The 70,578-nt window shown below is 44.2% G+C and overlaps 4 protein-coding genes across 12 annotated transcripts; 1 reads left to right on the plus strand and 3 right to left on the minus strand.

The window, feature by feature from the left end:
• Window positions 1–2,598: 2,598 nt before the first annotated feature.
• hspa12a (heat shock protein 12A) lies at window positions 2,599–26,274 on the minus strand. Of its 8 annotated transcripts, none has more exons than XM_068327443.1 (13): window positions 25,931–26,274; window positions 17,737–17,813; window positions 17,038–17,162; window positions 14,936–15,122; window positions 14,730–14,834; window positions 13,948–14,064; window positions 11,984–12,155; window positions 11,856–11,870; window positions 10,399–10,485; window positions 9,479–9,583; window positions 9,136–9,394; window positions 8,694–8,797; window positions 2,599–7,990 (listed from the first exon to the last, which is right to left on the minus strand). In XM_068327443.1, exons 1-13 carry the CDS (start codon window positions 25,956–25,958, stop codon window positions 7,359–7,361), a joined length of 2,013 nt encoding a protein of 670 aa, XP_068183544.1. In that variant the 5' UTR covers window positions 25,959–26,274; the 3' UTR covers window positions 2,599–7,358. The 8 variants fall into 8 exon arrangements, with proteins under 8 accessions (XP_068183544.1, XP_068183543.1, XP_068183548.1 ...); XM_068327442.1 differs by having other exon boundaries at window positions 17,038–17,165; XM_068327447.1 differs by lacking the exon at window positions 25,931–26,274 and adding an exon at window positions 25,341–25,449.
• Window positions 26,275–32,700: 6,426 nt separating this feature from the next.
• On the plus strand, window positions 32,701–38,479 carry eno4 (enolase 4). The gene is made up of 13 exons (XM_068328006.1): window positions 32,701–32,856; window positions 33,500–33,628; window positions 34,130–34,314; window positions 34,740–34,867; window positions 34,958–35,127; window positions 35,201–35,329; window positions 35,544–35,612; window positions 36,018–36,182; window positions 36,420–36,545; window positions 36,660–36,834; window positions 36,972–37,033; window positions 37,589–37,706; window positions 38,353–38,479. Exons 1-13 carry the CDS (start codon window positions 32,701–32,703, stop codon window positions 38,460–38,462), a joined length of 1,722 nt encoding a protein of 573 aa, XP_068184107.1. The 3' UTR covers window positions 38,463–38,479.
• A 118-nt stretch (window positions 38,480–38,597) lies between these two features.
• shtn1 (shootin 1) lies at window positions 38,598–54,064 on the minus strand. Of its 2 annotated transcripts, XR_011037322.1 has the most exons (16): window positions 53,836–54,064; window positions 52,813–52,865; window positions 52,601–52,661; window positions 48,660–48,754; window positions 45,637–45,802; window positions 45,330–45,427; window positions 45,175–45,256; window positions 44,982–45,076; window positions 44,771–44,917; window positions 43,210–43,363; window positions 43,006–43,126; window positions 42,683–42,765; window positions 41,706–41,800; window positions 40,943–40,996; window positions 40,150–40,343; window positions 38,598–40,061 (listed from the first exon to the last, which is right to left on the minus strand). XR_011037322.1 is itself a non-coding variant. In XM_068327517.1 (15 exons), the coding sequence occupies exons 1-15, from the start codon at window positions 53,888–53,890 to the stop codon at window positions 40,212–40,214; spliced, it is 1,491 nt and encodes a 496-aa protein (XP_068183618.1). In that variant the 5' UTR covers window positions 53,891–54,064; the 3' UTR covers window positions 38,598–40,211. The 2 variants fall into 2 exon arrangements, 1 of the variants encoding a protein (XP_068183618.1); XM_068327517.1 differs by having other exon boundaries at window positions 38,598–40,343.
• A 447-nt stretch (window positions 54,065–54,511) lies between these two features.
• On the minus strand, window positions 54,512–70,177 carry atp6v1ba (ATPase, H+ transporting, lysosomal, V1 subunit B, member a). Its single transcript, XM_068326997.1, has 14 exons — window positions 69,960–70,177; window positions 62,084–62,139; window positions 61,866–61,964; window positions 61,624–61,717; window positions 60,952–61,029; window positions 60,731–60,870; window positions 59,384–59,485; window positions 58,444–58,541; window positions 58,206–58,329; window positions 56,510–56,660; window positions 56,017–56,099; window positions 55,787–55,891; window positions 55,545–55,674; window positions 54,512–55,458 (listed from the first exon to the last, which is right to left on the minus strand). The coding sequence occupies exons 1-14, from the start codon at window positions 70,066–70,068 to the stop codon at window positions 55,316–55,318; spliced, it is 1,512 nt and encodes a 503-aa protein (XP_068183098.1). The 5' UTR covers window positions 70,069–70,177; the 3' UTR covers window positions 54,512–55,315.
• Between the last annotated feature and the right edge of the window lie 401 nt (window positions 70,178–70,578).

Raw genomic sequence — 70,578 nt, forward strand, 5'->3', positions numbered from 1 at the left:
TAAGCTTTCTCCAGATCTACAAAAACACAATGCAGCTCCCTCTGGCCTTCTCTGTACTTCTCTATCAACATCCTCAAAGCAAATACTGCATCTGTAGTACTCTTTTTTGGCATGAAACCATACTGCTGCTCACAAATGTTCACTTCTGCCCTTAGTCTAGCTTCCACTACTCTCTCCCATAACTTCATTGTATGGCTCATCAGCTTTATCCCTCTGTAGTTGCCACAACTCTGCACATCTCCCTTGTTCTTAAAAATGGGCACCAGCACACTTCTCCTCCATTCCTCAGGCATCTTCTCACTATCTAAAATCCTGTTGAACAACCCAGTCAGAAACTCTACCGCCACCTCTCCTAGACACTTCCATACCTCTACAGGTATATCATCAGGACCGACTGCCTTTCCACTCTTCATCCTCTTCAATGCCCTCCTCACTTCATCCTTACTAATCTTTGCTACATCCTGGTCCACAACAGTCACCTCTTCTAGTCTTTGTTCCCTCTCATTTTCCACGTTCATCAACTCTTCAAAGTACTCTTTCCATCTTCCCATCACACTACTGGCACCTGTCAATAGACTTCCATCCCTATCCTTAATCACCCTAACCTGCTGCACGTCCTTCCCATCTCTATCTCTCTGTCTTGCCAACCGGTATAGATCAGTCTCTCCCTCCTTACTGTCCAACCTAGCATACAAGTCATCATAAGCTTCTTGTTTGGCCTTTGCTACCTCTACCTTCACCTTACGCTGCATCTCCCTGTACTCCTGTCTACTCTCCTCAGTCCTCTCAGTGTCCCACTTCCTCTTGGCTAACCTCTTTCTCTGTATACACTCCTGTACCTCCTCATTCCACCACCAAGTCTCCTTATCTACTTTCCTTCCAGATGACACACCAAGTACTCTCCTACCTGTCTCCCTGATCACATTAGCTGTAGTTGTCCAGTCATCTGGAAGCACCTCCTGACCACCCAGAGTCTGTCTTAACTCCTTCCTAAAAGTCATGCAACCCTCTTCCTTTTTCAGCTTCCACCATTTTGTCTTCTGCTCTGCCTTTGCCCTCTTCATCTTCCTCACCACCAGAGTCATCCTACACACCACCATCCTATGCTGTTTGGCTACACTCTCACCTACCACTACTTTGCAGTCACTGATCTCTTTCAGGTTACACCGTCTACACAAGATGTAGTCTACCTGTGTGCTCCTACCGCCACTCTTATAGGTCACTCTATGTTCCTGCCTCTTCTGGAAGAAAGTATTCACTACAGCCATTTCCATCCTTTTTGCAAAGTCAACTACCATCTGTCCTTCTGCGTTCCTCTCCTGGATACCAAACCTGCCCATCACCTCCTCATCACCTCTGTTTCCTGTACCAACATGTCCATTGAAGTCTGCTCCAATGACAACTCTCTCACTTCTAGGCATGCTCTGCATCACTTCATCAAGGTCCGACCAGAATTTCTCCTTCTCCTCCATCTCACATCCTACCTGTGGAGCATACCCGCTAACAACATTGAACATCACACCTTCTATTTCTAGCTTCAGACTCATCACTCTATCTGACACTCTTTTTACCTCCAGGACATTCCTAACAAACTCCTCCTTCAAGATAACTCCTCCTCCATTTCTCTTCCCATCTACACCATGATAGAACAACTTAAACCCTGCTCCTAAACTTCTAGCCTTGCTACCTTTCCACCTGGTCTCCTGGACACACAGTATGTCTACCTTCCTCCTCTGCATCATGTCAACCAACTCTCTACCTTTTCCTGTCATAGTTCTAACATTCAACGTCCCTACTCTCAGTCCTATACTCTTGGTGTTCCTCTTCTCTTTCTTCGAGCGAACGCACTTTCCTCCTCTCCTTCTTCGACCAACAGTAATCCAATTTCCACCGGCGCCCTGTAGGTCAACAGCGCCGATGGCGGTCGTTGTTAACCCGGGCCTCGACCGATCCGGTATGGAAGTCATAGGTTTGATTCGCATCTTTGATTTGGCAAAAGTTTTACGCCGGATGCCCTTCCTGACGCAACCCTCTGTATTTATCCGGGCTTGGGACCGGCACAATAAGACACTGGCTTGTGTCCTCTTGCGGCTACATTATATATATATATATATATATAAAATATTTTAATGGTACACTATATGTACCATTATATATGTAAATTTTGTTTAATTTTAATAATTACTTTTGAAGCTATTTGACAATTTAATCTGTAATTACTGCAGGATATTTTACCCTTCACACCAGTGGTGGTAGAAAGACGGAGCTTGTGCCAAAGATGGAGCTGAATTTTGGATTGGATCCAAACGAAGATGCACATCTGTGATTCTGTTTCACTTTTTAAATAGCAGCTACAGTCAGGTTATATAAGATTCTTTTTTTTTTTTTTAGGTTGGGTTAACAATTGGAATTTGGAATTCATTTAAATCTTGTTCCATTTGAAATGTTCTATATACAGTAAGTCAGGAGGATTTGGAGTTCTGGCCAGAGTAGTCGATAAAATCCAGGCTTTGGGCGTGACTGTAAGGGTCAGCGAGCGTTCGATTATAACACTCATCCAGTTTGAAAGTGATCAAAACAGAAAAACAAGGCAATGCATCATTTGAAATACACATACATTTTATTGGTGACAGTGAATACCTGGAATTAATCAAAATACAATCATTACTGTGTGGAAACTGCAAGAGAACAAGACATTTAAGATAGAAAATAACAAAAAAAAAACTGCTTTGCATCAGTCAAGAACTAAAGGAGTGTATGTGTGTTACTGAGATTATCTGAACTACAAGCTCGCTCATTTTAGCTGTCAAATTTTGTGAGCTATTGTATATGTTTTGATAGTGTTAAGCAGATTAAGAAGCAAGCTGGCTACGCTGCTACCTCAAATCGGAACCACTTGACCTCAGAAGACAAAAAGTTTGACATACTGTATCAACTGAGTGAAACGCTTTTGCACGTTGAGTGCGTATAATTTTATCCTAGCTTTAAATTTAAAGCTGCTACATGACAGGATCCTGCACACACAAAACACTCAGCGTTCTTAAATCCTTCCATTCAGATATTAGGTTAGTAATCACTAAAGTCAGCGATGTCCTTCTACGATAGCTAGAAGAAGCCGTCAGTTTTGAGCATTAACATCGAACACACCAGCTCAGAAAGCAGCAGCACAGCTCCTCTACACTCCCAACACAAGGCTGAGCAATCTATTCCAGAAAACACGATAGTCATCGGCGTAATTGTGTTAGCAGACGTTATAAAGTCCGTGTCGGTTTGCTGCTGCTGTTTAGTCATTCGTATGTCACACATGCCAAACATGCATTGCAGAGAGTGTAAGCGTGTGCGACTTTGTACACCAAAAAGCAATAAGAGCCGTGGTTCACAGTTAAAACAAATAATCTAAGAAAATGTATTCAAAATCCGGCTAATCAAGATCCTGGAAGCACCGAAGACAACCCAAGTATACATCTGTGAGGGCTGCTGATCAATACCCATGATTCTGATCATGATCGCCTCTCCAGGTTTAATTCCCGTGTTATCACTCTGATATGTCACCTCTTTACAGGAGGACCAGCTTCATGCTAATCTGCTAGCTTCAAGACATATTCTGAGTCTTGTTGAGTCGTGTTGGAGGTGTCTAACTGGATAGGTCACGCTGAAGCAGGGGTGAGGAAGGGTTGGGTCACATCTGAATTCACGATAACAAAATTTAGATTTTAATGGCCCCAGTGCAACTCCATGACCTCAGTATGCTTCAAACTAAACATCTGATTGTCTAAAAACTGTTTTGGTGATCTTCCGAAACACTTTGGGCCACCAGGGGCACGGATTCCACCAGCGGAGCCAAACTCAACCGTCACAAGCAGAACTCAAAAAAATCATCCTCAAAAAAAAAAAAAAGGCAACACAAAAAAAGACTGTTTTATTTGAGTTGTTTCCCAGGAAGCACCATTATTTTATATTTTATAGGCAATTATTTTGTTTAAAAAAATGCAAAAAAAAAAAAAACCCAAAATGTAAAACGCAGTTTTGTAACGTTGAATATTTACATTAACTTATTTTTGAAAATTAATTTTGCTCAGATATTCTTATATAGTGGTGTTTTTGCTATAGTATATCACGTACACTATGTATATAAGTTTTATTAAAATTAGTCTTTTAAGCAGATACATTTCTGTATATTGTGTCAGCAAATTCTTGTCAATCCATTGAATTTCACGGCCTTTGTTTCCTTGTTTACGATGTTTACTTCTTTCAACGTTTGTTGCAGAAAAAGACACGGAAAACTGAATACTGCCCTCTAGTGGTATGAGATCTAACACAATTTTAAATGAACTCCAGATAAATCTTTGCATTCAGACTTTTAAAAGTCACTTCAGTGGAAAAAAAATGAGACTAGTCAGCACATAGAACGAACTTCGAAACACATCGGACACTAATCTCAGTATCGCAAAAGTCGGACGAGATTTTTTTTTTCCTTCACCCCCATTGGTCGGTTTGTGAAAGAATTAGCTGACTGGTTATGCACTACTGATTGCACACACATTTACTCTGAAGCATACTGGGTCCTTCCAGTCAAACAATTTCAAGAGGATGTCGAAGAAACACGTCTAACATGCAGATACCGGAAAGGCCTTTAGTCGCTACTACTGAAATCTGAAGCCGAGTATCATTGAGAGGGTGAAGTAAAACAGTCTGATGGGGTGAATTCATTACTTTATATCACACTAAACACTATTTTAAGATTGATTCCTTCCACAATACTCAAGTAGTTTCTTTTTCCTTGGCTTATTATTGCTGAACGTGTAACAACTTGTTTTGTTGTTTTTGCAACTTCTTCGCAGTAAATCATTATTTCTTCAATGAGCATGAAATGAAACCCTCCAAGAATTCGTACTGCAGGTGAGATGGAAGCGTGACGATCCTGCTAGCCTTTCAATTCAAGGTTGTTGTTGGGTTTTTTTTTTAAGGACAGAGGTATTCAAGTAAAAAAAAGCAAAAACAAAACCTAACAGGAGACATGTCTCGCTCGGAATGATGATAGAAATCCAAACTGCACATGCCAGGAATGAGGATGAACAAATGCTGAAAGATGTCCACACACACACACGCATGCACACACACACACACACACACACACACACACACACACAAACTGGCTCTAAAGCTGCTGAAACACTAAAAATCTGTACAATATTAAATACTGTATTTACAGAAATAAACATTATCGTCACAACTGGCTTAAAAATAATTAATTGGGCAGCAGCATTTTGACCACATGTAAAAATCAGAAGCTTTAACAAATAAAGGCAACGGTTAAGCGCAATTTATGGCTGTTTTGTTTTCCAGATTTATCCTGCAGCATTTCACATTCCTGGATCCAGATGTAACTGCAGACTGTTAAAGGAACAGTTGACATGAAAGTTAAAATTTTAGGCTTTATCTTTTCACCCCCGTCGGATGAATTTTCTTTCTGGAACATTTCTGGAGCTTCACAACAGAACAGAATTGCAAAACTTTCCTTAATAAGTCAAGAAAATGGAGATGAGATTTCAAAAAATGACAACTGAAAAGCTTGTAGAGCATGATTTAAGTCTCCGGAAAGCCCCACACGTCATCTGGTGCTCCACTAGTAGAGCTGTAACGTTTGGCTGGTTAACCAAAGTAACAAGAACCTGAATGAATTGGACTCTAATCGGCTATGGTGGTTATATGTCCACCTTAGATCGGTTTGTTTGCCGGCAGGATTACTCAAAAACAAGACAATTTAAATTTGAAAACACAAAAACTACTGAACTGATGTAAATAGGCTTTTTTGAGCGGCAGGTCATGCATGCTGAGTGGACTTGTGGAGGTTGGAGCTCTTCTGAGCACGTAGCCGTACAGAGCTTGTTGGGCTAATGCTTAAAACAAACAAGCCAACGGTGAATGCTAATTACATATAAATGGCAATGACTTTAGTATTGAGCAAACTAACGCAGATACCCAATGAAGACTAACAATACCCCAACTCAAACTCAACTAAATCAATGGAATGCTTTGGGAAATCATGCAGAACCAGCAGTGTTGGTGTTGTTTTCTGTTTCCTGTAGCTCTTGTACCTGCCTCTGCCTGGGGGGTAAGGGGGTACATACAAATGCCTGAACCATATGGGAGCTCCTCAGCCAAACTAGAGCAACGGATTGAATAACTGACTTTAAACATGCAGAACTCAGATTTGCGAAAAATTAGTAACTGACTGGGAGAATTTCCTCCGAAATTCTCCCAAAGTCTGACTTTTTTAAGTCTGACTTAAAAAATTCAGACTTTGTTGAAATTGCTTTCTAAAAATCCTTCATTGCAGAGATTCGGTAACTTTCCTGTTTTACCTCTTCCCGCCTAATTCACCTCCATCATCAGCAAAATTCTGACTGTTTAACGTCAAAATACTGCAGATGGAAGTAAATGTTCAGTTAGGAGAAACATTTCCTTCATTTACACTCAAGGTTCAAGGCCATCGTGAGGGAACCTTTCCACTATTCTGACACCGGACATCAAGAAGCAGGGAAGGATCGACGGAAGGTTGGGTCGTGTTTTAGAAGGACGTGAAACTTTCATCCAAATGATCCCAAACGACTACGCCCTTCTTATACCGACCCACCCGATAATGAAGGCACAAAGACTGGGAACATCTGCGAGAATAGCTTTCCATGTTAACAGTATGCCGAAGAGTGGTTGTCAGGGTGATGACATCTCATAAGTCTACATCTACGCCATGTATCCAATGGAACGACGCCCCATTGGAACCTGTAGCAGGTTATAAGCAACAAGGACCCATCAGAATCATGATGGACTGGAGTTTTTGGATGGGAACGACATCACAGTGAAGAATTTTTGGTGTTTTTGGTCTCGTCTCCCTCCTGATTAAAATGGTGATGATTTCAAGTTAACGTACGATGAAACACAGATTATTACTTCCATATGACTCAAACTACCTCAGCAAACAAACAATGGCGCGTTTTTAACGTTATTACTGTGTTCAACCTGATAGATCGGCTGATATTTTGTGGTTTTGGGGGGTTTATGAAGCTAAAAAAAAAAATAATCAACCATCGACATCTTTAAACCCTCTGAGCAATAAGTTAGAGCAGATCTTAGAACTCATGATCGCGTCTAACTTCAGGAACCATCTGAGGGACTCGTTTCCTCCTGAACACGATTCTACAGCAAAAAGTCAGCCTGGGTTTGATGTGGAGTTAAATGTGTGTGTGTGTGTGTGTGTGTGTGTGTGTGTGTGTGTGTGTGTGTGTGTGTGTGTGTGTGTGTAAACTGCATGTTTCCATTGATTTCAGCTACGCTAAATAAGCTCTATCATTCCCTTCTTAATGGCTTAGAAAGTCGATGCTCGCTTTGACGGTGCGTCCGGTGGCCACGTCCACCGCCATGGCCCGGATCTCCGTGTCGCCGAACTGCATGAGCGTCTGGATCTCGCGGCGAGGCGCAGCGCTTTCCGTTCCGCTCACATCCAAGCGAAGCGTCCCGCACTTCTTGACGCCGGATTCGCTGATGAACCCGGCGCTCTCCTTCTCGGAGCAGTAGACGTGGATCACGATGACCTGCTGCGACGGCTTGGCCGGCGTGTAGCTCCGCTTCACCATCTCCCCCAGCGCCACCGATTGATCGGCGGCGATGAAGGTGTCGAAGACGTCGGTGCACCAGCGGGTGCCGTCCTTCACCAGCAGCTTGTCCGCCGGGTGTTTGCCCTCCACGAAGCGGTTGAGGACGCCCACGCCGTACGTCAGGGGCGAGCGGCGGACTTTGATGATGCTGGGGTCCAGGCCGAACAGCACGGCGCCCTTCAGGATGGTCAGGCCCACGTCGTGGGGGATGATGATGCGGCTGCGGCCCTGGAGCATGTTCTGGACGGCCTGCTGAAGCAGCGGCGACTCGGCGAAACCTCCCACTAAGAACAGGAACTTAATGTCGCTCACCTCCGGCTTCTCGAACAGCTCGGCTGGAGGAGGGAGACAGAACGTGATGTCACAGAGGGGGCGGGTCCACTATGCTCCGCTCACTTTCTCTCAGACATTTCTTCGCAAATATGAACCCTGTTGTTTGTCGTTTGCTCTTAGTTTGCCTATTAAGGGGCAAACAAACAAGTCACAAACCAGTCAGAACCGTCCATGCTCAAGTAATGCGACCTACTTCCCCCCCGGTTAAGGAAGCTATGAAAAATGTAAAGGACTGGTTTTAGAAACACCCCCCCCCACACACACACACACAGGTTACATTCCTATTTATACGGCGGCATGCTTTTGGATTCCGTCTCCATGAGGTCACCTAGAAACTTGCGTCCATACAGAACATTCGTCAGAACAGAAGAACCAGCACATCGTGTTCCCATTCCTGAAGTCCCATTGAAGTTTGATGCAAATCACAGTTTTTCAGCTCAATATCTGCCCTCTGGGTCGGAGCAGCGATGACGAAAGCCGTGGGTTTTTATTGAACAAATATTTCAGATGTTCTGTTTGACTGAACCGAGCCGGCGGCCCAGCAGGATGACCTTAAGTAACCTGAAAAAAGTGGGCTACACCCCTGCTAATAAACCCAGCAGCTGGCTGGCTCCTCTCTGAGGGGGGAGGAGCGTGTGTGTGTGTGTGTGTGTGTGTGTGTGTGTGTGTGTGTGTGTGAAGCACACGGGATGAGGTCTCTCTTACACAGATGCTGGATGATGTGATCGATGGTGGGCTTGAAGAGGGAATTCATGGCGTCTGGACTCATCCTCAGCATCCCCTGAGACGACCATTTAACGAAATCCACACTGGATGGTGGTGGTGGGGGGAGACAGGAGAGAGGGTGGGGGTTACAGACTGAATGGGCGACTGCATCTCTGCCCGTCCAATCATAATTCACGAAAGAATCCATACTCTCCGTCTCGTCCGATCCCACGCGTGTGATTGGTGGTCAGACAAAGTGCTTTAGGCGTCACAGGAGCCGATGAAAGCTTATCGGTATCAAACAGTATCTTAATAATGTCTAATAATGTCTAATAATGTCTAATAATAATGTATCTTAATAATGATCCTCTTTAGAGTCTATAACATCTCGACTCCATCGTGTCCCTGAGGTTCAGTCGGAGTCGTTTTCGGATGCACTCACTTGCTTTTGCGCAGGGCGTGCTCCACGCTGTGGCCCCGGAACTTCTTGTAGTAGTCGATGAAGGAGAACGGCAGGTTGATGTTGAGGGGGTTGGTCCTGTCGGGGGCCGCCGCCCTCTTCCGAGACTCGAAGGCGATCATCAGGTCCACCCAGGCGGCAGGCCTCTTGATCTTAAACTGGTCGATGAAATCCTGACCGAAGATCTTACACAGCAGCTTCTCGAACTCGTAGTCGATACCCAGGGAGCCATAGGGGCCGCCTGGGAGGAGGGGGGGGCGTTAGTCATGTGATACAGCCTCAGCGACACCAAACGGACACGACAGGGGGGTTTATAATCACTTACCTGAGGCCTTGTAGAGCTCCTTCAGATGTCCCTCTGGAAGACGGATCTGGTGGACCGTCAGGTCGACCGTCCCTCCGCCGCAGTCCACCACCACGTAACGGTCGCCTGCGTGGAGAGGACAGCGAAACAAATGCACCTGATGAGATCAGCGTAACGGGGGGATTTCACACCTATAGGTCAAAATGAATCTGGAGGCGCTGAATTAGCTAAGAACTGTCATTTACCTTACAGGTGAGACAGACTTTTATGGATAACATCTGCAGAATTTATCTAAATGGCTTAAGAACGGAGAAATCAGACCATGTGTAATCTATTACAAGTAATCTGGTGTTACGTTTTCCTCTCCGCCGCTGCCACCTGCCTCCGTCAGGAAACAGCTGAGTCGATATCGACGATCCCAGCGAGTCCTCAAACCAAATGAAATCATCGTCTGCTTTATTAGCTCTCTGTTTGTGGCTCTGCTAGATTGAGATTATCTTTACCTGAACTGGCAAATGAGAGATTTTAGAGATTCACACAAGTCAGGATTAACGCCTCCTCTAAAATGTCAGGATTAAAAAAGTCAGACTTTGTCGAACCTGCTTACTAAAAATCTCTCACGGTAGAGGAAAACGTCAAAGTAAACGTTGCTGTTTTACCTCTTCCCGCCTAATTCACCTCCATCATCAGCAAAATCCTAACCGAATGCGTTGTTACCGTACAAATAAAGTTATTTTGAACTGTAGCTTAATTATGTCAACCAGCAGTGGTAGGAAGTTTAGCACATTCATGCAGGGATCCTGTAAGCTAAAGATAAAGGGAACTAAAGTTGGGACAAACAAAACCATTTTCTCACAATGAAAACCAAAATTTTGAGCTCCCGAAACATGCTAACATGCTATAATCGGTCACAGATTAGTAAAAGCAGGGAAAGACTCTACCTTCTTCCAGCTCCGACCAAAGCTCCCCTACGACATTTTCCACCAAAAAGGTGCGGCTCTGCCGGTTGCGCCGGACATGATCCTTAGCTGGTTGTTGATAGAGAGAGAACGTTCTGGTGAGAGCGATGAAGGCGTGAAGCCCTGCTGGGTGAAGCTGTGTGCTGTGAGAGGCAAGCGGCAGGCGGAGATGTGTTTCGGCAAAATAAAAATATAAAAAAAACTAAAACCCTGCATTTTAAAACCGCTGAACAACAAACATATTGTTATAGGAGCAAGGACTAGAATAAAGATCCGGAGCTAACGCTCACAACAGGGCGACCAATCATGCGTCAGCGTGCAGTGTAGAACCATTAAGATAACATCTGAACATAAATAAACAATCTTGTGATTTCCCCCCCAAAATAAATAAATAAATAAATAAATAATAATAAATAAATTTTAAAAAATAATACTAATAATAAAAAGATACCATCTGAACATAAATAAACACTCTTCTGATTTCACAAAGCTGTTTAAGTCAATCCACTGGACTTGTGGTGCTGAAGAACAACGACAACTGAAGAAGCCTCTTGGATGAGAGGCGAAACGTCTTCAAGAAACGTTCTTAAAGTCCAGTGGATTGATTTAAACAGCTTTGGAGAACCATGACCTGGAGAACTGAGAGCTTAAACAGACTTTTTCTTAAAATTTATCAACTTAAAGTAAAGCATCAGGAAACACAAACATGCAACACAACCGGTTTGAGGAAACACAACACAACCGGTTTGAGGAAAGCAGCTAAACGTTTCTGCTCAGGCTGATCCGACTACGGAACATTTTCCAAACGCGTCCATTTGGATAACCTACGACGGGCTCTTTAACCTGCGCTACAGGGAGGTCATGTGACCTGACTCCGACCAGCTAATGGCAGGAAGCAGTAAATGTCAGAGAGGCATTTCCTTCTGCTCAGAGGAAACAATCCAGAGAAGGAAGGACGAGCGACTGACTGTTAATAACGTCGTATGATCCGAGACGGTCGCTGATAAATGTATGATTCAATGGAAGGCTTCACGACTTTTTAAAGAGAGGATGTTGGCGTTGGAACGCTCACTGTGGGAACGTGAAAAGGAAACAGCAGCGTGGAAAAGTGTTGTGGACAGCGTCTAAAGCCATCATGATGTTAGTAGATGTGGAATCACACCTCAGACAGGAATATTAAATAATAGGAAGACCTGATCTGAAGCGCTTTATTTACTTCCTGTCCTGATTTGACCCTAGATGTGGGCGGGGTTATATGATCTCTCAGCGCCAATCGGTTTATTTTTAATTCAAGATGTGCAAACATTGCAGGAATTTTAAAAAAAAAAAGCCAAATAGGGAGAAAAGTGAAGGTGGGACAGGAGTAAAAAAAATAAAAAAATAACGTGGATTTGAACGCTCATGCATTCCTGTTAAACTTCAATAGAAAGCGTTTTTACCATGACCAGGAGAAACTATGGAGGGAAAAAAAAAAGATCAGTGATAAAAGTCAGAACCAGAAACGTTCAGCAGAATCCAATCAATCAAGAGGCCGTGAAGACGATGTTGTCACGGCGACGGGACGTACCTTGCGTCATTCCGCTCCCCACGTTGTCGGTGGGGCTGAAGCCGTTCTGGGTGGCCGGCGTGCACAGGTCCACCATCTGGTGGAGGCGGAGCTTACGGCAGTAGATGGACGCCGCCTCGGGCTCCAGAGCGATGATCAGCTGCTCCGGGGTGTCACGGGACACCATGGACGCCTGCAGAGAAGGGGGAGAAACACACTTCCTGGTTAGTTGTGAAGGCGTCCATCAGATGCTATCCGCTAACAACATGGAACATGTTCTGATTGGGTGATTTTATTTTGAGCCACGCCCGGCTCCGCCCAGCTGGTTGGCCCCTCATTGTTTCATCACCATCGTGATGAACAAACTCTTTATTTGTGATAATTTCTGCAGATTAAATTTAATAATCTCACAGGTTGGAATGCAGTGAGTCGATATGACATCACCGGATTCCAGAACCTTTAAGTTCTGATTCCTGAGAGCAGAACCAGGGGATAAACTGTGCTTTGCTTCTGGCGTCGGATCAAATGAGAAAAGCGTTGCGTCACGGTCTCAGGAGAACCAAAGGATGGCGTGATCACAGGAGAAAGAACAGCGGTTTACAGCACAGCCGCTGCTCCCTCCCTCTCTCCGCTCAGCAGCCAATCAGATCGCGTCACATCCGCACTGCATGATTCTGAGTCACTGCCAACGCCCAGCCTTCCCTCCTCTCTCTTCTTCCCTCCGATAAGCTCACATCCTCTGGCTGTCAGCTCGTCCTTCCATCCCAACAGAGGAAAGCTTGGCTTTTTTTTTTCTTTTCTATCCCAACCCTCATCGACGTTCACCCCCCCCCCTCATTCCCTTCCTTTATGAAGGATGTGATCAGGACAGAGGGATGAGAACATCAGGGAAACAGGGAACCGGTCCAGGAATCCTGAACCCACTGACCTTCTCAGCAGCAAACAGACGGCAGACGGGGATGAGGGAATAAAAAAACCAAAGAGGGAAAGGAGAGCTAACATTTTTACTGAAAACTTGATTCCAAATAAAGACCGCTGCCTGTGTTAGCCACGCTAACATGATGCATCAAAGACGTGTCGATTACGATGCCAACGAAACGATCACGAAGCTAGCGGGACACGGTTAGCTTAGCACACGGCGGAAACTCATTAGGGCGTGTCCCGTTTTTAAAGCATCAACCTTTACCCTGGAAAAAGATAAAAACCTGAGATTTACTTGACTTTATTTACCCAGAGTTCTCTGGGTCGGATTAATTTGGGAATCTGGGCATCAACCATGCAGATTATAGGATTGGGATTTTTACTGCAAAAGTAGGGTAGTATCCTCTTCCTCACTGCTGATAGGCTTCCACGTTTATTAAGCAGCCAATCAAATGGTCCTGTGGGCGGGACGATGAGTGAGTGATGATCATGGGTGCAATTAAAGCACTGATAATTCAATAAAACAAAACCACTAAGATAATATAATGAAAATAATTAAAATCCCATTTAATATTGAATAGATTCCTTCGTGTTGTAATTAAACCTCCAACCACTAGGGGGGGTTTATCAATTCATCACATAATGCACAGTTAATAAATAGCATTCACTTACTTGCGGCATAGGGATAAACTGTAATCTCTGTATTGTGACACGCATCAGTTCGACCGGTTCTGACCAGTTTAATCCAGCTTAATCCCTTCACACCATCATCCCCGACTAACAGAAGCCTGGGCAATCATCCTGATTATTGATTAATGACAATTCATCGCAGGAATTCACCACAATTACAGCTCAGAAAAAACACAAAAGGCAGACACGGGTCCAACCGTCCCACATATGAGTCAATACCCAGAGGTATTGCAGTAATCAGCAGTAACGCCTGACTGCGGCGTGTCTGCGCGGCGCTGCAGCAGCCCATTATTACTCTTAGATTTGGATTTCAGCACATCCTCTGTTCAGGACAGTGTTTTATTTTTTCTGTGTTCCAGCCCTGCCGATCGAACCTTATAGGCCGCTTCCCTCATGAACTGCTTGGCAGGCATCTTCCAGATGGCCGGAACAGTGATCACCCATCTCACGTCGTTGTTGTCGAACTCGCCGCCCGTCTGATCGCTCAGCTCCTGCGGCAGGAAAAGGCAAAACAACGAGCTAGAAGGGTTAGCGTGAGCAGAGGATAACAGGGCCCCCACCACCCCACCCCCACAATGGATCACACATCACAAAGCGTCACCTGCTCGTGTTTGATTAGGTGTTTCAACGCCATGTTTACACTAGAATGGCTCCGCCAAGGTCACAGATGTGAGCCTTTTTTTTTTTTTTTTAAATCCAGCTGAGCTGGAATTATAAAATAAATGACGTTCACGTGTGGAAACATCTCCAAACCCTGTTTGAACCCGTCTGTTAGCGGATAGCACATGTAGCATTAAGTGGATCAGCACCACCTGACACACAATCATGGATTCCAACAGCAGAAAAATGTGTGACTTTATTTTATAACGTCATTTATGAATTATTTCCCCCAGAAAAATTCCTGGATCCGAACTCATAACAGATGTTTTTTTTTTGTGGAAAATCAGTAAAATTATGCGGTTATGCAGACAGTAATGCTACTAGTTTAAGTCTGAGCTAATCTTTACTTAAGGTTTTAAAAAAAAAAACGTTTAATCTCGTTTCCAGACATAAGGTTTCCGTTTGCGGTGAATAAAAGTGAGCTGAAGGCAATCGGATTGTGGGGGATGGAAGTGGATTGAACGTGTGAATTAAGTCTGACTTAAGCCAGCGTTACCTTTAGCGCTTGCTCTTTAAAGAAGGCCAATGCGTATGCAAAAATATCCAGAGCTTTCACTCGCTTCCCATTGGCCGCGTGGAGGTCGGTGTCGATGGACAGGTTCTGATGGCAGAGAGGGGAAAAGGACAGGAAGTCAAAAGATCCCGTCTGACGGGATCTTCCTGGGTTCTTTGGTGATGCGTTCAGGTGCGACGCGTTCTTACTGCGGTGGTGTGGAGCTTCATTTTGAATTTCTCCAGGTACAGCCAATGTTTGGACTCGCTGGGGTCCAGGTCGTGGTAGAAGTCGCGCGCCGCGTAGCCGAAACTGTGGAACTTCCTGTCTGGCGTCAGCAGGATGGTGGTTGGAGTCTTCTGATTGGACACGCCGGGGTCTCCGCCCTCCCAGCGTCTGCGAGGGGGAGAAGTCAGACATCGGTGCATTTCCTGACATTCACAGTTAAAAAAACTTTGGTCATAAAAAGCCATTAGCCTCCAGGCTAATTGAGCTGCCGCTGTATTTTTGGACAAATGCAGGTCAGCTATTAGCGTGATCTTCCCTGGGAGGGGTGAATCAGAGGGGGAGGGGTCGGTCTCGCTAAGAGCATCTGATGTGAAGAGGAATAATTTGGGCGATCAGGAGAACAAGCTTTTAAGAACCAGGAGGCTGGAGGGATGTCTCTCTGGTGGATTCTGTTGCGTCCGTGTTGCGTTCACTGTCCTCTGTTAACAATGTTATCCTCCAGATGTCCCTTTAGTATTTATGCTTCAGCAGTAAGCTCTCTGTCACTTTTTAACGTTGAAATAGAAGGCACCGGGCAAATCCAAATCAAATAAAAACGTTTGTTAAAGAGTTTTACATTTTGTCTGGTATGAGTTCAGGCTTAAGTTTGATTAAGTTTGAATTTGGATCAAGTCTGACTGATGCTAATGGGAATGCTAACAGTAATGATATGGTTCTTACAAACAGAATCAGTAAACGGTTTGGACACGGTTTCTTGTTTTTCTTATACTGAAGATGTTTTATTTTACCAGGAACATTAAGGTAGTAATTCTGTGTTAAGTGGAAGCATTAACCATATGTATTCTTCATATAAAGCTTATTCATATAGCGCCATTTAAAAAAAAAAAGGCATTTGAAAGCAGGCATGAAACTACATTTAAAAAGACTTTAAACACATTTGACCACCGGGAGTCAAATGTGTTTAAACTCTTTTAAAAACCTTTTTTTAGTGCCTTTTACTGAGTTTCATGAAAATCACTTCAGGTATTTTTTTTTTTGGTAATTTAGGAAAATTTGAAAATTAGAGTTAAAGAAAGTAGAAAAGAATTCCTCTACATCAGAAGGAGTATCTATAAATGAATATGTATTGGTGGGATCTGGCCTCACATGACTTGTCCTGGATTGGCTGGTGGATCATTAGTGGATGTATTTTGTTATGGGGCAGTTGGGGGGGGGGGGTACGCCAGCAATCAGCTGGCAATCACAAAGACAAGATAGCTGATGAATGTTAATGTTGGGTCTGCCGGCAGAGGAATGTCTGACACCCCCCCCCCTCTTCTCTAGGAGCTCAGAACTGACCCCCTTTGTTTGGGTAAGGATCTCGGCGGAGGATGGTCTCCCCCAAACCAAACAATCAAGAGGATCTGGAGCTGTTTTTACTGCAAATCCAGCAGAACTAACTGATTCAGTTTTCAATGGTTGAGAGTTAAGGACCTGTGTGTGTGTGGGGGGGGGGGGGCTGCTGAGGATGTTGGATGTTTGAAGATATTTTTATTCATGTTTTTCAATCTTAAAATGGAAACAGGACTGGGGGTCAGAGCCTCGTGGCTTTTGTAATAAATTAAGAACGTGGCCACACGAGGCCTGGATCTCCTCTGAGAGCGGTCCGCCTGATCGGATCTCGGATCACTGAGAATGGAGGATACCATCCATGTCTGAACGGGGGGGGGCTTTCATGTTCCTGGATAGCAATTCCAAGAATGCGATGAGTTACACACTGGACGGTCTGCAGAGGCTGAAGTGAACTCCTGTGGTGCAGAGCCGACCTGAGGTCATGGGAGTCCAGCTCCTTTCACTACTTCCCATGAGGTCTCAGGCACTCACAACCTTAATTTTACTAAAGTTTAACAAACAAATTTACTTATAACAAAAAAAACAACAACAACGTTGGACTGTCTTGTTTGCAAAAATAACCCGGAGTGGAACTGAAATTCAGGAGCGTTTGACAGTGTTTTGAACAGCGTTAGAGACCCCAGGATACAATCTAGCACCAATAGCGACTGTCCTGGTGTTGTATGAGGTATATAATGCAGTACTGGCCTACCTCATAGTATGAATGCACTCTGGCTCCTTGGCGAAGGCGTAGGCGTAACCGCTGGATGTGGTGCCAAAGTCAATGGCCACCACCACAACGAAGGACGGCCCTGATGGGACCTGGTCTGTGTCATTCTGCTAAATCAAGAGAAAACACCATCATATTTTTGCTTCTATCAAAAATGGCTGTATGGTGATATTGCAAGTAGTGATTTGTGATAATGAAAAGATTCTTAAAAATTGTTATGCAAATTTGTGGCGGTTGACAAATAAATGCAGATCTTAAGCTTCTTGGTGCACAAAAATGTAGTCCAAGTTTGACTCTATGCAGATGATAGTTTTATTTTTACACTATCTTGTTTCAGTACAGCAAACGGTTGTACTACAGTAATCCATTACAGTATTACAGTAATCAAGATGCACGGCTTCATTAGCGGACTTTAAAAAACAATTAAAGTCCAATTAAACAATTAAACAGTCTATAGGAGTGTGAGAAAAGGTAATACAGATATAAGGTGGTTTGATATTAGTATGGGGAGGGTTCACAAATGTTTACATTTGTCGCTCTATCCCGCGATTTCTATTTTCGCGGGTGGTCCTAGAATATATTAAACGTGAGTAAGGAGGGATAAATGTATATAGAAGTCCCGCCCAGTTTCAACTGCATCATTAGACACTAACAGCGGATGACATTTCCTCAAACAATCACCTGGATGTGTGAAGGAGACAGCGGGGTGATCCCAGGGTCACCTAAACTCTTCGCTGGAGAAGGATCAGCCATTGGATCTGTAAAAGAAGATAATTTTCCTTACATAGATGCCATATTACACCAGGCCTGGATGTATTCTGATGATCAAGTATGGGATTGTATTAGCTCGGACCGGTTAGTTCTAGTTCTTATCTGTTCGCATAGGGAAGAATCGTTTCGGACCGATCATCAATTCAAAACTCATTTGATTCAAATGTTGTTATTTTCCAGCACACCAGGGAAAATCCAAATTAAACTCCTGCTGAAATAAAACACAGCAAAAAAAGCACTTCTTGGAAATGAACCATTGTTGAACGCATCAGTGAATCTTTTTTCTGCTTGATCGAATTGGCTGTCAAGACCTTTTAATATCCACTACTGTCAGGTGCTGGTTGGAAAATCTCTGGTGCAACAACTATGAACTCGACAGACGAAAAGAACCTCAGAACTGGTTTTTCCCGGTGCAAACTGAAAACACCTGCTCCATTCAAGCAAAAGAAAACGCCATTAAAGCCCAATGACATTCAAATGATATTTTGACGTTGTCGCAGCCTGGAAAAAAAAGCCTCCCTGCATTAACTTGGAGAACATCCTGCTTTATTAGCAAGTTGGCTTACGGTTACACTTAATGGAATTGAGCCATCTCTACTATGATTAACTCCATCAGGTGTTTTCCTGCTGTGACGAGTCAAAATGTCTGCTGTGCATCCAGTCGAATTGAGTGGGAGATTGTCTTTCCATTTGTGTGTGTCGGGCTTAAAAGCCTTCACGGAAAGTGTTCTTTGAATGCACACGATAATAATACTCCCTCGACGTATTGTAAGTGTTTAGCAGAATTGTGTCACAACGGGACACCCTGTTATCCATCCTATTTTTTCTGCATCGGTCACCGTTTTGTCTAGTTCACCCCCACCGAGTTGATGAGTGGTCTGAAGACCCATAATACACTTTGCCAGGCAATTATTGTGAAGAATTACAGACCACCTGTGGATAGTCTCCATCAAGCCTGCCTCGCCATGGAAACCCCTTTCCCAAAAATGAATCTTACAATCTTGAATATTAATTCCCAACCGTTACCATATCAAATTACAAAAAACAAAATGATCACTTGATGTGGATAATCCTTCAGTCTGCTGACAAGTGAGGGGTTTTTTTTTAAGTTTTTTTGATAGCCTAGTTTCACACGGTTAAGCTCAACTGCAAAATTTATTTCAGATTACGAAAGTTTAAATCCGTTTCCCTCATTCTGTTACGTCTATACCTCCAACTTTTGGTTTCATTGCCTGAAAATCCCATGATGCAGTGGAAATCCATCAACACAACACCCAATATAGTAAGCACGTTGTAAGTTGGCGCTGCTTGACACAATAGATCAACGAAAATGTTATGTAGACTTCTACAAACTGGCTCTAGCGTGCTCCAATCAGTGAACAAGATTGATGGTCAATTTAAACTTGTTTTTAGTTCTCCTTAAAAGACCGCCACACTCATGTTGACATTGCAACCGTGCAGCTGAAAAGGATGTGAAGACTTATTTTCTCTTAGTGGGAGCGGTGACTTCCTGTTGGCCTCGCATTCCATCTACTCCCCTGGATAAACATGACCCAGAATCCCGAGGGCTCACGTAAAACGATCCACTACAATCAATTAGACCACTGAAAACAGGTTCTGTGGAGTCCTAACACCTTTTTTTTAAGGATCTGAGAACTTTCAGTTAAGACCTCAAGGCTTTCAACGTCCAAAAGGAGACTCTTCAGCTCATTGAAGACTTGTCTACTGTATTCGCTTGACTTCTCCTTCATGGCTTGCCCGCCCATCATGCAAATACGAACTGAAGTTGACGTCAACGTTGCCCCAAGCGTACGAATGCTATCACTCAATGTGTACAGTGTTTCTAGCTAAAATATCTCTTCCTAATAAACTCGCTAATAAAGAAAGAGTCTCGGGAGACCCGGGGGACAATAGCTGTTTGTTTCAAAAGACAGTCGTGTCTTAGACTGTGATGAAACACAAAGCAAGGCACCAACTGGTACCTACAATAATTAGAGGAGCCTCATTAAATTCACTGCAGCAAACTGAGAAGAGCAAACACAAAAAAAATAGACTATCAAAGAGCCGCATTCAGGAGGGCAATGCAAAATGAGCTCGGGTAGAGAATGTGCTGCTTCTTGTTCCTCTCTGAGGTCCTATTCATTCATGCCATGCTGAGAGAGTGGCTACCCCAACTCCCCCAACTCCTCTCTCCCTGGTTGACTGCATCCACTTGGCCGTAAGCCCAGACAAAGTGCAGAGAAACAGCCTGACAACAGCTGCAACCACTACACAAACTTACGCACATCGAGAGCAAACGCAGACCGCGACACACACGCATGGCGATATGAGTTCTCAAGGGCGAATGCCTGCATTTTTAGAATAAAGCTAATAGCTTCCAGAACGCTAATCTTCATGCTATGTTGTATGCTATGTTGCTACGGTGTATGAAGCCCCTGAATCACCCTGCTATACCCCTCCAGTATACCCAGAAGTCTCAGTGATTCAACCACTGAATATCAGAACTCATTGGGGACACATTTACTGCTCCATGTCCGATAACCAAGACGTTCACCACTGTTAACCCAAAAACACCAGCTTAGAACCACATAAATCAGATAATGCTGGAGCCAAAGTGGATCTTTCGGGGTCTCTGGGTGGTACGTGGTGGGGGGATCGGTGCTTGGTGCCTCGCTTCCTGGTCCACTGGAAACCTGCACCCTGTAGAAGGTCCAACAGATTCCATCAAGGATCAGGAGATCCTGGAAAACATGTCTCAAATGTTCCAAAAGATCCCAAGCGGACCTCAGAGTCCACCAAATACCGGCTCCTAAAGAAGTTCTGGATTGTTCTAGAGGTCGTCACAATCATCTGACCGGAATCCAGAGAAAATCTCTGATGAGACCTAAGGAGGTGGTTGAAGAAGGCAAACCAAGACTATTCCAGAAATGGAGGCCTTTTGTCAGTGAGAAATGGGCTAAGTGATCCCTGAAGGTAATAATCACCCATCATGCATCTCATCACAACGCTAACAGTTAACTGATTTGATTCACGGCTGCCTGCCAAGCTATCAAATCTTGAATTTCCTTCCATCAATTAAATTGACTTTGAAAGTCGACAAACTCTTCAGACCATCACGAACAGAGAAGTCTGACAGGCAGGTCACGCTCTAAGAACAATCTAAAACTCCGAACAATGGTTTTCCTTCCTGCCTGCCTGCAAACTAAAATAGAAAAATCCGTGCTCAAACTTTATCTCATTACCGAAGACAATTCCCTTCACCCTGAAGAGTCAAAAAATAGATCTGTGTTGTGTTGACATCCAAAACAACACTCCATTATCTGTGTTGATCTACAAAAACTCACACATCTAATTATTTACATGTTCAGGGGTTTTTTTTTCTTCCTTTCAGCTGTCTTGCTTTTCTGAAGTCATCTGAATATTTAAAAAGCTTGTGAATTATTTAACAGTGAAGACGTGTTCTCAGCTTTGCAGTACTGGACGCACAGATGTTCAAACTCTCCAGACAGAAACGTTAAACAGATTTTCAGCGCCGCTAATGTTTTGTTTATCACGACATAAATATTTCAAACAATTTCTGATTGATGGGGACAAATATCGAAACACATTCGGAATCACAGGGATCAATTCAGTCGATATTTTTGCATGTTTTACGAATGCCAACAGAAACGGACAAGATTGAAATAATGCAGTACCGTCAGAAAACATCAGGGGGCAGTGCAGCCACAATTCGAACAAAAGACTGCAAAATGACCCAAAGCAAACTTGTTAGTCTTGTTTTCGGAGACCCTTGACCTTATAAACCTCGATGGTGATTGGATGTTTCCTCTCCAGGATCTGAGTAACATAATTTACCAACGTCAAAGACGAAACTACAAACGTTCGGCTAACATTTGGTTTGCGCGACTGCTGGTGATCTCCTAGAGCAACAAAAAGACCTATCATTTTATTGAGACCACATCACATTACAGCTGTATGTTCTGGACTGTCTTCAGGTTCCATGCAGATGTTTTTGTGGAGCTCCAGAATCAGAAACCTGCATTGTAACCCATGGTTGTTTGAGATAAAGTTTTGCATGAATACAGTAAAAGACTATAAGAGTACAAGTCATCCACTCATCTGCAGGAGAATATTTTAGAATTTCGTCACTCGACAGACTTCCTTCTAATGTTTTTCTTTTCCAAATGCGCGTATTTCCCCCCTCCCTCTCTGATGGTGGGTGAGCAGACCCTCCCCCCATCCACTCCTCCACATGGCTCATGTCAGACACAATGCTCCAACTGGCCTCCGACTCCCATTTCCCCTACAACCATCCGAGCCATGACATCATCCTGGGAGTGGGACACTTATTTCATCCTTCTGTGTTTTGTTCTGGTCCCTGAAGCCAAATTGTTTTTTTTGTGTTTTGTTTTTTTTACATAAAAGCAGAGAAAATAGTCTGCTGTGGATTTTCAGGACGTACGGTTAATTTACTACAAGTTACCATTACCTCCTTTTCACTTATTTCACATTTAAAATGAGATTTTACTCTTTTAACCCGGCATTAGAAAAGCATTTATATACCAAATTCTTCTTTGTTTGACTGAACAACGTTACCTTGATAGCGTTAGCTGTGAGTCCAGCGGTGTTTTGAGGCTTTTATCAGAAATAGTCGAACCAAAACACCAAAAAGTAGCACTAAGTATCTAGACTCGTGCTCATCAGCAGCTTGCCGTTAGCTCTGTCCAACTTAAAGCCAGCACAGCTGGGGTGTTAAAGCTGCTACACCCCCGTCTGACACCCCCAACACTTCAATCAGGTGTCGACAACATCAGGAAGAACCTTCATGAGCCAAGAACACAGGGATGGAAATAAAGAACCTTCTAAACACAGCAGTACCGTGAGTTACGAGTTGAATCCGTTCCGTAACTGAACTCGTACGATAAACAGATTTTCTCCATTTAAAATAAATAATTTTAATCTGTTTGGCTTTTTAAGAAAAAGCCCAAATCTCCTAAATTATGAAAAAAACCCAACATTTTTTTAATCAACCAAGTCAAGCAGACTTTGGAAAAGAATGACATATTGTGGAGACCGCTAACAGGACACGCCCAAAGCAAGAGGAAGACTGTATTTATAGAAATTAGAATAAAAAAAGAGTTTGAAACACTTGAAAATAAAAGATTTTGTTTCTCCTCCATAGTCATTGAAAATTGACTTGAAATCTATAATCTGGATCAATTAAAAAGCAGCTAGCAGCTTCTAGCAGCTAACCCAATGAAGAAGACAACCAACCAGAAATGTCCGGGGGGGGGTCCTCATCGACCTCTTCATGACACGGACAATAAATAATGTGATTATTTAGAAAGAGACGCTCCAGCAGACGTCAAACGTTCTTTTATTCCGTTTAAAAATGAACAAAGGAGGGTCTTTATGAGCGCTAAAACATCAGAGCACGACTTCCGCCCCCCCCCCCCACCACCACCACCACCACCACACACGAGTCCATTCAGAACGGCCTCAGGCTATCATTTTAGCAAGACCCAATCATAAATGGCTCTTTTATGACATCATCACCATCATCATGACATCATTACACAGATTCAAAATCAAGATACAAACACCTTATGTCATCGATCGCAGCTGCTCTCCTCCTGACAGAATTGTCCAGCAGACGGTTCCTCCGGATAGCTGGGCGTGGTCTTAAATAAATCAGCCAATCAGAACATGATCCTTAAATTGACATCATCAAATCTGAGTCTAGTTGATCAGATAATGATCAGATCAATCTGATGTTTTAATTGTTTGTTCTCCGCTATACTTAGTGAATCTTTAATAATAGCCCGATATTCTATAAAAGACTCCAATTTCAACACTTTGCATTAAACCTGGATTAAAAATAATCTCGGTTCTGTTTAAAATAAGACTACAACTAGATTACAAGATTAAAAAAAACTGATGAGGAACACAAGTTGAGGCGTGGAACTACCACCGAGAAAACTGCATTGGCTAGGGAAATCAATGGAATGCTCTTCAGTGTCTTCACCATCAGCTGGGTGATGCTCTGACTGCTGATTGGCCGCGATGACTTCCTGTCCTGCGGTTCGCTGCAGCCGCCACGAGGACCAGAAACGTCGATAATCGGAGGATGACTCGGGGTAAATGAAGCCGTCTCGGCCCAGCGCCACGCCTTTCACAGAGATGGACCGGGAGCGGAATGAGACCACCTCCAGGGGGCCGACGGCATCAGGAGCATCCCAGATTGAAATATTCTGCTTAGTCACAGGCATCCAGAGCATGACGGTGCAGTTTGACTGCAGTCAGCAGAGAGACAAAGACGTTTTGAGTGCAGAGATGTCTCACTCTGACGTTCCTATAATGTTCGGTCGTAAAGCGAACGTGGAAACCGCTCATGTCTGAGTTGGAAAAATTTGAGCTGGTGGACAGATATCACGAGGAAACGGTTCTTCAAGGATTAACAGTTGTTGGTGCCAATAAAGTTAATTCTTCCTCTTCTTTAATCCACCAATCAGGTGCCTTCAAACTGTTCCAAAAGGAGGAGGATGAAGCAACTGAATGATGTCATAAAAGTTGGGATTCTGCATCGCTTCTTCACTTTCTTCACTAAAAGTCCAATCAAAAGTGGTTCTGGGTGATTTAATCTAGATGGGGGGGGGGGTTGATGATGATGCAGCTTCATCATCTCCATGTTTACACCACCTGGATTCCTTTGTTAGCAGGATGACACACACACACACACACACACACACACACACTGCCACACGAGGCCTTCTTTACCAATGATAGATAAACAAACATGAAACTGGGTGGAAGGGTGGGGCGGGGGGGGACCACTAAGGACCCCACCAGTTTTGGGATCTGGTCCAGATAACAGGACGGATCCACGACTCGCTTCCTTTAACACCGTGAGGTTGTTGGGAATATTAATCGACACCTTTTGGTGAAACTTTTTGTGCCACAAACGATCCGCTGAACTTTCGGTGCTTTTTGTCGTCTGAATGTTTAAGTAAATTAAATTAAAGCGACTGATGGATGATTGGAAACCTCTGGTTTTGGGGGACTGGAGTCCCCATCCCTGCAGGACATCAGGGTGCAGTCTCCATCAGCTGCATTGCATAACTCAAACACTGCCCCCCCCTCCCACGCCCTCCTGTGGGAGGGGGGGTGAGTCCCAGTATCTACAGTGGGGGAAAGAACTTCCAACCAAACTAATTCAATTTCTTTTAGTTTTCATCATTAAAGTCGAAACAGACGCGCAGAATCTTTCCACACGATCCACGCGTGAAGTTAAAAAAAAAAAACCACGCATGATGAGGACTTTAAATGGCGCCCTCCACGATGGGAATCATCCCTAAGAAAGTTCGAATTAAACCTGCGTGGTTGCGTCGAGTGAAAGCCGAATTACGCAGAAGGTGTATTTGCACCAGTTTATCCAAATTGCGCACGAATTCTTGCGTCGCACCAACAGGATAACATTAAATAGCAGAAATTCAAATGGAGTTTTGCACGTGTACCTGCAGAGACCGACCCGCAGTGAACTTATTTCACCATCCAGGAGAGACAAAACATGCTCCGGGAACCAATCCAGGTCCGGTGGGTGATTTGGAGGGGTCACCGCCCGCCTCTGGCTCCGTCCGCCCGGGAGGTGCAGCTGCGTTACCTGAGGACACGGTGCACTTTTTTTTGCTGCATTGACTCTCGGTGGGACGGACCATGTGACCTAGCTCTGCACCGTTATGGAGGACCGGAATGGGCAAAAAAACACCCCCCCCCCCTCAAAAAAACAAACCCCAACACACCCTTTGAGTGTCCAACTTCTCATTTCGCCATGTTTTACCGGAGCGTGTTGCGTAAAAGAGGCCGGGAGGCGAGGTCCCGAACACTGCGGCTGCCCTTGGAAAGCCTCCCTCCTCTGCAGCTGAGGTGTTGGAGGGAGGGAGGGGGGGGGCATTATTGTAGATTAAATTACGACCCAATCCAACAATATTTTAAGGGAAATCTCAGTCGGGTGCACGTGGGGAGCGCGCCACGGACGCAGCGGACGTGCGTGCGCAATAATTGAGATTAATTGACCAGCAGAAGCAAAGTGTTTAATCCAGCCTACCTGTAATCTTGTCTGTCTCGGTCGTCATATCCCGTAGTTTCACCTCCTCCCCAGCCTTCTCTCCGATGCAGCCACACCAAGCAATTTTCCTGGTTTTCCTGGGCCAAAATAAAAAAAGAGAGAGGGAGAAACAGAAACGGCCACCACGCTGCAAGATTCGGTGTCCCCCCCCCCCTCGACTTCACTCCGCTTTGCCGCTTCCTGTTGTGTGAAAAAGCCACATGGGGTAGATTTAGGGTCCGGAGGTCTCTGAAGTAAAGGGGGTAGGGGGGGGCAGTGCGCCTCGGCAGAGAGGATGTGAGACCCCAGGCTGCTCCGTCCGCCCCTCCCAGTCACATTCACTGCTGTCCTGGTCAGGAATGCTGCGGCTCTGCTCAGGACAGCCAGTAGGGATGCTGCTGTGCTCCCAGGCAGGCGTAAGGATCCGGGTCTGGGGCTGGGGGGCACATTTAAATCACTGCCCCCCATTTATAATTTAAAAAAAAAAGTATATCTAATTATAAGGATAATAATGACAACACTTAAAAAAAAATTCACAACAGTATTTTGATAAAACAGCAAATTATGGCTGAGTTCAGCAACAAAATGTTTCTGACTGGTCCGGACCCCCCCCCCCCATCATGGTGGGTCATGTTGGGTTGAACATTCTTCCAGAACTTGCAGAGATTGACCCTAAAATGCAGGTTGGAAGCCCCCCCCCCCTTCAATGAAAACATATTTAAATCTAGAGGATCCTATTTACACGCATTAATCTGGAAATTAAGAAAAATCCAGCAAAATGACTGCAGTTTAATAAAACGAGTGACAAAATAATCCCAGATCATCACCCTGCTCCTGTACTGAAGGGGATTTAATCCGGATTAAGACCCAAACTCACAACAAGTTTCATGGGAATTATGTTTTTTCCTCTAATCCTGTTGACAGACCAGCAAGCAAACAAACAAGCAAACAAACAAACCAGGAAACAAACAAACAAACAAACTGACTCATCTTTAGAGGTGAGGGGCGGTAGGTTGTAGGTTCACTATCATGTACGTGTCGTTATTTGGAGATCTAATACTTTTTTTAAAATCTAAATTTGTTTTGTTTCATCAATTGAAGATAAAATAAAAAAGATTTAAATTTACACATTCATCTATATCTGAAGTTGGAACTGAGCAAACTCAAAATGCTAACATGCTAGCACACCTTTGGCGCTCCTCCATCTCAAAGACATGTGTTTGATAGCCAGTCCATCCATCCATCCATCCAACCATCCATCCATCCATCCATCCAACCATCCATCCATCCATCCATCCATCCATCCATCCATCCATCCATCCATCCATCCATCCATCCATCCATCCCCAGTCAAAGACCTGACTTAGAGCTTCAGGCTGAAGCTGGACTCTCCTGGTTTGATCAGCGTCTCACCCCCATCTGGTGGTCACTCTGTGATCCCACCGCCCGTCAACACACCGCCCTGCCTCAGGTGGGGGTCTCCTGCTTCACAAAACGTGTTTGCTTCATGCAGGCCTTGATGTGAACACTGAAGAGGTGCTGCTGGCTCCACGTGGGGGTCTGATGATTGTGTAGAAGGATTCTGGAGGGGCATAAAGAGTCTGAGGACTCAGTTGGTATAAAAAAAAAGAGTTTTGTTTGAGAGAAGTAGATTTGAAGATTTTTATTTAATGACATACAGTATTTCAGCTTCTGTGATTCGGATGACCTTGTTTGCTCAGAGAATTAATCAGCTTGTTGAATTTCAAACTTCAGAATGAATTATTTGTGTAGAAGACTGGCTAGTGGAGATGTTCTATTGAGGTGCATGATGGGAAACAAAGGAGACAGTTTGCTGGTGCTCTGTCTAAGAACCAAAATACTAACAGCCTTTTGAACTTTCATGATTGTGACCAGCTTCAGCTCCATTAACAGAGAGCTGAGCGTTAGTTTAAACAAACCTGATGGTTCCTACATGTCAAGTTGGGTATTTAATCAAACATCTGAATGAGACCTCAGATTCACTCTGTTTAAAATATCCTGAAATTATTTAAGAAATAAGGGACACATTAATGTGTTTTTGGATTAAAACATATATAAACATTTTTAAAACAGTATGTGTACTAAAAAATACTTCTGGTATTATTATTCTTCATAGGATGTTGAAGGCTAATGCAGTACCTAATCTTCACCACTAGAGGGTAGTAGAAGGTAGAAACTCGAAGGCCACTGCTGACCTCCAGGCTTCCGTTCTGGATGTATTGATCCGCTGCTCGGACAAAGAGATCAGAACCAATGACCTGCCTGGTGGACAGAAATACTGAATGACTGAACGATCAACAGACATAAAAATAATGACCTGAGAGTAAATAATTCTTGTTTCAAGCGTGAATCAGATGGATTAATTACAGCCAAGCGTTTAGGAACATTTATATTTAGCACCTTTCTCCTGTTTCGCCTTGAATTAGACGCACTTTTTTTTTAAAAACACCGTATTTCTCGGTGATTTGAGGTAACAGTCTGAGGATTCCTGTCAGATTAATTCAACAACGTGAATCCAGCTGTGCATTAATGTGCATTAACGTGGGTGTCCTTGACTTCTGTGCTGCACTGACCCCCCTGACCTTGTGACCCCTCTGCACACCTGTGCTGGAAACTTAGTCTATAAAGATTTGGCATCAGTTTAATTAATAATAGATTGATTATTGATGGATGGATGCTGATAAAACAACAATTTCACAGAAAATCAGGCCTGAGGCGGCTGAATAATCCACCAAGTCACAACATGTCAGCTAATCTGTCCAGCATAAAATATAACATTTCATGCATCCATATGGTTTCCAAGGAAACAGTTCATCAGTTTAAAGATAATGAAGGAAAAATATAATTATTTTTGCTTTGTTAAAGATTGAGGGAGAAACCAACAAATCAGATGACATGGGTGATTTGGGTTCAAATCAAACTTTACACCAAGTCAAGTCCAGTTTGTTTAAATCCGTTAATCCAGAAAAAACCACACCGGCTGACCTCAGCTATGGGCGTCCCCGCCGCCTCCCCTCCAGCCTGACAAGGGCCCGGGGCCCCCCAGCAGCGCTCCCATTCAACCCACACCTGGTCAAGTTTGAAAACATGACTAGAGCTTTTTAATTAGATGCAATTAGAGACGGCAACCATGCGGAGAGCTGGATGCGCCCCTCCCTCGCTTTTTTTTTTTTTAAACCGGGAGGGGGGGAAGAGAAGATGCGCTAATTAGGCGGGAGACTACTTTTATTCACGTGACCTGTGGAGACCCGGTGCAAGCTGTTTAACGCCACAGCCGCGACAATTAGGACGTGGATTCATTAGATGGAGCCACGCGTGTTGACGTAAACAGACAGTCACGCATTCACCGCACAGGGATGAGGCGTGAATGGGCCGCGACAAAGGAGGAACAGCAACAGGTGAGGAGAAAGAGGAGGAGGAGGAGGAGGAGGAGGAGCGGCGGCGGCGCGCCATGACGCGCCATTCCCCGGAGCGCGCACTGACTCTGATGCGTAAAACGCCTTCAATCCGGTTTAGGTTTGATCTGTTGTGGAAGCTGGAATCCAGACGTCTCCAGGTCTGTTAAGGGGACCCCACAAAACTCCTCCGAGGGGCCCCCTTTCAAGGACTCCCAACCGGACCCCCACCTTGACATTCAGAGCTCTTCTTCCTGTGACAAATTAGCTCTAAACACCTTCCACGCAGCGGTATCACATTCCCTTTGTGTCACTCAGACCAAACTGGCCATCACATGCGAATCATTTTCTTGGCAGCTGCTGGAGTGTCTTTTAAAAAGCCTGCAGGCACCCTGCTGGTGTACCCGACTGTCCTCTGGGGGGAGGGAGGGGAGGGGAGGGGGGGCAGTGATGGTCCTATAATTTCCTCATATGTGAGAGCCAGGAGAGTGTCCGTGAGGCTGAGGGCCGCGCCTTTCTAGGATTTATCATGAAAACGCGCCTCTTTTTTTTTCTTTTTTTTTGACTGGGAGCTGAAAGGATCACCTGTGCCTCACCTGACGCGGTGCATTCACGGGGTTATAAATACCGGAACTGTTGTTCAGTGTGAAAACAGCTTCGTTGAAGGTGCTGGATGGAGCAAACAGACAGGAGGTCCATTCAGCGGCTCCGTCAGCAGGTGACAACGAGTGAACGTGTTAAAAAAAAAGAAAACAAAGAAAAATGAAGGAAAGAACCCACAAAATGAGCATTATTCCCTTTTCTTTCTAATAGATCCGGTTTGATATGAAAGAAAAGTTTAAGTTCTGTTGTTTAGACTTGATGATGATGATGATGATGATGATGATGATGATGATGATGATGATGATGATGATGATGACTTCCGTCACGCACCTCTGTGCGGTGCCAGACCCATGAGAATGAAGCTTTTTCTCTGCGTGAAAGCCTCCGCCGGATTTAAACCGTGTGAACGCGCGTCTCTCTTCCGTGTGTCGAGGACGAGCCTCCGGTTGACCCCCGCTGGAGGCTCCCGCAGAGCCCCGCAAACAGCTGCATGCCTGCGGTGAAGGCAACGCATCAGAGACGGTGTATGTATGATTGTGTGTGTTTATTCATTTATTTATGCGTAATTTTATTTTATTTACCTGTTTAAGACGCAACATGTTTTTCTTTAAATGTATTTAAGTCCATCATAAACTGTTACTTTATTTTAATTACTCCTGTTTGGTAGCCAGAAAAATGATTTTTTTTTAAAATTTAATAATATTTTGAGGATCATAAAGACACTTTTATCATTTTTGTAATTTAAATGTTAGGTTTTATTTTTTTAAATTTGATTCCTGTTATAATTAGGACATCTAACAGTGAACGGTTCTTTCATGAACAATAAAGTTGTTACAAAACATAAACTGAATGATTATTTCATTTTGATTTTTTTTATTATCCTTTCCTTGAAACTCAGATAAATCAGATTTTTTTTGATTGTTTAAGTTTCACGTCCCACTCAGTGAAACACCATCATTGATTATTGCAAATAATCATCAGTGATTCTTTAATCCAGCAAAATTTGAATAAGTCTGAAAATCCTATTTATATATTTTTTTTTTCTTTTTTCATTTTACAAAGGATTTAAATTCACAGATATTAGAGTTACACCGTCAGTCCAGACCAAAAAAAAAAAAAAAACAACCCATGGAGGATCAAAATCAGGCTTTTTTAATCCGCATCTTTGTTTTTATTTCAATCTTGAAGCTGATTCTGCCTGAAATGAATCAGTCATCCTAAATCTGTTTTACTAAATCTGTTCATCCAGTTTACAAAGGATGAATAATAATAATAATAATAATTAAAAAAAAACCTGATGAAAAATAAAGAAGCAGCTCATCTCGGTTTAAATGAGAAACATCTTCTCCTGCCGGGTCGAGGCGGCATTTCCAAATAAAAAGGTGTTGAATTTAAAGTGAATTTGATTTATCTTGAACAAGGCCAGCATCACCTCAATCTGAACGTTTGGGTGTTTAGATATTTGTTCTTATTTCCTCTACAACATTTACAAATCAGCACATCCGGGCTGCTTCCGGCCTCCGTATGATGAAGGTCACACAGAGTTCAAAGGTCAGTCTGATTTCAGGAGACGAGGACGGAGACAATCGCATTATTTGTTCTCGGGGAGCGGACAAAGACTGCCCTTTCAAAATAAAGTTGAATCATGCTTCTTGTTGTGTTTACATCTCTGTCACATCCTCTCTTTTTTTGTATATATTCATTCAATGAGTGAATATGATAGCATCTTTCATAAAAGAGAATTTAAATCTTTTTTACTTATTTAATTAAAATGCTAATCTCTTATATTGATCCAAATCCCAAGAGTTACATAATTTACCACTTATTGTATCTACATATCTACATTCCTTTGAGACGGTATTCAAATACTTCTTCCTGGTTATGTTTTTTATAATAAAATATTACATGCTGAAAAGGATCACAAACAAAAGACAGATTCCCCGCAGGATCCGATAAGAAAGATAGATTAGAAATATTTCTATCTGATCTTATTTTTACTTGTGCAGCAGGATAGTTGGTGATGAATATTTATGTTCACCTCCAGGTTGGGATTGAACTCAAAAACAAATTCTTATTTGACTCCTAAAATGATGTAAATGGTGTTTTAACGCCTCCTCCTCCTCCCGTTACACCGACTGTCGCCCTGTATCTGTTTTATTCCCGTGAAGGCTCCTGACGGAGGTCCGTGATGAGGAAACAAATAACGTGCTGCGTTTAAAGACCCCACAACAAATCACGTTAATTTAGAAACAGAAATCAGGAGGGAGGGGGGACGACGACGTTCGACGCATCAACGAAGTCTGTAATCATCAGTCCTGACTCTGCTTTTCATTTCCAGACAATCCTCTTACAGATCGTTGTTATTAAAGATTTTAATACGTGATTACTTTAATTCTTTATGCAGGTATTCTCGGTGCGTTGCGCTACATACAGCTAGCCCGTCATTAAACTGAGCAGATGGAGGAATTATTCATGCTCGGAAAGACGAACACATGAAAGAAAGAAGCGTGCATGTTCTTATGCTAACAGTAATGACGGGGATTATCGATTATTAACATCGCAAATAAAAATAAAAATCATGGTCGTCTTATTTCCTGCACTCCGGCGGTCACGTGAACGCTCCGTTTCCACGGTAACGCACCACAGAGGCGACGGCGGCGCTTTGAAGGGAAGAAGGGAAAGAAGAAATGTACTTTATCATTCATTAATTATCATTTTTTCCACTGTTTAACGCCTGGAGGGGGGAGGGGAATGTCCTACCGGGGGGTGTCCGGAGCGGAGCGGGACTTCTACGAGCTGAAGACCAGAGCGGTGGAGTTTTACCGGGTTACCGGAGTCCCGGAGGCGGTGGAGGCGGCCCTGAACGAGCTGTTCCTCCACCAGCCCGGAGACGTGAACGGATACCTGGTAGGAGCTCCGGGCTCCTAAAAGACACACACACACACACACACACACACACACACACACACACACACACACACACACACACACACACACACACACACACACACACACACACACACACACACACACACACACACACACACACACAAATAACAAATTAATTCAGGTCATGCAGTAAACATGAATTATTATTATTATTATTATTCAATATTATTTATTTATTATTATTATTTTTATTTATTATTATTACTCATTATTATTTATTCATTTATTATTATGATTATTTATTACTGTTTTCTGCAATCTAAATCATTCAACTGTTAATTACCAGCATCTCTAAACGCATCTAGCAGTATTCTAGAGGAATCTTAGCCCATTCCTAAGAATCAAAGGTTTCCAGTTCATCAAAAATTCCTGGTTTTCCTGCTGCAACCACCTTAAAATCCCATCAGAGATTTTTGTTCTATGAGAGTCAATCAACTGTGACTAGAACTTCTTTTGGAACCGGTCTTCCTCCTGACGTACCGCCGATCCGTAGGCCAAAAGTTATCAAACCACGAAGCGGCGTTGTATCCTCGACGCTGATTGGAGGGAAATCGATTAATTGATCAGCTGACAAATCATTAACCATAAACTATCCCTGCAGGCAAATTACTTTAAAAAGCTCTCGGCTCCACCGACGATCAGCAGGCTGAAGGGGAAGGCGGTCTACGATGCTGGAGGCCAGCTGACGGCGGAGGCCGAGATCTTCTGCATCGTCTGCAACCAGGAAAAGGTAAAAGTTTTAATTATTACATTAAAATTTATCCTGAGGGAATCTGGACAAACTGTTCAGTGTAAAGAACAATTAAAGACTTAACATTAGTGACGTGCCGATGGGTTGACATGACGACAAGGGGCCTCCTCAGGCCTGCAGCGGTGTGAAGAAGCAGCTGGAGGCAGGCGGCTTTGACCTTTGACCCCGTGCCAGTTCAGTTTTTACAGTATCAGGAAAGCCAGATCGACGAGACGTGAGGGTATTATATCCCATCATGCTCCAACACACACACCGTCTCGAAAGACGACGCCCGACGCAGACAGAGACTCCATTGTCGGAGAAAGATGAGGGTTGCGGGGGAGGGGATAACCCTCCCCACGCACACACACACACACACACACACACACACACACAGACACGCTGCTGTAGGTCAAGTGTAGGTGACCGGGTCAGTAGGTCAGCACCAGACTCTAATCTTCAGACGTCCTCCTGATCAACGCTTCTCCTCCCGATGTCCAGAGCGTGTCGTCAGCCGCCGTCTCCGGACGCGTCGAGATCGACTCGACCTCGCTGGATCGGAACGCCGAGAGTCAGGAAGGGGTCGACCCCGTCCAGACCGCCGTCCGGTGGATCGACGGGCCCCTGAACGACATGCTGAAGGGCCGGAACCCCTGCGACCAATCAGAGGTCGACCAGATAATCAGGTGGAGTTAAAGGACAATTCCATCTTCTCCGTTACAAATTTCCAAGGCGAACAAACAAAAACAAATCATTAGTGCCGGGTTTTTTTGTGCGTCGGGATCCTGAGACGTCACATGTGGTTTGCTGACCTCCTTGAACGGGGTCACGCAGAGGTTAATGCGCCGCACTTGTTTGTCTGTTGTCACAGCCAATCACGTCATCAGGATGCACCGAGCTCTTCTTATTGGTCGCTTTGTAGGGCAGTCAATAATAATAATCCTGACACCTATATGACGCCCAAGTCGGATTATTATTAACACTCCGTCTCATTCAGTCCTGTACGTAAACATAAATAACCCCTCCCCCCATACAACGTATAGCTTTTGTTTTAGCCTAGCCTTAGCTAGCTAGCGTGTGAGCTAACGTGTTTTATTGTGTGATTGTGCAGCGATTTCTTCGCGGCGTGCTACCAGGAGGAGAAGGAGATCCGGGAGAAGGAGGCGGAAAGCCGGTCCTCCTCCGAAACGGAGGCGGCGTCTCCTTCTCCAGGAGCCAAGAAGAAGAGCGCCGAGAAAAGTAGGGAGTCGAGTGTTTCCAGGAAGAACCTCGTCCAACTTGACGAATTTGTGTGTTGATCTGGAATATTTTTGTTTGCTCACATCACAGGCAAGAAGAACAGCAGCACGGAGAAGCTGCTTCCACCGGTGGAGCCGACAGAATTGGTTCTGCCTGGGAGTTCGGCCGTTGGGTCGGTCTCTCTAGCCGTGGCCAAAACCGGCGCACAAATCCGGGGCGTCCCGCTCTACCAGTACATAGCAGCTCTGAAGAACCCGATGGTCAGACCGCACAAGAACAAAACGCCGACATTCACACACAACTTGCACTGACACCTTCACTCGTCTTGTTCAGCCTCCGACTCGGTTCCACGTCCCCGTCGCCTTGGTGACTTTGCTGAGTTGTGGGAAGAATTCTCCTGGAAAACTGAATCTACTGGAGGAAGTTATCCTGATCCCCAAAGCAGGGCAACCAGTCAGAGAAGTAATCCTCCTCTTCATCACTCCTCTGTAGCTTCTAATCTAGACGTTTGCTTCTGATTATCTCAGAGTTTGCGTTCCCTGTTCACTGTGCGCGCCTCTTCCTTTGGCGCCGCTACCATGCGATCCTTTACTGGTGTGACACCTCAGTTCTTTCACAATCGGCTGCCGTTATCGTTCTTATTAAAAACTCTCAACTGTGAACTTTTCCTCTACAGATCTTCACGATGACCCTCGAGTTACAGAAGGAGATGATGAGAATAATAAACAGTTCGACAAAAGCCGGGGTGAGGGACGCGACCATTTCTCGTCTGTGGGAACAGACGGCTTTATGAGCGGAATGTAAAAAGCTGGAGGCAGGATTTCAGTTTCCCTTAAAGTGATATTTTCCACGGCTTCCAATTTATTCAGGGTTTGCAGGATTGGAGTTACGTCAAAGCTTTTGTTGAAGCCTTCTCCCAGCACGTTTTGAATCGACTGAACTAACTTATGTCTTGACTTATGACCTCCAACTTTTACATTCATCACCAGGAGAATGCAAAGAGAGAGGAAACACTATCCTTAGAATAATCTGTGACAGAAATCACAGTCGTACTTAGAGTAAAAGATTTTAATTCAGAGGCCGTGTCAGCGAGGGTCGGATGCTAATGTGGGCGTGTAAAACCGCAATATCACAACACGTGTCTGCCTAGGTGGTGCAGGTGGTTCTGAGTGATAGTGGAGCGCCAGCCGGGACCTACGACCGACCGGAGCAGCCCCTGGACCTCGTCTCCGAAGCCTGCGCTAACTCGGGGCTAGCGCTGGGAACCGAAGTGCATTTAGCGCTAAACTGCGCCGCCGGTCAGCTAATGGACTACGTGAGTAGAAGCCAGTTTTACGTGAGCCGAGATGTCGGTTCAGACCCGGGTGATCCAATCACAGTCGCTGAATTTAAAGCTTTGATCTATGACAGTAGGTAAGAGCGCTAGCTTTGATCTCTGACCTATGCAAGTTGGTCCGGGTAAAATTTTGAATTCCGGGGTGTCGCTGGACGTTGCATTCTGCGACTGTCTTGTTTAACGTTAAATGAATTTTCTTCCTTCTCTTCCTGTCAGTCTAAAGGAAAGTATGAAGTCACCACAGGAGTTTGGAAGTCTCCAGATGAATTGGTGGAGTTGTACCAAGCCCTCATCAAGAAGTTCCCTGCAGTGGTGGCCCTGATTGATCCCTTTAGGAGAGAGGTGAGTCAGCAGCTTCTCAATCTGGACTCGTCATGTTTTCGCCTCAGTATTGGTTTTCAACATCGACCCGTAATGAAATGTTTCTCCTTCTTCTTGTGCTTGTGCGTTTCTAAGGATGCAGTCCAATGGGAGAAGCTGAGCGACGCCACCGGAGGCTCGTGCGCGCTTCTTTCCGACATCGCCTACAATCCAAAGGCCTCGCCCCTTCCAGGAGTCAGAGGTCACATCGTGAAGCACGCCCACGAAACGACAGTCAGCGACTTGATCTGCACGGTGTCGGAGCATCGGGGTAAGAGAACCGCTGAGCGTCGCCGAAATGATATTTTGTTGGTATAGACAGAGAAGGCTGTCAGTTCAGAAGTGCGTCTACTGTGGATTGATGGATTGTTGTCAAACATAAGTTTCTCTCCACCTGTTGACCTTCAGGTTCGGTGTTGATGGGTACGACATGCAGCGAGCCCTGCAGCGACGACTCCCTGTCAGATATAGTGAGTTTTTCCACGTCACTTTTCTGATCACAGAGAAATTGTGGATATTTTCACCACAGCGGTGACGAAATGTTTGTCGTTTGACAAACAAACTCTGTCTGGGTAATGTTCTGTCCAGGTTCACACTGTGAAGAAGTCCTGGTTCATACAGTGAAATAGTCCAGGTTCATAGAGTGAAACAGTCCAGGTTTACACAGTGAAACAGTCCAGGTTCACATAGTGAAACAGTCCAGGGTCTGAATACATTTGCTGCTTGAACAAGAAAACAACGGTTGTCAGAACACTGAACACACACTCAGGCGCGTCATGACTGAGCGTCCCGTCATCACCATTGAGCTACCTTCCCTTTCACACATCGGCCTACATCATGCCTACCCTCTCCACCAGCAGGTCAGTATTTGCAGCTGTGATTGGACCAGATTGGCTCCTCCTAATGTTTGATTGTCGACTCATCAGTTTAACACCAGAGTCAGCGTCCTGGTCTCTTGAGTCCCGCCCCACCTTTACTGAACCCCGGTTTGTGTCTCACACTGTTGTGGTCTTCCTCTCCTTCAGGCGGTGGGTCTGGGCCTGGACTATGTCAAACTGGGAGGTCTGAGCGGCGCTGAGAGGATGACTAAATACAACCGGCTAATTTCTATTGAGGAAGAACTGGCCCAACAGGGAATCCTGGGTAGGGTTTTTACTCTCCCTTCTCTTGATGCAGAAAAAAGGAGGCCAGACAAAGCCGGAGAGGCAGAGAGATAGTCAACGCTCTGTCCCGGCTTGAGAACACACTCTCCCTTTCTTTCTGTTGTGGAGGTGAAAGGAAACCATGTGCGAGCAATCATACAAATGTGTATCTGTGTGTGAATGGAAGAATGAAAACCCTTCCCTTGGATCTGTTAATTGGCCTCCTAATTACACACAGGGACGAATCCTTTCCCATCCATCACATCCGATTAGCAGGCAGGGACACTGGGGGGGATAATGAGAGATGAGTGGTCAGGATTCACCATACAGATTTTTCCTTCTGCTGAAACAATGACCAACGATTATTTACTTCTAATGGCCGATAACGATAAATATATAATACGATAATGCCGTTTTTTTTTGTAATTTAAAAGTTTGACGTTGGACACGTGGAAAGAAAGTTCAAACATTTAGTTTTGGCCGTTAGCATTAGTTTGGCCGTTAGCATCATTCCAATACTAAGTGATGGGAACTTTAAAAGTCTTCCCCAAATAGACCAATCACATCAGAGGAGGAAGCTGATTGGATGGTTGTTTGTTTGCAGTAACTTTTGTTCGTTCACGTTATTTATTTGGTTTTATTTGTAGTCTTCCAGGAGCGGCGCCCCCCTCTGTTCACCCATGAACCCCAGGATCGGTCCAGTCCAGCAGGGAGTCCGTCATCCCACACGGCGCCCGGTTCCATCCAGACGCCGTGACGAACGTTCAAATCCGTGTTTACCTGCATGTCGGGATTTTAACCGCCGGCTCGATTCTAAACGAAACGCATTAAGTCGGTTCAGCTGTCATGTTTTATTTGGTAAAAAATGAATTAAGACAGGCAAAGTGGGTAAACATGACCTTAAATAAAACGTTTCTATCACCCAAAAGCGTCTCCTTGCCAATCATTGCTGATTTTCTATGGCGTGTTGTGTCTTCTCACACAAACACAGGTCTGCTTTCAGGCAGGTCACATATATCTCAAAATATCACAGCACTCATGAGACGCAACAGAAAACTTCAGCATCCAAACGAAAACAGGACATCAAGTCAATCAAAACCCGCTAGAAGTTAGCTATAAGGGCCGTCCCAGGGATTGGACTGGAAATCTTGGACTGAGGATCGTCCAGTCGACGCGTCAATCCATTTCTTCTCTATTAAATCCAAAGTGCTCTCCAGCTTCTAATTCTTCTATTTTGTCTCGGTTTGCTAGCGGTTTATCCTAAGTGTCGATGTAAATGTTGGCGACTGAAGACAACCTCTAATCAATGAAGCGTGCAAACACAAACCGAGGTCCGGACAGGCGGCGGCGTCTCTGGCTGAGACAGGCAATTACTGTGTTTGGGAAAATAAATGAAATGACTAACAAATGAAGTGTTTCCCAGACACGCTAAAAGGACCTCCCTAATTGCTGGTCCCTGAAGGGACCAAATACTACACAACATTATATGGTACATCATATTGGCGCCGACTTGAGTTGCGGTAGGAGAGTCTCGGCTGGAAAACAAATCGGACATGAAGTCAGACGTCGATGTAACGGCTTTCTCCTCCAGAAGCCTGACGGATACCCGACACGAGACGTTGCCAAAGTTAATTCACACATCCTCTTTGACCTTTTGTCGAGGTCAAACAGAGGAAATCTGCTCTTTGTGCAGCTGATTAGTTCATCAAATCCCCCCCAATAGACCGGTTTTGTCAGAGGTCTGCCGCTGGATAAATAAAATTAACCACGCTTCCTCTTTGGCAATTGCCGGCGTTGCTGTATTTCAAACACAACAACGCATTTATCGCCCTGTTTGGAGTTTCTACCTCTTTAAAGGAACAGTTCACACACAAATACAAACTCATCACCATCAAGAGCGAGGCTCCAGGAATGAACGCCGCCGCCGCGGCATCCCAGGCTGCCTTAGAGGGACTATCGGAGCCCGGATGCGGTCGGAGAAAAGACAACAATGACACTTCCTCTACAACCTCTAGGGGAGATTTGGAGCTGGAAATCGAACCCCGGCGCTAAATGAAGCCTAAGCTGTAATCAAGAGCTGCACACAATAGGTGAGGGACATCAGTTCAGGCCTCTCGTGTTTCAGGCCGAGTTCTGGGCAGGTGACTCTCGGATCCTCGCCTCCGCGCCTGACGCCGCCGTCCGACAGGCAGAGGGAGGGATGGGAATCACAAGATACGTCAGAGGACATTTTATTTACCTGTTCCAGTTTGTACAAATTGGCATACATTCAATAAAAATGGTTATTGTGTGTATAATCGTCATTGAATTGTTGGTAGAAACAGTCACGGACTGACTTCCTGTGGACGCCGGGGGTCTGCATGAAGAAACAAACACTGAAGCGTACGTTCACACGGCGCCGGAGGGTTTCAAAGGCGGCTAGCAGCCGTTAGCAGCTAACTCACGCTGGAGTGGTGTCGACACACGACGACTGAATGAATGAGAAACGTTAAAAAAATGGCCGTCGTCAGGTCGTCAAGGCGCTGCGTTGGGACTCCAGGGCGCCGCGTCTCCTCAGCAGGATCCTCTGCAGCTCGTCGTCGTGGTTCGTCGCCGGAGACGCCGCCTTCGGTTGAGGACGGGTTCTGTTGAAATTCTCCTGGACGTGCAGAGACAGACAGACGGGAGGAACAGAACCTAATGAAATTATCATTTTTTTAAAAATTAAACAGTTTTTAAAGAAGGTTAGAGGTAAATAAATAAATAAATAAGGCTCTTCTTTCTATACTTGGTGGATATTCACCCAGTGCTAACAAACCAACCATGTCACTTTTTAAATTGAGGCCATGTGGTCCATTTTAGTTTTACGTTCTAAATTTGAGAATCAAATCTCAGAAAATTATTTTTCCCACCATTTCATTTCACTTGAATCTCAAAAAAAATTTTTTTTTTTCCATTTTCCTACAAAATCACAAATTCGACCTCTAAAATTCGACCCGGCGACAGAGGATGGGTTTCCGGGGCGGAGCTTCCTGCTTTGTGGGTTAGACTCGGTCTTTGTGTGTGTATGTGTACGTGTATGTGTGTGTGTGTGTGTGTGTGTGGATGGAAGGGGTGGGTGGGGGTGGTCTCTCCGCTGCGCCACATTAAATGGAGGTGTGAGACAACAGAGCGTCTCCTCCGGTGTAAACACATTGAAAGTTCAAGCAGGAAAATGCGTTTTTCTGAGGACACTTGATTGCTCTACAGCCCCATTACCATGATTCCTTTAAGTTCTTGAAAGGCAGAGTCAGACGGCAGCCTCTCCACCTGCTAAAAGGAAAATAGGAGGAATAAGACAGGTTTGGTAACTAAACAGCAGTCTGACACATTATACTTATTTTTCTCTTTCGGCACTTAGAGGCTAAACTGCACCTCTTACCACCGAGACGAGACTCCGCCGGCAGGCGCGAGGATGTATGCTTTCTACAAGAGGCAAATGTGTAAACACACAATCATTCTGAGTCAATTTTCCCATCCTCATTACTTGTAATTACCTGGTGGAGCAGGTCCTAATCCTACCTAATTTGGTGGAGTAGTTGTGGTGCAGCAACACAAAGACTGAATGAAAGATGTCTTGGCCGTATGTCATGTTTTATCAAAACAAGCATCTCCTTGATAACCCCCCCACCCCCCCACCCCGTCTGATGGATGTAAGAGCAGCGAACAATACAGGCTCCACAATGTACAAAAAAAAAAAAAAAAAATCTCACTCAGACACCGGAGCGCTGGACATCTGGTGATGACATCATAGATTACATCACATTTTCTGCTCCATTTTATGACCTACCTAAAGTTTGGGGAAGCATTTTGTTCGACCCCCATCTAGAGAGGATTGTGGGGCGTTCGCAGAGTATGGTGAAGCATTCACGAAAGCTTCACGACTGCTTATTAACTACTAGTCAAAACGCATTTCCAATGCTCTTATTTCACTGCTATTTCTGAAAATAGAGATTACAGAAATGAAAACAGCTTTTGTTACCCGTCTCCTGGAACTACCGCCAACGGGGCGAAGTTGAACGCCTTTCTTGATCCGTTGCATCATTTCGTCCACCGCCATCTTCTTGATGTCCACCTCTGGAAGCAATGATGGGGGAAAAAAAAAAAAAAGACCAGGATTCATCATATTTGTCTGCGCTTTTGCTGAATTCGCCCGCGAATCCGTGCCAAGAACTCAAATGAGTTTGAAGCATTTTGAGAGGTGCCGCGTAATTCCCAGCAATCATTAACTCGGCTCTTGAAATAAGTTCATTTGGATGTAAATGCTTCTGAACGACACAATCAATGAACCGATTTGGCTCCGATCGCTGCCACTTATTTGATCGTATTTAAGCGTCTGCAGCCTTTTCGAGGTGAACAATATTGTCCTGGAAATTAATTTTTGTGTGAAAAAACAAAACTTGATTTTTTAACATCATTCAGCCCCAAAAAAAAAAGAAAAGAAAAGAAAAAGAAAACATTTTGTAAAGATCAGTATGTTTTGTAATTTCGTGAAAAATGTGAGATCGAAATTGAATTTTGCAAAAAAAAAAAAAAAAGTAGCCCAAATATGAATTTTCAGTTTCCTAACCTGGAATTCGAAATGGACATACTTTCAGTCTTTAATTTGTCGCACAATGCCTATTTTGTGTTTCCGAAAAAGGAAATATTCACCCTGCACAGAAAAAGATGATTATTCTCTTTTCAGAGTTGAACATCCTTGGCCGGTACCTCTTCAACCCCGCACGTAATTTCAGAAATACCACGCATGCAGCGGCCCGACGGGCTTCGTGCACTCAGAAAGAATTCATGGAAAGTTAGCCCGCGTTCATCACGGATGTCCGACTCGCTCCGACAAGTCAAGGATCCTGTTTTGTTGCAGGAATTAAGGAACATATTGAACAAAATCAATCAATGCTGACGCAGCAAAGGATCCACAAAGGATCTGTTTGGGTTTCAGGAGACTTTAACTGACCACACCTGGAGTATGGGCGGAGTCTTTGTCCACCAATGGGATGTCGGCACCGACGTCTCTTCTCTTTCGGATGAGCGACAGCAGAGAACTGTAAGGAGGAGGAAAAGCAGATGGACATCAGCTGATTCCACACCAGAGCTGTCTGAATGTGGATTCAACTAAAATTCACCAACATTCAGTTCATCTTCTCTGAAGTTTCCACAAATTTGAGATGTTTAATTATCTGCTAGATGGAAGTGAGGTGCAGGAAAGGTACCTGCAACAGTCTCACCTTGAAAAGACTATGTAGAAGCTCATTATTATAATATTATATTTCTTTGCTTGAAACCTGAATGGGTTGCTTGTCTGAGGTGGGGGCGGTGGTGGTGGTGGTGGAGGAGGTGGAGGTGGAGGCCCTGGGGCCAGGGGTGGGTTGGTGACGGCCTGTAGCCTCTTGTTCAGTTCTTCAACTGGGAACATTACGGAACACAGCAGAGATGAAACCTTTAATCACGAGGTTCCCGACAGGTGAGACCTCGCCCAGGTGTCTCACCTGTACACCGCAGAACCTTCACCTCCCCCTCGGCTTTGGAGCATCTGTCGCCGCGTTCCGTCTTCTCCTCCTCCAGGAGCTCCAGCTTACGCCTCAACGCCGCCAGCTCCCCGTGGGCCTCGCTGCTCCTCAGCCTGTCCTCCATCTGTTTCATCTGAAGAGGGAAGAACAGCCAATCAGCATTCAGCTAGCTTACGTCTTTAGTACCCGTCCTGGACGACCAGTCGGAGCAGAGCGGATCATGGCATTGCCATAGTAGGGTTTGGAAGCAACGATGTGCTGCTGACTCTGAGGAATAGAAGTTCGAACAAACTGAAGTTTGAAATTACAAAAAAAATAGAAACAAGTCTAATTACAAATGATCTACTTAGCCAATGGGATGCCAGGATGCTATTTAATAGCCAATGGCAGATCAGCTATTAGAATGTTGCGTTCAGGAACCTGTGGGAGCTGCGAGTATCAGCCCATACTGTATTTTTACCTTTTGTAGCTCAAAAGTTTCTTTCGTAACTAGAGGCAATATTTTCCTGTTGAGGCGTTTCGTAAGTAGAAAAATTTCGTACGTAGAGACATTCGTAAGGAGAGGTACCACTGTACTATGGAAAATGAAAGTAGCCCAAATATTTTACGAGGTTGGATCGACTTAACGTTCGCTAATACTCGTTCCAGGACCACCCGCGAAAAACGAAATTCCGCAATAAAGCAACATATTTTATTATATAGGGTACTTTAAATGTATACGACCCTCCCCATACTGATATTAAACCACCTTCTGGACTGTTTTAAGCGATTTTAAGTGTTTTTTAATACACAAAAGTGCATTTCCGGACGCTGTCAGCCAATAGCATGCACTTGCGGTATCACATGATTACCTACTAAAAAGCCAAGCATTACTGTATTACATTTTTATCATCCAAAGATTAAATGCAAGAAAAAAATAAATATTTTCTACCACTATTAGAAGCCATAGTTTCTTTACCGCTGATATAAAACTCTCTCAAACATCGACGGGCTAAACGTTCTGCCGGCGTCCGCGGCTCTGGCATTGGGGATGCTCCCAGTTTGTTGGGGTGACCCCGGTTCCTCCACCAGCGTTGGAATTGTTCCTGAAATGAAGGGTATGGCTCACCTCCACCCTGGCACCGGCGGGGAGCAGCGATCCCACTCAGCTCGTAATTGTTTTCCACCAGCGCCAGAGGAGGTGTGGGTGAGCGCCGGGGGGCCACGACGGGGCTTTTAATGAGGGAACCTGGAAGGCCACAGCCTGGAGGTGTTTCCATCACGACCTGTGATCACTCGCCAGCCATCCCCCTATGTAATTAACTGTATGAATAGTTCCTCTTCTCGCGCATATGAAGAGGGCTTTGTGGTGCAAATGAAAGCGATGGGTTATATATGTACTAATTATCTCCGCTATTGTTTTCTTTCTATTGAGTGAATCACAAACAAATACCTGGAAAAATAACATTAGTTGGCTGTAGGTGGAGTCACGTGACAACTTTAGTGAAACTACACGAAACTTCTCGCCGATGGATTTGAATAACGTAAATCGGGTGCAGACCTGGTCCTGGTGCTCCAGCCTCTGGGTCTCCAGCTCCCCGGTCAGCCTGGCGACCCGGTCCAGGGCGTCCCGCAGCGCCTCATTGGGCGACGAGTTCTCCAGCAGGATCTGACTCTGCCTCTTCAGCTGCTTTTGCTCGACCACGATCTGTTAGAAAGGAGCATAAGGGAAAGTTCCCCATCGGGAAAATTCCTACCGATTCCAAACTCACCGCTCTGGCGAAGCTCTCCGCCTCGCTCCTCAGGTTCCTCTCCAGGTCCAAGCTGTCCTGCAAGGCCACAAACTCCTCCACGGCAAACTGAGACACTGGAGAAGGGGATTATTGGGATTATTTGTGTAACCTGGTGATATTTAGACCATATTAATGTCTAACAGAACGTCCAACCATCTGCTCTCCCTCTCACCTCTGTTATATTTCTTCAGAAGCTTCTTTTGCGCCAGCAGCTCAGCAATTAAAACCGTGTTGTCGTGTTTCTCTTTCAGCAGCTGAAAAACAGATATTTTTTAAATTTACAGTCATCTAACGTCTGACTTTCTCTCTTGACTGCCAGGAACTCACTTCTTCTCTGGTTTCCCTGAGTTGTTCCCTCACAGCCTCCAGATCGGCCACTGTTTGACTTTTCTTCTTCAGCGTTAACTCCAGATTGCTGCGTAGCTCTGGGACAAAGACAATCCCAGCCGTGTCAGATGATTATTTCAGGAATAATATGCAGCTTTTTTTTTTTTTTTCGTTTTAAACTAACCCATCAGCTCTGTTAATTGGTTAGGGTCTCATTTTGGATGTTCCTGCAGCAGAAACAGGTCTCTGACACCTCAACTTCATATCACAGTCATGATTCTGGTCATGCACAGTTGGTGTCTCGTACCTGAGATGGTGGTGTGGCATTCTGGGGACAGGCACACCTGGCTGGAGGCGTGAAGATCTTCACTCTCCTCCTCATCCTCCAGGCTGATCCGAGTGAGGGCCTCCGGACTGAAGTGGGACAGCAGCATCATGCTTTTCCTCTTCAGGGAGCGGTTCTGACGGTTCAACTACAGTCGGTAGGCAACATAAGGGTTACTTATGATTTGATAGATTTAATTTTTTTAATCTGGATCGGTCAATATAGCACAAACAGAGGCTACACGCTAACTGGTCCTAGAAAACGCTGCAGTATGCATGCCAGGCCAGTAGTTGGCGATGTCACGGTCAACATAGAGTCTGCCCTCAAAGTCCGCAAGATATCTGTTAGGTTAAACTGGAAACAGATCTTCTCCTCCATCCAGACCGACGGTGAATTCAAAAAGGTTCCTTCTGGATTCATGTCCTATCATCCCGACAAGCTGTGCACAAATTTTTTCGGTAGTTTTTATCTCGTTGGGAAAATTATCCCTTTAAAGCCAAACATTTCTCTAATGCACTCAGTCTGTCAGGATTTTGATAGTTCTACATCATAAATTTGATCCGCATCTGCATTTTCCATGCAAAGAAAATTACGGATTTAGCCAAAATTATACAAATTAAAGCTCATAAATATAAATGTTTGTATTTTTTTTTTTTGGACAAATTTGCAAGAAGGTTCCATTCAGCCTTTTTTTCCCCAAAAATCAGATTTTTCTAGCAACTATTTCATGGTTCAGGCTTTAAAAAGTTCTATATAATTCCTGGAACTGCCCTTTGGAGGCAATCCTGGTTACAAATAAACCAACAAACAAACAAAAACAGTCACCACCTTCAATACCAACGCCTCACGGCTAACAATGCTAAATCGCCGAGCAGCTAACATTTGTTGGATATGATTAAGTCGCCAAGGTGACAAAAAAAATACAATTCTAGAAAAAGGCAGAAGAGGACGCAGACGCCACCGAATCCACGAGGAAGACGCGTCAACAACCTCTCAGACCATTTACCGCACGCATTCGCTACAAAAATGACTCAAATCTAAAGGAAACCGCATCTTACAGCACCTTCATTTTTCAAAATCTGCATAGAGTGACAGCCCCGCTTTGTATGAAGGTGGAGGTAAAACGGGCAGAGAAATACGACGGCGTAAAAAAGACAGACGGGGCAGATGAGATGTTGTTGATTTCCTCCTTTCTTCGGCCCCGCAATCAGTCATAATGGCAGGACGCATGCAAAAAGCAATGATAAGGTGTGAAAAAAAACGGATGATTAGAGGAGAACAGGTGGACGAAAGAGAAAGAAAAAAAAGAAAAGGAAGTAAATGTCTCCCTTTTAGATGTAATCACAGTTGTTTGATGTGACATGTTTTTGCATTTCTCTGCATCATCTTGTTTTGTGCGATCGTTTCTCCCGACTTCTCGGCCAATCCGATTGTTCGCCGATCGGGCCATAGGGATCAATTAAGAAGACCATGAGGAAGTACGACATGAGTGACACCTGTGGGAAGGAGGTGCTGATTATTTTCTGTTTCTAAATGTCGACTGGTGGGGGAAAAGAAAAGGAGAAAAACAAGGAGTAAAAACGGAGGAGGCATTTATTAGCGGCGTCCCGCAGCCTCCTTCTCCAGGATGCCCTACAAGACGATGTCTCATTTCTGAAACGCAATCAGCGAGACGTAACGTGGAATTACCTCCTTTTGATAAAGAGTACGAGAGGAAAGCACGTGGAACCGGACCATCGTACGAGTCCATCGTACGACGCGTAAACACGAAGCATTGACACCGCCGTCAGATTCGACAGGTCGGAACTCCCTCCGGTCAATTTTTAAATTCAAAACAGCTTCTTTCAAAGAGGCCTTTAAATTACTTTGCATTCAGAATTATCATCATTAGCTCCAAAAAAACCCCCCCAAAAAACAAAAATATAATAAAAATCACCTTGTGTTTCCTCTGGGAACGCTTCCTGTTGTATTTTAGGTGTGATTTAAATGTAAATGCCTCATGAACTGATGTCAACACCCTCAGAGTGAAGGAAACAGGACTTTATAATATTCCTGAAATGCTATCAAAAGCTAACCTTGTTCTCTTTGAGTTACTCGTGAATTAACGGTGAATGGATGTTGCGCTTTTTACCAGAACTCAGCCAATACTTGATGTATGGATATAACCTCTAATAGCTATTTAAGGACTTTTAGCATGAGTGCGCTCACAAGCCGTGACGTATTAGCTCACGGGAGAGAAAAGGCTGCTTGTAAGCCGTTCCTTTGACTTAATTTTGGTTGGTACCGACCAGCAACCCCCCAAAAAACGTCTTTGGACGTCTCACCAAGAGGTTTGGATCTCGTCGAAACCACTCAGATCTTCATGATGGAGCATTTTTCCTGTTTCCAACACATCAAGCTTCAAGGATTAAATGTTCAATTGCAGTTCCTCACAGCTGATGTTGATTTACTCTATAAATGTGTTGAATTTGTTAGTCTAAAGGTTTATAGCTAAAAAGAATGTCTTAAACATCCAAAAGAAGAATTTAAAGGCAAATCTTGGAGTGAGGACTTTGGATCCGTACCCCTGAGAGCTTACCGAGACATCGTAAGGTCAACAAACCCCCAATCTTGAGACAAGAAAGAAAAACAAACCAACTTAAAGAAAGCTGAGAAACAAAAAAACAAGCCAAAACTCAACTTTTCACCATAAACCCCCCCCATCCTCCTCTTCCTCACGCTGCCCAAAATCAGGTCCATCTGGGGGTATTGGAGAGCTTTTGACCAGAGATTGAATGAGGAATGATTACAGCGACCGGCTGATAGGCTCCCCCACCCCCCAAAAACTCACATTTTAGCAAAGGACTCCAAAAACACGTGTGCGCCAAATACAGAGAGTTTTGGAAAACCAATATTTGGCGACGATAACAACAGCTGGCGGCCCGAAGGCTGAACGGATCGAAGGGACGGTGGAACCGGGACAATCAGCCGGGTCTTTTAATTACTTGTTTAAATCTGAAGTCTACCTTGATGGCCAGGGCTTCAGCGCTCTCTCTACACGCCCTCTCGATCTCCAGGTTCTCCTGAATGACGCCGACCTCCTCAATGACCATCTGAGAAACTGCAAAACACAAAACGAAAGAGAAGACATAAACCGACCCCCACAAATGTAAACCGACACCATGCAGACAGAACGTATTAGTCGTCATCTTGTCACGGTTCTCCAAGAAGAACTGCCAGTCGGCCCCTTTCTACGCATCGACAGGCGTGAGGTGGTTTGCGTTGACTTTGTAGGGTTAAATGTGGGTGTGTCCATCCAGCAAAGGTCAAACAGGAAGTTCCACTCATCTGACGATGTTGGATGAGAGCGATGTCACAGTGGAATACGAACAAATTTAAGCTTTATTACAGGTAGTCCTTTATTACAGGTAGTCCTCAACATACGAACATAATTGGTTCCAAGAGGTTGTTTGTAAGACGAATTGTTCGTAAGTTGTTTTGAATGCAGTTTAGTTTACGGTAAACTTTCGCTCCTTATGATTAAATCCTACCTCTATCTTCACTAGCCTGATAAACAGTGAAGTGTCCAAGAAACGAAGCCTGACGCTCTGAGATGCTAACAACAACATACACCAACGAGAGGGGAAGACGAGTGTTGGAGCTGCGTGGTGCTGCCCCGTGGGGGTTGTGGCAGAAAGCGGAACTGCAGGACAACAGTCGGATACGGCAGAGAGCGTTTGTTCGTATCTCCAAATGTTCATAAGTCGAATGTTCGTATCTGGAGCACTAGGTGTATTTCTGTAGGTACACATTAATACATCATCGCTGTTTCCTCTAAGACGCTGACGCGTCAGTTTTTATTCTCACAAATTCAAAATGCTTTTTGTCTAAATCCGTCTCTTTCATGTTTATTCATTTGCTTGTCGTCTTTGCTTTTTATCTTTTGTCTAATTTTAACCTAACCTAACATCTTGGGGTTTTTTTTTTAACATTCTCCCACACCGTTCATGTATTATTAATCCGTTTTAATGTTCTTAATGATTTACTTTTAAATGAGTGGGTGCATGGCTGTCACTTGTCATTTCATTTTTCTCAGCTAATTGAGATTAGAGTGCCGTAACACTTGACACTGAAGTAGATTTCTGTTTGCTATTGTGTGAGTCACCTCAAAAGGGAGTGACCTATGTGAATCATTATGATGGGAATCCAAAGGATGTGAACTAAACGTCGTAACCAACGCAGCCTTTATTCAGACAACCTGCTACCTTTTGATTTTCATCAGAATCAAGGTGTGCTGACGACAGACTGAATCGGCTCAGGAAACACATTCAAAGCCCAACTACCAATAATAGTTTGGAACATAAGTGGGTCTTTTGTTAAAAGAGATCACGTGTTGCACTCAACTAATTGACAATGAACGGCCACATTTTCTTTTTCCCTTTTCTTTTCTTTTTCAAACTCCTGCAGCAAAAGCAGAGCTGTAACCCAAAGGCGTACAGAACGAAACATTTTGGTGGAGATCCAGAACCAGCAGCTTCTCTTCTAGTAGCTCCAGATTCGTTCCTTCGTACTGAATCCACACCGATGCTGCCTGATTGGAACTGCCGAAACCATCCAGAGCATCATTTCCTACGACGAAAGACGCGCTTGAGCATGTAGCTTAGCTTAGCATCTCCACCATCTCCCAATCCTCTGTCCAACCAGGGAAGCAAAGGCAGACATGCGACCAATGAGGAAGAGGTGCACAAGAAATCGGGGATAAAGTGACGCCACCAATGAATGACCTCCAGCCATTTCCTCCTGACTCCTCCCTCCCCCCCAGGTGTGTCCAGTTCTCTCTTCAGAACTAATTCAGATTCTTGTATTTCTAAAGGCCTGGTGTTGATGTTCGCCCCCTGCTGGTCAGGCGGTGACAAGGAACCCTGGTCCTTCCCCCTCCCCTCCTCTCCGACCTCTTGGTCCGAGAGGCCGTTGAAGATCAGACACAAAATTTTCCGACTGAGGTGTTTGTATATCGTCACCTCTTCCTCACTTAATCCTGGATCCACCTTTCTGCGCCAAAATGGTTGAATTCTTCACGTTTCCCAGACGTCCACAGGGCAGCAGGTAAAATTCAAAAATTCCAGACCTTGATGCCGTTTAAGCTGCAATCACATTCCCCAAACTCCCCTCCTCTTCTGGAATCAAGCGCCGTGGTTCATCAAGGTGATTCCCCTTTCACACCTGATTACAACCGTGATGAACGGCGGCGCCGGGAGGAGGGGGGGCGTCCTGCGGCCTTTTTCCTCAGCGTCGCTTCGCGTGTCCGTTTCGCCTTGAACTCGGGGGGGGGGGACCCACCCAGGAAACGACGCCTCAAACTAAACGACATGTTAATTATAATTACTGGCAGACGTGGTAAATAAACACCAGTGGAAGTGTTTGATGATCAGTCAAAGGTGGGGGGGGGGGGCTGTGGGGTGTGGTAGGGAGGGGAAGACCCAACATGTCGCAATTGGCAGTCTTAATTGTAAGTTTTGGCCTCCCCCATCATCATCATCGTCACTCCATCTTTTTTTTTTTTTGCTCGCCATCATTTTTTCGTTCTCGGAGGAGACAGTGATTACCCCCCACCCACCCCCCACCACCATCTCCGACGTGCCGCATAATGGTATCAGCGGCGCCAACGGAGCAGTGAATTAAATTGTATCTGCAGCCGCCGCGGAGCCTTGATGAGGGGGGCAGATGCCTTTGTGGTGTTATCATTATAACACAATGGTCATGTTGTCATCAACCTTGCCATCGGCAATTGAAAAGGCATGATTGTGTTGGGAGGGAGAGAGAGAGGGGTGGGGGTGGGGGGGCTTTTTCTCCTGTCCTCCCCACCGCACCTCCATCAAACACCCCCATCCCATCCCATCCCATCCCCAGCCGTTTGGTTGTGAATAGGAGCAATTTTCTAAGAGCTATGAAATCACGTAATAGGTCCTAATATGCAGCTGCTTGGCGCGGCGAGGCGGCTTCTATTAACGCGGAAGTCAAACACAATACGTGTGTTTTGGCTGGAGAATCTCTGAATACATCAACGCAGGCCAGATTTATTCAGATGAAAACCCACACAACTGTCAGCGCCACAAAGACAAACTATTTGCTCCATCTTTTGACATGCTGCCCCCCCACCTCCCCCCGATTTTAAATTCCATCTTTGGCTAAAGTGGCCAAAAAAGCAAAAAAGCGTTCAACCTGAAAGGAAAATCGTTTTTGGAATAAAAAAATAAAAATAAAAACTCAATGACGGGACGAAACGTTTGAAATATATTTGAAGTGTTTGGAAAACAGTTGTGATTAAAAAAAAGCCGTGCTGTTCCGGGAATATTTATCCACCCCCCACCCCACCGTCACAGGCCGGAGCAGAGGTCACGACAACACCAACAACAACAAGTTGTCAAAATCCGATAAATAATCCTCCAGCATCACAAATTATTTATGGACTCTTTATTTTTATCGAATTGTTTCAGGATGTTTGAAACAAACGTGATTCGAAGATTTTTAAATTTCCTGTGTTGCTCATCGTTGAGATGAAACACAAACAGTAGAGAATAATAAAAATAATAATAAAAGAAATCAAGATAAGATGGAAATGATAATGATATTGCACACATGAAACTTCTTATGGTAATAAAATCCAGTATTTATGAACACTAAAACCACAACATTATAAAAACACAACATAAAAGACTGAATGGATGGATTTTAATGGTAAAAATTAACTTTTTCAGAAACAACTTCGGAAAGAAAATAAAGTTTTTTTAAATTTCTAACCTCATTTCCAAAAGAAGTGGAGCCGCCGCGTGACACGTAAACACAAACACGACGCCTCGACAAACATTTAAGGAAAACCAGCAGTCGGCCGTCAGATCCCCGAGGTGTGAAGTGAAAATATTCCTTCGTTGCTGGATGAACCCTGACCCCGGGGAGACGACCTTACCTTGCTGGAAGTGGTTGAGCTCCTTGACGGCGTTGTCGCGCTCCTCCTCCAGGATCTTACACTGACAAACACAAGAACGCTTGTTGGTTCCATCAACTTCCAACAATGTTTGAAGCAGATTTAAACACTTTAATGACAGGCAAGGACTAACCCCCGCCCTACCGGACGTCGCCCCGTAGGATCCAGGACATCGGACCCATTTGAAGCCTCACCTGCAGGGCCGCCGTCTGGTGTCGCCTCTGGAGCCCCTCGTATCCATGTCTGTCTGTAGGAAGCAAAGGATGCCAGTGAGCCATGTTCACCAAGGAAGCAGCGGGAACACAATGAGGGTCCGGAGCGCACAACCTCCCAGTTAGAAAACACAAACTTCTCCATCATGTGACGTTTTGTAGATCCGTGACTCACGCTCTGACTAGAAATAGAGGACGCGTTGGTATTTCCCTCAGAGGGGAGCTACTTCTGTTGGTTTATTTGTGTTAACGGAAAATATGAAGGCTGTTCCTGCTCATGATGGAGAAGTAAAACACAACTGGCTCAATCCTGTTTCTTTCATCTGAGGATTACTGCAGATTGTCATAACATCTATGAATTGAAAGCCTCAGATCAGGACTCAAAACCTGGAGGTGGGGGTTGACAGCGCAAAAACCCAAACCATCGAGCTTGAAACAATGAACAAACTAAAACATGAGATCGATGAGTTTTGGACCTGTGTTAATTTTAGTTTGTTTACCTAAAACCTTTCATCAAATGTCCACTCATGCACTAGAGTGTACACTCAGGGTGGGAATAATCCTGGGAGTCAAGGGGGGACTAAGCGGGCACTTCTGCCCCAGTTCAACCAGCAGTTTAAACCGGCCCTGATCACAAAGAGTAAAAGTGTTCCTGTGTGGACTTTGAACCACCGGATAAGAACGACTCCAGGTGGTAAACCTTATTAATAATTCCTCTTTTCTTTTTTTTTTTAACCTAAAACTGACCCTTTAAGATTTAACAATTTGATGAAAAATGTGTGCAGTATTTATCAGAATTCTTTGGTTCAACCTAAAGACACGTTATTTTATTACGTGGCTCTAAAAGAGTGAAAAACGTGCGCACTTGACGCAGGTACAGGTGATCACAGGTAAAGGGAACACGTAAATGCCCCCCCAACGGACGCAGGTACAGGTCCGTTACAGGTAAAGGGAACACCTTCATGCCCCCCGGGTATAAAATAAATACCCACAGGTAACTCTTACCCTGCTGCGACAGGTGCGCAACGACTTCCACTTCATTCCGCTCCTCAGCAGCCATGGCGGATTAAAGTTTTACCGAAGCTGAGCAGGAAGTGATCCGCCGGGCAGGTGGACAACAGGTATTCACTACGTCATCAATAAGAAACCTCGTTCCGAGAGTCACGAGACTTTTCCCCGCGCGAAAAGTTAATTAATTAAACTGCGCGTCGTGACGCAGCAAGGTGGAAGCTGCGACAGGTGCGTCCCAAAGTACGGAAGCCCACGTGTGCCAGCATGACAAAAAAAAAGGTGATTTATGTGAATAAAATACAGAATGTGAAATTACTTTTTAATTATATCATGAAAAATTTACAAAAAAAATTATTTTATTTCTGAAAGTCACAAAATATATATTTTTTAAAAAGTCAGATTATCAGAACCTGTCATTAAACAGTTCTTGAATCTTTTTCAAATAAGTTAAATTTGTGAAATCTTTAACTTCATCTTCATGAAGATGTCTGGACAGAAAACCTATTGATGCAGTAACAAAAAAAATACATTTTTTAAAGCTGCACACACACTCGTTTCTGGGTAGAGAACCTTTCAGTTGTTTCATCCTCCCAACAGAATCCACCCTCCCCAAGAACCTCAAGAACACCTTTGTCAATCAGCAAACAAGTGGACAGAGACGAGATGGAGGCATACTTCACTTAATTTATTCATGGACACAACTCACTAAACCATTATAGTCACACTACATATAATTATTTTCTGCGGACAGATGGGAATGATTCATAAACTCTTTCCTCGCAGCACAAATCAAAACAGCAAAAAAAACACAAACAATGTAAAAAGCCGCTCTATTTCCTTTCACGGTCGGTGGAGGAAGCGCCGTAAACAGTTCCACCCCGTCGATGGAGGACGCTGACATGAGATGATTGGGAGAAAGAAAATAAAAAATACAGCATAGGCAGTGGATAAGAGGTCAACACCAGTTTGGTTGATGGTATAGGTCAAAATAATAAAGAAAACAAAAACAAGTTGAATCAGCCTCAATAAAAAGCCCAATTCATGAGCAGGGGTTCATCATGATTATTTTTGTCTGTCTTCAGATTGGAAACCTTGAACTGAGCTATAGATGGAGTTTATATAGCATCTGTTAAAAAAAAAAAAAGAAGAAGAAGAATGGGGGGGGTCCAGCAGTAACACACCCCCAATAAATAAGGATTTATCTATCAGTCTAACGATATGTTCACTGACGTTACAACCATATACACACTCCTGGACGGTCACGCCACGATACGTCTACAGAGAGATTATTGCCCTGTTCTCATTCAGGTGAGGGGGGGGGGGGGGGGTGTTGAGTCACAGGAGGGAGGAGGAGGAGAGTGGTGGGGGGATGAACCAAAAAAAAAAAAAGAGGAGGGGCTCAAGGTGAAAAGAAGAATAAATACAGAAGGGGATGATGGGTAGAATGTGTGTGGGGACAGGAGCGGGGCGACCCTCAGTGGCGGGCAGCGGACTCCCGGGGGTAGAACTCTGACAGGGTGCTCTGAGGGATCCTCTTCAGCATCTCCTTGGGGAAGATTCGCAGCAGCTGCCAGCCGATGTCCAGAGTCTCGTAGACGGTCCGGTTGTCGTACGGACCTGGGGAGACGTTAAACAGAAATCGTGAAATCCATGTCAGGGGGAAACAAAGACCCCCCCCTCCCCATCAGTCTGAATCTTCTCACCCTGAGCGATGAAGTTCTTCTCAAACTTCTGGAGGAACTCCAGGTAGAGCAGGTCGTCCGAGGTGAGGGCTTCTTCTCCCACCACGGCCTTCATGGCCTGGACGTCCTTACCGATGGCGTAGCAGGCGTACTGCGGACAGGAAGACGTCCGGATTAGAGATTCCCAACATCCGGGACCTTCAACAAACCACTTCCTGGTCCCAGCCTATAATCCCTAACTAAAACACGACGGCTGCGTTTACCAGCTGGTTGGAAACGTCGGCGTGATCCTTCCTGGTCATCCCCTCTCCGATGGCTGACTTCATCAGACGGGACAGCGAGGGCAGCACATTGATGGGCGGGTAGATCTGAGAGGAGAGGACAACATGGCTTCCATGTGTTCTGTGGCGATCACTGAAGCGTTTAATCGCTAAGCTAAAACACTCAATTTCCTGTTCCTGCTCTTCACTTCCTGTCTCGGATGGACGGATACCTGTCGGTTGTGCAGCTGTCTGTCGACGTACACCTGACCCTCGGTGATGTAACCCGTCAGATCAGGGATGGGATGGGTGATGTCTGTAAGGTTAGCAGGAGACGCAAACATCAGAAACGGCTTTAAATTTACAAGGTGTCATTATTTTTTAAATTATTTTATGAGTTGTTGGTTTTTTTTTAAACTGGACAGAAATAGAAAACATTTCACATTTTAAGGACTTTAAATCTGGAGCCTTTGGGAACCCCCAGCAGCATTTAATAAAAGCCCACACAATCACCTCCCCGTGATGTTGTGATGGGGGAGTCCTGATAGACTAGATAGGAGTCTAGCTCTTCATATGTGTTGCTATGGTAACTGCAGCCATAAAAAAAAAAAAAAAAGCCTCCAGTCTATCCATTCTGGAGTCATTATTTTTAGGACTTGCAGAGAGGATTAAAGCCAGAAAACAGCATCGACGCCCCAGAATGAGAGCTGTGGGCGTGGGGCTCACCGTCGTTGGGCATGGTGAGGATGGGGATCTGGGTGATGGAGCCGTTCCTGCCCTCCACGCGGCCGGCGCGTTCGTAGATGGTGGCCAGATCGGTGTACATGTAGCCGGGGAAGCCACGACGGCCGGGAACCTCCTCACGGGCAGCCGAGACCTGCGGGTGAGGAAGAGGGAGGAGAGGGGGAGGCTCAGTGTGGGGAAACCTGCACTTAGAATTTTATTTCTTTTTGTGAGAAGCTAAAGATTCGTCTCGGCCCTGAGGACCATGTTGACGTCGGGTGACGGTAAAAGTCACATCCAGCGAGTAAATCTGATCTTTTTTTTTTGTCCATCCAACAATAGAAGCCAAAAATAAACAATGAATGGAACATTTGCCCTCGTTTTGCAGCCGGCCTGCTGTTGTGAAAAAATAAATAAAAGGTAACTCTCACTCCACAAATCCAAAAATCACTTCCCCGGCTCTCCTCTAATGCCTCTCGACTCGTATCTGGTAATTTTATTGAGCGATTGACCAAATAAAGATAAAATGAGTCGATGTCCGTCATCCGTTGGTCAACTTCATCAGACTGCTCTCATTCCAACTCGTTTGAAAGGCGGTGTTAAATATATAAAAGCATAAAGACAGAACCGACCTGAAGCATCAGCCCTGAGGAGAGTCAACACCATCGGAGAGGAACTCTAACTCCAGGTTTTAACATGACTTACAGCTGCGTTAGTGAACAGATCATCCACAAAGAGTTCAAGGACAAAACGGTATTGTAAATGTACATATTTTTGTATTTTCTTTTTTTTTTTCTTTTAAACCAGACTTGTAGCAGCAATCGTCTCAAGTAGCAACCTCACGCGCTGCTGCTGCTGCTCCTCCTCCAACAGCCGACTAAATACGTTCGCCTTCGGAGAGTCAAAAGTCAAGAGAAATCAGAGTAAAAAAGAAAGGAAGATGCATCCCATTCAGCCTCGGATTGAAAGGTTGGGGCAGGCGAGACACTTGTGATCCGTCGCTTCAATGTGGGAGGTAACCTTTCTGCGCGCGAATGCCAGCCCAAGTTAAATGGCAACGTCGCCCTGGGTTTTAGGGTCGGCCCGCGATATCGAGTCGGCGCGGCGTTCACGTGCCAAGGTCATGGACGGCGAGTGCAAGAACACATTTGCACATGAACCATTTAAAGCTGCCGGGATATTGAGACGGCAAACTGTACAACATAAAAGGATTATCATGAGGACACAAAGGAGTCGTTGGAGAGGGCCTGACTCCTCGACTCGTGGAGAAAGGAGGTCAGCAGAAGGGAGGGCTGAGTGACGATTTCCTTTTAGAGCCGGCTGAATAGTAATGAAGTTGAGGAATTTCTTACAGAAATGAAAGACGCATTATCCTCCCTTTGAAAAACGGAGCATGTGAACGGAGACAGTCAGCGGCGTGCTCAAGGCTTCAGATTGGCGTTGCATTGATGTGACGCTACAAGGTTCGGTGTTTCACACCTGCTGCCGGAGCCTTCGGTGTGAACTGGAACTCCAACCATCAGGAAAGGACGTGGAAAAACTACCGAACACCCATTACACATCTAGTTATTCCTAAATGTTCTGGTCGTTGCAGGTTTATTCTGATTGGACGTCTTAGAGATGGTCAGGAAATGGAGTGCAGATCGTCCAATCGGAACCACGTGTACGACGACGCTCGTGTAAACCTGGTGTCTCGTACCTCTCTGAGAGCCTCGGCGTAGGAGCTCATGTCCGTCAGGATGACCAGGACGTGCTTCTCGCACTGGTAGGCCAGGTACTCGGCTGAAGTCAGCGCCAGACGAGGGGTGATGATTCGCTCGATGCTGATGGCGTAAAAAAAAAAAAGCAGTCACCAAACAGTGCCCCACAGTTCTGCCTGGGGTTCTGAATGCTTAATGTTTGTCTGTCAGAGATTCAAACGTGTGACTGAGTCTTACGTGGGGTCGTTGGCCAGGTTCAGGAAGAGGCAGACGTTGTCCATAGAACCGTTCTCCTCAAAATCGGACTTGAAGAAACGGGCGGTTTCCATGTTGACCTGAGAGACGAGACAAGTTAAAGACAGCCAATCAGAGATGTGTCTGACAAACATCACCAACAGCAGGACGCATCCCAGTTTGGTTGTCCCAGTATCAGACTTTAAAAACTTGTTTTAAACGTGTTTCTATGTGTTCAAATATTGAAGTATGCAGATATTGGAAAATGATCAACACGCATTTCAGCTTGTGTTTCCTGATTTTATTGGAGTTTTGAAAAGTGAAGTCCACTTTTCCTGCCACAAACTTTTGTTACTAGCAAGAAAAAATAGGAAAATGAGTTAGTGATGTATAACCGTTAACTACATGCTTTGACTGTTTTTAAAAGTTGCATTTCATTTGCCGTGAAAACTACTTCCGTGAAGAATCCTCCTTTAAAAAGGCATATCCATGTGTCGAGTTGTGGAAATCCCTATTAACAAGGCTTTTCCTCCTGCAAGACGAGCCACAATGAGATGCGAATTGGTGGAAATGGGACGGATTAGTGTTTCATGTGTGTGTGTGTGTGTGTGTTAGCGGTCGAGCAGTGACAATCATGGCATTACAGCAGACAGGAGGAGCAGCTGAGGAGGCGCGAACCTGACACCGCGGCGCTGACAGCGTGTTGAATTAGTAACCCGTCTACGTGGCCGGGGGATATGCTCAGAGGTGCAGAAGTAACAAGAGGGACTTAAAGGTTAAATCACCTGATGAATAAAAGACAGAAAACGAGGCGGGACGGAGGGGACAGGGTGTCACATCGGGGCGTCAGGGTTAAGAGGGGGATTAGAGCTACAAATTGGCAGTGGGGGTAGGTTGGTGGTGAAGGGGGTGAACAACTGTCCGCTGCTGCTTGTCTACTCACCCCCATGGCGGCGAACACAATGGCGAAGTTGTCGGCGCTGTAGTCCATCACGTCCTTGGACTTCTGCACCAGACCGGCCTGGCGACAGATCTGGGCGGCGATCTGGGATCAAGAAGGAAACAGAAGGAAAGATCAGAACCACTGTCAAACTACACCCACCTCCTCAAAAGCCAGAATCAGAAATATTAAAAAAGGTCGTTCGGATGCGTTTCATCCTGTCGTCAAGGCCCGACTTAAGCGAACGAGAGCAGAACCAATCGCAGAAACATCTTATTAATACATGTTGTGTTTTCACTCGTCTCTCATTCGTGAAGAACTAGCAGAAGGATTGCTGGATCGGTCATTAAATTTCCGTGCTGTGAAAGAAGAATTTCACCCTGTTTGCATGATGTCACAGAAAGTCCATGATCTGGACTGACCTCTTTGTGGGCTAAGTTCATGCACCTGTGCGGTAGAGGAATCCACCACGGTGACCTCTGTGACACGAGCTTAACAAAACCATAAGCCAGGGTTTCACACGATCTGAGTGGCAACGACAAACCCGCATCATTAGGCAAAAACCATGGCGATTAAAACGTCCAAAATGTTCAGGATGGCTGTTTCCTAGCTAACCTTACTTCTGAAACAACTTTCAGAAGTAAGGTTAGCGAGGATCACCAAGGGTCTGTCATAAGTTCGCAAAAAAACCACCAATAGTCCGATTCTGCACGGGCATCAAGCTACTATATTTTTGTTGGAAATAAGGAAACAAGAAGAGATTTGCGTCTCCCAAAGCACAAACACAAGCTGTTATTGCCTGAAAAAGGTTTGCCATCATCAAATAGCAATAACATTGTATTTTGACCCTGAGCTCTGAACACATGAAATATGTAGACCTGAAAAGCAGAATACAGGTTCCCAAATTGCTTTCCAAAATCCTCTTTTCCCCTTTTCTGGCTGAAGAGCATCGGGAACAGCCGACGGTCCGTCGCTCCAGAGGCCTCAATTGTTGCTGGAGTGCTTCAATAGATAGAATCAATGCATACGGGTTTTTTTTGCCAAATCGTCTTTGTGTCCATTGTTTATTCCATTTTCATGAATCAGAACATTTTTTAGCCTTGGGACCATTTCCAAAGCTTGTCCTACTTCACCGGCCGTATTGTGACAAAAAAACCTCCATAATAAAAGATCACTCGCCTTCTTCCAGCATGACCTGATCTTTATTTTTTTAAATTTCCTGTTAACGTGAGGTTAGAGACAGACTGATGGGGGTTTGGTTTGAACTGGGCGATCAGACATTGACGATATCAAAGCATTTTATATGATCTGAAGCTAATCCCTATTCCAGAGGAAAAACAAAGGTCTTACCTCATTGTGAGGCAACCCAGCAGCAGAAAAGATGGGGATCTTCTGTCCTCTGGCGATACTGTTCATACCATCGATGGCCGAGATGCCGGTCTGGATCATCTCCTCTGGGTAGATACGACACTGGGGATTGATGGGCTGACCTAGAGAGTAAGGAGGGACAACCCGGGGGTAAGACCACACAAACAACCTTTAAATGTTGCTTTAGGTGTCTGACGTAGTACCCATGATGTCCAGGTAGTCCTCAGCCAGCACACTGGGCCCGCGGTCGATGGGTTTTCCTGAGCCGTTGAAGACGCGTCCTGAAAAGAGGAAGGTTTTCTCCTTCAGGCCAAAACTCAAGCTTGGTCTATTATTCACCAAATAAGAGGAACTTGTTTTATCGGGAACTTGAATTCAAAGATAATTACCAAGAAATGCAGCTGAAATGAAATTAATTAGATGAGATCTCTAAACACATCTGATCTTTTTTGTTTTACGTCGCACTCTAAACAGACGAGTGGCTCTGATGATTCTCGTCGAGTCTACAAGTAGCAAGAACGAGTAATTACAAAACCGTGGATGTGATTAATGATACTTCAAAAACAAAAACAGGTTTACTTCCTACCGCTATTCAAATATATGTAACCTTGTGCTGTACTGAGATAATCGCACAAGCATTTCAGAACATTTAGAAAAAGAAAAAAAAGGTTTTTGATTCAGCGCCGTTTTGCTTCTACCACATAATGAAATGTAAGTAAAATAAGCACATCAAAGGGAAAATGCAGCATTCGCCGTGATTTAAAAATGTCCGTCTTTGAATTACGGAGAATGATGCGGCTGCGTGCAACAGAAGAGTTGGACGGAAGCATTTTATTGCTAAATGTGACTTAAACGTGTGAAAAGCGAGGATTTACCCAACATATCCTCGGATACGGGGGTCCGCAGGATGTCTCCAGTGAACTCGCAGGCCGTCTTCTTGGCATCGATGCCTGACGTTCCCTCAAACACCTGAATAAACACGATAAAAACATGATGAGGCGGCAGGAAGCGAGGCCAGATTGATACCGAACTACACCTGGGCAGGACCGATTGGACAGAAACTCCCTCCGGTGGTCAGACCAGGGTTTAGGGCCCGAAGGCTGATCCCTGTCCTCACCTGGACAACCGCCTTGCTTCCAATCACCTCCAGGACCTGCCCGCTTCTCTTGGTGCCATCCGGCAGCGTCAGGTGAACGATCTCAGCATATCTTGGGAACTGGATCCAAGAAAATCAAACCCGGTTTAACGACAGGGCCTGAACACTGCATTTCAAACTCAAAAATGTGACATCTGGAAACGCAGACGTCGTTCCTGAAAAACCCTGAACCGCCTCACCTTCACATTGTCCAGGATCACCAAGGGTCCGTTCACACCCGACACCGTGGAGTAGGCTGAAAGAGAGGAGAGTTCATTCACTCTTTTGGTCAACAGGCCACAGGACCGGTAAATAACACACACACGTAATACTGACAATATTCCCAACCTGTGTGGCGTTGAAAACCACCAATCTGCATGGGATTAAGTAGCTTTCCTTACAGCCGACGGCGTTAATAGTCACAGGATGACCTTTCGCGGTTGAAGTTTAAACAGCTTCCGTGCACTTTTGTGACCAATTGTCAACGACCAGCAAATGTCATAAAAAATTGCATTAAATTCACTTATTTTGAAATTGTCGAGCACAATTACGCGGAACCCTAGTCATCCGGAAGAAAGGTTAAGGAAAATAGCTGGTGGCCTTGCTAAGCATTGAATGAACAGCGCGTTAACGCACCTCCAAGTCAGTCACATGACTTCCCTCTGAAACTAGCAAATGATCGATTCATGCGGAGGGAGTTGTGATTACCGATTCCCGTGTAAATTACACGCGTATGTTCCGTCGAGTTTGAAAGAAATTCCCTGCCAACCCCCCCGCCCCCCCAACTCACCCGCCCTCGCCCCAACTGTCACGTCTCTCTGTACATCTGCAGACAGAATGCAAAAGACGTGGGGCTGAAGGAGTTGGTGGCGTCATTGTCTCCGCCGGGTTTTTCTATCATGGTCTGGCTTTCCTCTTTATGTGCAAACCGTCAATCTCAGGCCTGATATCAAAGACGGCAGGAAATTAGAGCAGACTGGTGCGAACATAAAGCGCTGCAGCTTGGTGGGGTGTATCCATAATGCCACTAATTAGGCAGGGGCCAACAAAATAACCTGTCAATGTGCTACAGTACTGCAGCCACTTCCCACACACACACACACACCTGCAATTCACCCTCTATAGCCAGACAGGCCTTGTGTGTGTGTGTGTGTGTGTGTGTGTGTGTGTGTGTGTGTTTGAGGGTGGAGAGGGGGGATGGTGGTGGGAAGGTGGGGCGGAGACTATTGAGAGAGGAAGAGAAAAGAAGGCTCAAGTGTGATGATAAAAACCGAGAGCGCCACTGATACAAAAAATTATTTTTACTCTAAACCAGCCTTTATCTCTGTTCCTGCCTTTGGTCCATCAATCTGGTGAATGACTCAAGTTCTCACACATGTTTTCTCTGTTCTACGCGACCTTTGTTTGCAGCAGGGGGTCGGTGGCAACTGCTTTTTTTTTTAGAGGACACCGTAGCCGGGGAAAGAAAAAAAAAAAAAGCAAGCTGTGAAACCAAGTTTGATAGAAAACACAGCTTTTATTCAAACAATCCGATCGAACTACGAACGCATAAGACTCCGTTTTGTTTCTGCTCAGCTCAAAAAGTATGTTGATTCTGCCCACTAGGGGTCTCTCAATAGTAACACAAGACGTACATAGCGTGGGATCAACAAGTCAAGACGACGTAGCCTTCATTGTTCAACAACTACCGCTGAAGATGAAAATCAATCCGATGGGCAGAAATCATCAAGGAGGAAAGTTTTGTCTCGTCTCCTTTGAGGACCGGCGTCCTTGCCGGAGCCTCTCTGGGTTGACGTCTGCAAAACATGAGCCAGCCAATGTAGCGACAGCACGGTCCTGCAGTGAAAAAACTGCAAGCAAGTGCGTGTGGTAGAAACGTACGATTGAATTTCAGCCTTTGTGTGGCTTAAATTTTGTTAAGCCAAACTGAAAGTGAGTGAATGTGCACAAGGATCTGCAAACGTGTATTCAGAAACTGCGCGAAATGAGATTTGCAAAAAAGTGTATTGAGATCCCAGACGTGCAGAGAAATCTGGTGAGCATGGATATCAATGGATGAAAAGCTCCAGGCTTAAGTATTTAATCATCTTTTAAATGCAGTTACTTTTCAACTTTTAGCTGCATGGATTTACTTTTGTTGGCATTTCAATGTAATTTTACATTTTTCTTAATGTCCTCTTTTTAATGCACTTCTATGTCCCTGTAAAGAACCTTGAATTGCCTTGTGTCTCAATGGTGCTATACAAATACACTTGCCTTGCCTATAGTGTTCACACAAAACTTGTTCAGCCCATTCCTACTTTGTTGAAATATCAACAGATGGTGGTACAATGTGACAGGTTGCACAAAAGCATGTAGCTCCACAGCTAGGCTTCAATAGATTACAAGGAATGAAAATGTTCAGGTAACTTAAATGTACTGTACAGGAGTCACAATCACTGAATGGAAATCAAACCAAAAAACTGTTCCCAAATTTGTTCTTCTTTTCCTGTTCTTTTTTTTTTTTTTTTTAAATAAAGAAACTTCTATGAGGAAATTTTTTTTTTAAAAAGTTCCTGTTCATAAATTGTGGATTGATCTTTATAGAAAGGAGTTAACAGCTACATCTAAACACCCCATGATTATCAACCATCACAACCATGACAACAGAATTCCACAAGGGTCTCTTAAGCGGACTAAATCTGACAGGCAGATATTTGTGGTTACAAAAGGAGATAATGCACTTTAAAGAAATTTCAAGTACTATGGCTTCCCTTACTTCTTGTGAACATTTCACAAACTCGTCAGCAAGAGAGAAACTATTAAGAATTCACACAAAGAAATTAAGCAGATATTCATGCAACGATACAAATTTACAGAGTGGATTAGAGAAAGTCCAATTACACTCTTTTCCCGAACTTTAAGTTTACGTTCTCCGTTAAAGATGGAACCTTCGGAATGTCTTCATTTTGCACATTTTGGGGACCGTTTCCAGAGATCATACAGCTATGATGGGAAGTAAAAAAAAAAACCCAAAAAACCCCAGAGCAATACCACTGGAAATGGTTGGGGGGCAGTGTCGCTGCAACTCAACATAAATGTGTAAGAAGAAGAAAAAAACAAAATGAATGTGAAAAAGCTATTCACTGTACATCAACACAACCACACACCCCCCACTCGTTTTTGTACTTCTTGTTGTTGTTGTTGTTGACAGCTTTGACACTTCACTGCCCTCCAGCTGCCATAATGACACTAAAGGATGTGAAGTACGTCGGCCTTCGTGTAACCTCCTCAACAACAAACGATAGAATACAACACACAACAAGTCTGTTTGTACACTTAATTCACAAACAGTCACGTCTTCACCTGTTCTCTCTGGGGTCCACCCATTATTCCCCAAACCCCCCACCCTAAATATCCCAACTGGACTGAACGCCCCTTTACCCAACAGCCCCATAATTCTGACAACAACAGCCCGCTGCTCCAAAGGCCCCGGAATAGTTCAAGGTACCCACTTAGCCATAACTGCGATGATAAAAAAAAGTAGTTTGCACTCTCATTTCATAAGATAACGACCGCTCAATGGACGATACGTTCATGAGGTGTGAAGTAGCAACATTTCCCATTAGGTTTGGAAAACTTTCTCCACCCCTCTTTTGCTACTTCAGTTCAAGTGCAGCGGTCCCCTGGCTTGGCATGCAACGGCAGTGTGGGTCTAGAGCCTCCGGTCTGTTCAGCTGCCAAAGCTCTTTGTGTACAAAGATGTTAATTGGTCCTAATCCGCCACTAGAAGCTGTTTTCATAGCCTGACCTTGCGCCCTGAAGGACACCTTGGTGTGAAATACTAAAGAGCCCATTCAAGTGCCACAGAAAAGAGGCACAGAGCATTCCAACACAATTCAATTTTCCAGCTGAAAGAGGAGGGGGGACTTAGGGGTTGGGGGGTGGGGTGGACAGCACCGGGTTGGAGCAGGATGGGGCACATCATCGTTCTGACAATAAATGAGCGCTACAAAGCTGCTGTGATGTGCGGCCTCACAATCGTGTCTCTGCTTCTACTTCAAGCGATTCTCACAGCCCCGCCGGACACGGGAATGCTAATTGCCTCGAACCTACAACCAGCCCACACACACACACACATACAGACATGCGCACACAGAAAAAAAATCTAAAGCAGTAAGTTCACAAACAAACAAGATAAAATCATATCATCATGTGGATGATAAGGTTAATCTCCAGGCAGCAAGAAACTACTACAAACACCAACTTCGCTCAAAGCCGGGCCTCGGATTGAACCGAAAAATATCAGATCATGATGATGACATCACTACTGCAACCGCCAATGAAAGACGTGGCTCGCCCTCGTTCGGTGATGTTAGCTAGCGTCCTACTGGATGAACCTGAACCTTACCTTCTGAAGAACAGCAGCTTTCAAAGAACGATTGTTTAAATTGTGCTTTTCCTCCTCTCTTGCTGAACTGCATTTACCTCCATGCTTCCTGTCACATGATGAAGATCACGTGACGTAGTGCAGCTCTCCTAACATAACAGACTAATAACCTCGGGAGTGAAACGTGCCATTATTTCCAAATTCTTTAAAGTGTATAAGATTGGAAAGACAATCTCTTAAATGTGTAATTAAATTAGATGTTTGTTTCTTTTTGTATCTCTGAGATCTTCATGAATGAAATCAAGCTTTTTTTTATTCAAGTACCAAACGTCCACTGGGTCTCATAAGAAAACTTAGGAAATCATTTTCAACATTTTCCTGCAGCTTCCTGTGCATAATTATTCCTTCATTTAGTCCTCACTACCACTTTATTCCAAAGTGTCATGTGGAAATTCTTACATTAGACAATGCACACTTCTCTAAAAAACCCACTCAGGAAACTAATGCTGGTCAAAAAAAACAAGTGTGACACACACGGACTGGTTCCTGTTCACGCTTCAGACAGAAATGGTGTCAAATCCTTATTTTGCCACATTCTTATATTACTTTAGACAAGAATGGTAAAAGCCCACGGGAGCGCTTTTTTTTTTCTACTGACAAACTCGCTGCTTAAGTCTAATTAGAATGTGGGATTATAGAAGCGCAACACAAATAACATTGATTTTATAGAAATGACTTTCATAGTGGCAGATGAGACATTTGTTTATCATGACTACATTATTACGGTTAATTAAATCCTCACAAAGAAGTATAGTGCATTGCTCCATGTCTTTTCATAGCAGTACATGACAGAAGGCACCACTAAAACAAAGACCAGACATTTCGTGGGCTAATAGCTTTTGTCGCATTTGACATGACAGAGACAAAGGCCTCTTAAAAGAAAAGACTTGGTCTGATGGAAAATCTCTTTATTTGTTTATTTTCCTACTCCGTCTCAGAGCGGCACTTCTCTAGCTGCCGCTCTTAAAGATCTGCCAAGTCAAAAGGGGAGGGAAAAATTACCGCGATCTTATCGACTGCTTCGTCTGTACTAACCGAAGTCTCCTACAGTTTGAGTTCAAGTTGAACTAAAATGAAAACGTCTTTTTAAACCCTTCTAGATCACTTCTGTTTCTACTTAATGTGACAAAAAGATAAATGAAACTTTCTCTGTATCATAAAAAGTCAATCTTGTTTTCAAGAAGAAAAAAAAAGCTAAGTGTTCTTACCTTATAACTTAAAACAACACTGCTTGTAGTTTCACAACGCTTGCATTCAGATCCATGTCGGAACACCAAATTTGACCTTCAAGATGCATTAAAACCTGCATTGTGATGTTCAGTGGAGTTTGTTGATGGACAAATGGTTGTACTTTTAAGCTAAATGCTAAATGTTGCTAACAGTACCAGGCCCTGAGTAGGTCCAGAGTCAGACCAGACCTTCAGCTTTGGGTTTGTGATGAGCGGAACAAGGAGGGCCACTCGGCTATAACAAATTTAGAGAATTTCAGAGGTAGGTTTGGTTTGGTGTTTGACAAGGATTTTATCACATTTTGTGTCCTCCATCTTCCACTCACAGATAGTCAAAGCTCCATTAAGTCATTTCCTTCTGGTTTGCTAAAAGGCTTTTAGTCCACGCTTTTTTTTCTGACACTTGCACAGAGAAAAAGCCATCATTTCACTGGTTTCACGGATCGGGCTATGTTCAACAGTTAATCGCACAAAATGCTCCTTTTCACAAGAACACAGAGCAAAGTGCCAAACGACATGACTATTAGCGAAACTTAAACATAATCAGTAATTATCAAAAACATGAGAAACAAGAGCCCAGCTAACATGGGAGCCAAATGGTGTTTACATTTTAAACTCCTTTCTTCATCTCTTGCAATGCTGTGTAACATTCCTTCATTTAACACTGACACAGGTAATTGCCAGAGACCTCGTCTTTTCAGAGCACATCAATTTAAATGTATTCTAGCCTAGAATACCTATACAGCCCTAAACCTAGAGTAGGTATAGGTTGCATCTAAACTTTCTAACTACAACAGATAATAAATTGTTTTGACTGCAAAATTTAGACCGGGTTTAATATCGAGCAGCAAAAACCAAATGGTGAAATACTTAAAGACATCAGCAAGGGCCAAGCACAAGATGACACAGGTGAACAATACTATAAAACTATATTTGTCACTCCATCAAACATGACATGTAATATTGAATATTACCTAACTAAACTATGGTTCTTTCAAAAATGACAGCAAATGAACGGTGCACTCTGTTTATTTTCAGGTGTCAAATTCCAAATCCGGTGGCCCAGAATGTTTAGTTGTGTCACACAGAAAATTTCCTTCAGCAAAGTATTTTAAAAATGTATCTACTTTATATGAAGAAAGGTTAGGGGTTAAATCTTTAAATGTCCATCTTCTAAAACCCGAAAGAAACCAACTTTAATGAACTATTGATTTTCTTGAGCACTTTCAAACTAATTGTGATTTCATTCAAAATACCAGGTTAAGGTCTTCACAGTCAGGATGTCATATTATGAGGGTCAAAGTATTATGGCACTATTTACTTTCGTTACAACGACAACTGGAAAGGAAAGCTGACACACTCCCTAATAACCGTTCTTAACACAGACAAACACTTGAAGCAACTGCTCCTGCAAACAACTGGAGGCAATGAGCAAATAGGAAACTATATTTTCTGAGGTATTATATCAATATGCTTTTGCATCAACAATGGATGTGAATCACTTGATGATTTTTTTTCTGTCAGGCTCGTCGTTTTATCCTCACATGAATCACTTTCAGGTTCCTCTGCTCATGTGATTGTGTCACATGAGAGGTCATTCCAGCTGTCACCAGTCTGTGCTTCAACCCGCCGGGGATAATAAATGTTAGAACATTTATTCATGTATGGCAGCAACGACGAAATACAGATATTAAAACTTAGATCAGATCTATCTCTCAATTAAAACCCTTAAATAAAACCCACTGGTACTGCGTGTAACTCATTCATATGGTTACAACCGAGTCAGCTGACTGCTGTGTTAGCCAATTAGCTAGATGTGTCGGACCATGGTAAGGTTTAACTCACTATAAAAGTGACAATGACACATATATCCGTGAATTAATATAACATAAGACTTAAAGTATAATGACTTATAGTTAAAAGATTAACCACTATGTTCCTGGGGTTACCAGTCATTTGCTAGATTTGGTTTGCTAGCTTAGCTTGCTTGAAACCGATGCATTATTTAATCCATATGCTATGTGGCATTTCACACAATTCAGGTCAATTAGGACTTATTTTTAAAAAGCATTATGGTGCATGTTCTGTGTTATTCTAAAATCCAAGAGTGTAAGTATTTTAATATTAATATTTGCATTTATGGAGAGAAACCGAAAATTTACAATTCAGGAAGTTCATTGACATAAAATTCCACCATTAGCAGCTACAGGTTTCCTGCACCAGGGCCGGTTTAGCGTTGTTGTTATTGAATTAAAAACACAACAAAAACGATAAACACTATTACAAAAACTGAGATGAAGTGAACACTTTGACGGTTTTCTCCAGACGGTTCACTTGTCATTGAGTGCAGCGCAGCAACCTTGCTAGCAGCTAGCTACAGCTGCTACCCATCTCCGTTAGCATGCTAACGGGACTTACTTAGCCGGGGTTGAGAGATGTAATTTCGGGTCACAGCCTGAGTGTGTGTCCTCGCAGCGGCCGCCAAGCCGTTGATGTCCATCGCTCGGTTCGCCACCAAAGTTGCCATCGTACGATATAGAAAAGAAAGTAGGAAAAAGCTACCGTCTGTTGATGTGCTTTGCTAACTGGTACTGAATAACATCAAAGACAGCAGAGCGCTGGTCATATGACACAGAGGAACCGGATGTTTGGAGCACTGCAATGCCGCAGACACAGCGACACGCCCACTTTACGTCATGACGTAACGAATCGACGCACGACACCCCTTTGAGATGACATATGTTTTATTTGGTGAATACCGAGTTATGCAGGGATTACTCAAAAACAACATTAGGAAAAAATGATTACAAATATAATTTATGACAATATTCAATAAATAAGAGTAAAAAAACAATTATTTTTTTTAATAGTTCCAAATACCTCCACCAAGGAGTTAATGTTTTCACCTGTTTCCTTAATACTTGATGGTCTATCAGCAGCACATATAGACAAAACTCCCATGAAACATGGAGTTCATTAAACCAGTTATTTTTTTATATTTACTTAAAATTCTCAAAAGAACCATGTGTCTTGGTTT

This window comes from Antennarius striatus, chromosome 11 (genome assembly GCF_040054535.1).
Source record: "Antennarius striatus isolate MH-2024 chromosome 11, ASM4005453v1, whole genome shotgun sequence".
Classification (NCBI taxonomy): domain Eukaryota; kingdom Metazoa; phylum Chordata; class Actinopteri; order Lophiiformes; family Antennariidae; genus Antennarius; species Antennarius striatus.

Coding starts and splice junctions, on each gene's coding strand:
- atp6v1ba (XM_068326997.1), bottom strand. CDS start 70,068: ATGGCAACTTTGGTGGCGAACCGAGCGATGGACATCAACGGCTTGGCG. Junction 61,718..61,865: donor GAAGCAAGGCGGTTGTCCAG/GTGAGGACAGGG, acceptor GTGTTTATTCAG/GTGTTTGAGGGAACGTCAGG. Junction 55,675..55,786: donor CCGACGTTTCCAACCAGCTG/GTAAACGCAGCC, acceptor TCCTGTCCGCAG/TACGCCTGCTACGCCATCGG.
- eno4 (XM_068328006.1), top strand. CDS start 32,701: ATGTCCTACCGGGGGGTGTCCGGAGCGGAGCGGGACTTCTACGAGCTG. Junction 37,034..37,588: donor ACGACTCCCTGTCAGATATA/GTGAGTTTTTCC, acceptor CCTCTCCTTCAG/GCGGTGGGTCTGGGCCTGGA. Junction 37,707..38,352: donor GGCCCAACAGGGAATCCTGG/GTAGGGTTTTTA, acceptor TTTTATTTGTAG/TCTTCCAGGAGCGGCGCCCC.
- hspa12a (XM_068327442.1), bottom strand. CDS start 25,958: ATGACGACCGAGACAGACAAGATTACAG. Junction 17,166..17,736: donor TGTCTCCTTCACACATCCAG/GTGATTGTTTGA, acceptor CTCTTGATTTAG/CAGAATGACACAGACCAGGT. Junction 15,123..17,037: donor GAGTGCATTCATACTATGAG/GTAGGCCAGTAC, acceptor TCCCCCTCGCAG/ACGCTGGGAGGGCGGAGACC.
- shtn1 (XM_068327517.1), bottom strand. CDS start 53,890: ATGGCTGCTGAGGAGCGGAATGAAGTGGAAGTCGTTGCGCACCTGTCG. Junction 43,364..44,770: donor GGCTGGAGCACCAGGACCAG/GTCTGCACCCGA, acceptor TTCCCTCTTCAG/ATGAAACAGATGGAGGACAG. Junction 41,801..42,682: donor AGACTCCGCCCATACTCCAG/GTGTGGTCAGTT, acceptor CATTGCTTCCAG/AGGTGGACATCAAGAAGATG.